Source organism: Lactuca serriola, chromosome 4 (assembly GCF_051521515.1).
Source record: "Lactuca serriola cultivar US96UC23 chromosome 4, Lser_US96UC23_V15, whole genome shotgun sequence".
In the NCBI taxonomy this organism is placed as follows: domain Eukaryota; kingdom Viridiplantae; phylum Streptophyta; class Magnoliopsida; order Asterales; family Asteraceae; genus Lactuca; species Lactuca serriola.
In genome coordinates, this window is record NC_136411.1 from 280,753,234 (window position 1) to 280,825,322 (window position 72,089).

Sequence of the window (72,089 nt, forward strand, 5' to 3'; positions counted from 1 at the left end):
TCCATGCTCTCAGATCAATGACAATTTTAAAGTTCGACCCTCCGTGCATATCTCACTTGTACTCATAAGGAGATACTACCTGATATTCATCTCAATTAATTTAGGTTTATTCTGTAACCTAAATTATCATATATTATCAGATATGCTTTTAACACGTATTTCAGGCAATAACAAATATTTCACACACAAACATATATCTAATACTTTAATCAATATTTGTATTAAAATCATGTTCATCAAAGAGACTATCCACTCACTTGTTAAAGTGATGACAGCAAACTCAAGCAGCGCTTCGCTTCTGACAATTTGATTTTCCTTCGACGAAACCTAGTATCATTACCACTAGATTTTAGTCTAATATTTATTGCGACTAATTATTAGTCTAGATTTACAAGCGATATTGTTTTATAAGTGTTAAACAATACTTATAGGGGCCAGACATGAAACACTGGAGGGCAAGACCATTTTGGCATAAAAGCTGTTCTGAAATCCAACAATCATATGTGGCCCTTTAAACCATATTCCCCGTACTGCAAGTAGTTAAAAGACATTATAATAACACTTTATATTTTATAATACTTAGCGCATATATTATTTATAGGTTCATAATAACGATAATGAACTTAAACATAAGGTATACTTAAAGCACGGTAAGCATAACTCTACTTACAAGCGGTTTAGCGAGAAACCGGACTTTGCGTGGGCAGAACTTTGTCGCTGAATCTTTCTAAAAAGATTCTTGTAGCGCTTTAGCGCTCACCTTACCACACTAAAACTAGAGAAATAGAATTCGGATCACGACAGACCGAAATGCTCGGGGGATAAGAAGAGAAAGACTCTTGAGTCAAGCGAATGGTGCAAGAAATATGAGAGCCTAAAGCCTCTTATTTATATTAATTGAATTTTCAAAAACTACCCTCTGTAGTTACTTAATGACCTTATAGTTATTTAAACGACTAAACACCCCTTTATAGAATATATACATATTAAATAAAGTATATATCATATATACATATGCATATATGTACATATGTATATATCATTAGAAAGGTATCGACGATGCGATCGTTATAAGACTAGGGTTGAGTACTCAACCCTAGTCTTATAACGATCGCACCGTCGATACCTTTATAATGATATATACATATGTACATATATGCATATGTATATATGATATATACTTTATTTAATATGTAAATATGCTATTATAAATTATAGTTTGTTCATACAAACTCCGTTTTTGACGTTCTTCATATCCACGTGTAGCTATCGACGACATCTACAATTTTCATTTAGATTCCGTCGGCTAATTTTGACTTTATTTTCCGTCCATATTTATATAAAATTAAATGATTTTTCTAAAATCATAACTCTCTCGTACAGACTTTATTTTTGGCATTCTTTTTCTCAAAATTCTTATTTTAAAGAGTACTACGGTTTTCATTTTGGTGGCTTTAGCTAAAACTCAATCATTCTCTTTGTAGCTTTTTACGTCACACATTCCTTGTGTGCGGCTGACTTTTATATCTTCTAAAAATCATATTGAATTCGTATGAAGTCGGATTTCGACGAAATTTATATTTTTGGGATCGGGAAGATGTGTACTTTTTAAATATATAATAATATATATGTTTTGGCACACTTATTTTTACGATTTATGGAGGATTCGACTAATTTTTCCTATTTTATTATATTATAATAATCATGAAAACATATAGTATTCACATAATTCTTCTTTATTAAATCAAATAGTTTACAATTTTTGACCATAACTATTAATTTGGTTAAGATTATTTATGTAACGCCCCGATTCTCAGGTAGTGTTTTAAATAAGATTTTTAGGTTTGGCCCTACTCGCCCTACTCGTTGAGTAGCAGCGGGGTGGGATCGCGAGTTAAGTGAACTGTTCGATGAGTCCATATTGGGACTCAGCGAGTAGGAGCTGGCAGATGAAACCCTAATCCCGAGGTTTTGCACCCTATTTAAAGGAACCTTAGTCTCCCTTGGGCCTCTTTACAGTTCTAGAGAGTCCTTGAGAACCCTAATACGTGTGTGTGTGACCCTTTGTGTGTTTGAAGTTTGAAAAGAGGATCTTTAGAGGGAGAAGGATTAGAGGAGAAGGAGATTGGAGCAAGTAGAGTGTGAGAATCAACACTTATCTCAGTTATCATCTTCTAGAGGTACCCAAATCGCCGTTTTCCTTGTAGATCTCTTCTATTGGTTGAGTTTTAGGGTTTTTGTGGAATATTAAGTTGGTAAGATGAGTTATGGGCTAGATCTGAGGTTGTAACTTTAGATCTGGACCCTCCTTGGATTCTAGAAGCATAAAGTTACAGTTTTGGTCATGATTGGGGTCCCTCTTGATCATGAAGCTCCATTAAGAACTTAAAATAGGCATTTAGAGCCTTCATAGCCATGCATGCACATAAAGTTTGCAACTTTACGTGATAAGCATGCCCTAGAAGCTTGGATCTATGATTTGGAGCCGCTGCATGGCTCAAAACAAGTCTGTATGGAAAAAGGATTGAATTGACTCGGCGAATCGCAAGGTTGATTCGGCGAGTCACTTGAAGATGGTTGTGAACAAGGCGAGTCCGATGAAGATTGCCATAAGACTCGACGAGTTGAAGAACAACTCGGCGAGTTTGATGAGTTTTCTCCAGGATATGTAGGCATGGGTATCCGTCAAGTTGCAAGGAGAAAACTCGACGGGTGACCTTAAAGTTTAATCGAGAATCGAAGGAACTCAACGAGTCACCCCGATGAAACGGCGAGTTAGAATGTGCTCTAGGAACTCGGCGAGTAGCCGAGGGTACTCGGCGAGTTAAGGTCAACATGGACTATTAACCATGACTGAGGACTTTGACTTTGACCAGGGGTTGACTGGTGGGTTATGAAGTACCTTATAAGGTTAAGGACTTATGAGTATGTTGTACTATGATAATAGGTTGTGGAGCCTGTGTCAAGGGATCTGAGAGTTGGAGTTTACCTTTCGAGTCGACATCTGCGAGGTGAGTTAACCTCACTGTATCAAAAGGGTCTAAGGCACCAAGGTCGGCCCTTTAGTTGTTACGATTATGATATGACGTATGCGATTATGATATGATAGATTGAAATCAAGATAGACAGTATGTTATGTTTTAGGATCATTAGGGCAATATTGGTATGTTAGTGGCCTGCTGGGCCTCTGCTCTAGTTATGAGAGATCGCTATGATTGATGATCCGTAAGACGAATATGTTTGATGTCTGTACATGCCAGTATATGTTAGTTATGCTCACATGTTTATTTGTTTGTTGGTTGGGTTGAGGTGGTCCTGCTTTGTGCTTGTCACACCCCAAAACTGATAACGGCGGAATACGTTTCGGGGTGGATGACGTAGTGAACAGTATCATCACAATTGCATAATAGTAAAAACAAGAAACATACAACCATTTCATTTACATAGTGAATTTAATTACAAGTGTGTTTTGTAATGTTTAACAATCACCCAAAAGTAAATCAAAAATAAGAGGTGGGTCTTGTGTGCTCCACCTTCTCCAAAAATGCTGCGTCTGTACCTGTCTATCTTTGACCTGAAGATACAAGTTATTTTGAAAACGATTATCAGCATAAAGCTGGTGAGGTCATAAGAATTTAGTGTGAGTTTTGTATACAAAGCATTAGTACGAAAAATGCGTCATTTATATTCTTAAGCAGTAGAAACTTAGAAAAATCCCATGTTTTCCATAAAATACATTGTGAGTGACAATCTGTGAGAAATATGCATTCTTCATTTCTTTGAAACAGTTTATTGTAAACGTATATTGAGAAATCTCCAAATAATAATTGTGATAGAATAGGTTAAGCCTGTAATCAGTGATAGAGGTGCAAGCTTCTTTTAGTGATAGATACTTACTTACTTCGGGATGTGGTTTAGCATTTAGTGTAGTATTTTAGAGTAGTTGTAGAGTATTCCTTGTATATTACTAATAGTGAGGATAATAGAGGATCCCATGACCTTCCCAGTCATGCACATTATAGTGAAGTAGTGGCATCCCTGGGCCTGCACGGCGCGGACTGAGATTAACAGTCGGGATGTAATAGCGTCTGCCCCGTATAGATCTATACATGTAGAGTCGTCTCCCTGCTGGAAAACTCCGGGCGTAGTGGATAGCGAATAGAGTATCTCGTAGCGGGTTAGTGTATTATTGTTTGTTTAGTGTTTTCTCTATTGTTATAGTGTAGTAATCTTTTAGTATTGATCATAGTGTATTCTCTTACTAGTGTATCATCTAGTAATAGTGAGTATTATAGTGTAGATAGTAATGACTTTAGCGAGTAGTAGCTGTAGCAACCGTAACTATACCATTTATAGTTATCTTAGTGGGGATGGTTCTTGGCATGTTAGTGACTTTAGCATTATGTGAAAGCAGTAACATTCGTATCCCATACTGATATACAGATTATATAACTAAGAAGTCAATGACATTCGGACAGATAACCACTACCCTAAGCCCACAATCAAACAAGAACAGGAAATAAGGCGAGATATCGGTCCTAAGTCCTCCAAGTCTTACTTATATAAATATATCAGAGTGGTTACATTTTATAAGTAAATTGATTTAATAAAAATATTTTTCCAAAAGAACATTTAAATTCTGATTCGCTGTTTAAAAATAGTTTGAAAAGGGTGAAACCCGTTTATAAGGCATAGGGACAAATCACATGTGATTTGAATTAAGGGTAGTGAATCACATGTGATTAATCCTCGTAATGCATAATTTGTTCTGTAAAACTTTACATAAATATTTGTAAGCAACTTGTATCTCCCCCCCTAAAACATTTAAAACATTTGAAAGGTTCATTAAGGGGTATGAACTCACCTGAAATCGCGGAAATCGGGTGAATCGGGTAAATCGGGTAAAAGTGTCGATTGAGCGTTTGGTACCAAATAACCACTTGAGCACCTTTTAGGACCCTAATGTCATATGAAATATGTATTTTACAAGAAGTTAATCATCTTATGCTTTTCATTATAGTATTTGGACATTCTAGCATCGTTTTCGGGGTTTTAATGCCTAAAAAGGGTTCCCGGGAGTGGTACAAGGCCATGAATGATTTACGGGAGGGTCCATGAGCTCACTCCCTTGGAGTTTATGGCCCAAAGGCCATCCTTTGGGAGTTTACGGCCGTAAGCCCCCTAGGCTTGGCCGTAAACTCTTGTGACACTCCAAAATGTATCATTAGGGCCTTATTTCACTTCCTTAATTTAATGGTATGTGTCTTGGACTAATAGGGAGGGATTAAACATCATAATTTGTGACATTTTTGGGGAGCTTACGGCCAAGACTTGTTCTTGGGCCGTAAACTCCAATAAATCGTTTAAGATGTATGTTTTAATGGTACAACATGGTCTCATACACCTTAGATAAATCCTAGAAGGCCCTATAATGAGTTTTGGGTCAATTTGGCATGCACTTTTGGGGAGTTTACGGCCCAAGAACATCCTTGGCCGTAAACTCTTCATTTTGTTCCCAAATGTGAAGTTTAATGGTACAACACACTTCCAAAGGCCTTAGTTAAATTCCTTACAAGCACTAGAGTAGTTTAGGGACTTGTTTGACACCAATTTTTGGGTGTTTACGGCCCAAGCTTAAGCTAGGCCGTAAAATCCTCATTTTGTCCTCAAATGGAGTTGTTTGATGCATTTAAGTGTTCCTTGGAGTCAAGTCCAATTTACCAAACATCTTAGAAGAGTTTTTGGGGCTTTAAACATAGATTTATGGGGGTGTTTGAGGTGTTTACGGCCTAAGCACAAGCTTGGGCCGTAAACTCCTTTTTACATGTCAAATCCTTGTGTTTTAGTGTCCAAACTCTTCTAGATATATGCCTTAATTAGTATACTAGCTTAAAAGAAGGAAAAACTTGATCTTTGGCACGATTTTGGGGGTTTACGGCCTAAGGAGCTTCTTAGGCCGTAAACTCCTTTATGGTCCTTGATTTCTATGATTTTGGCCCCTAAATTCAATGAAGCATGACTAGATTAAGATAGAGGATGAGTACTTACGTTTGGAAGTCGGAAATTAGCGGAATCGGGGCCGATTTCGAGTCTAGAGAGAGAAAGTAGATGTGTGGTAAAAGAGTTTTCAAATGTTGTGTACACCCATTTCATATGTCTCGGGTATCGCACCCGATACACGGCTACCCGATGTTTAAAGTTAACTGGGTTAAAACTTTTTACCCGGGTGAAGTGGTTGAACAGGTAATACAACTCTATTAGGTTAAACGGGGTTAACACTTACGAGTTATATTTCTTATGATAATATCAAGCCATGCTTAAATTTTAGACATTCGGATATTGACGATTCCAAACATTACATAAAATAACATATAGTGACACGTTCCGTTAGTGAGAAATGGGATTTGTAACGGGAATAGATTTGGGGTAGTCACATCATCCCCCCGTTAGGGGAATTTCGTCCCGAAATTTAGAATACAACAGACACGTTACTATAATATTACTAAGTAAAGAGATGAGGATATTTGAGTTTCATTTGATCCTCGCGCTCCCAAGTGAATTCCGGTCCTCGCTTGGCGTACCACCGAACCTTCACAATTGGGATGCGGCTTTGTTTCGTCCGTTTTACTTCACGATCCAAAACCTCCGCAGGTTCTTCCACGAAGTTGAGGCTCTCATTGATCTCGATCTCGTCGAGGGGGATCACGAGAGTCTCGTCAGACAGACATTTCTTCAAGTTTGAGACGTGAAAGGTAGGATGTATGTTACTTAGCTCGCGGGGTAAGTTTAGTTTGTAAGCTACAGGGCCGATTCTAGCAAGAATCTCAAAAGGCCCTATGTACCTTGGGTTTAACTTTCCACGCTTCCCGAAGCGTATCGTGCCTTTCTAGGGCGAGACCTTCAGAAGGACCCGGTCTCCGACCTGGAATTCCAAGGGTTTCCTTCGTTTGTCGGCGTAGCTTTTCTGTCGATCCCTAGCGGCTTTTAGTCGTTCACGTATCTGCACAATCTTCTCGGTCGTCTCTCGAATGATCTCTGGACCAGTGAGGGCGCTGTCAGGAACTCGTCCTTTAGCTAACTGAGTGTCTCCCACCTCGGCCTAGCACAAAGGGGATCTGCACTTCCAGCCGTAGAGGGCTTCGAATGGAGCTGCCTTGATGCTCGTATGATAACTATTATTGTAGGAAAACTCCACAAGAGGCAAGTGTGTATCCCACGATTTCCCAAAGTCGATCACACAAGCTCGTAGCATGTCTTCTAAGGTTTGGATCGTCCTCTCACTTTGCCCGTCAGTCTGCGGATGGTACGCTGTACTCATGTCCAGCCTTGTCCCTAGTGCCTTTTGTAATGATTGCCAAAATCTAGAGGTGAATCTACTATCTCTGTCTGATATAATAGATATAGGGACGCCATGCAATCGCACTATTTCTTTTATATAAGTCCTAGTGAGCTTTTCCATCTTATCCGTCTCTTTGATGGGTAGAAAGTGGGCAGACTTGGTCAACCGGTCAACGATGACCCAAATGGTATCTAATCCACCTGCTGTCTTGGGCAGCTTGGTGATAAAGTCCATTGTGATTCGCTCCCACTTCCATTCTGGTATTTCCGGTTGTTGGAGGAGTCCTGATGGCTTTTGACATTCTACTTTGACCTTCGCGCAAGTAAGGCACTTACTTACAAAGGTAGCGATCTCCGCTTTCATGTTCGGCCACCAGTATAGCTTTTTGAGATCAAGATACATCTTATCTGAACCCGGGTGGACGGAGTAACGAGTGTTGTGTGCTTCTCTCATAACCAAATCTCTAAAACCTCCATGGCGTGGAGTCCAGATTCGGTCCATAAAGTAATAGGCTCCGTCACTCTTAACCTCCAGATTTTTATCCATTCCGCGCAGGGATTCTCCCGTCACGTTTCCAGGCTTTAAAGCTTCCAGCTGAGCCTCTTTGATCTGCGTGGATAGATGTGAATGTATAGTCATTGTCAACGACTTGGTCCTTCGTCCGGAATATTCTTTTCTGCTCAGGGCATCCGCTACTACGTTGGCTTTCCCCGGATGATATCGAATTTCGCAGTCGTAATCGTTAAGTAACTCGACCCATCGACGCTGTCTCATGTTGAGTTCTTTTTGGTTTAGTATATGTTGGAGGCTTTTATGATCAGTGTACACCACGCTCTTCGTCCCATACAAGTAGTGTCTCCAGATTTTTAATGCGAAAACGACCGCTCCTAACTCGAGGTCGTGAGTAGTGTAGTTCACTTCATGGTTCTTTAGCTGTCTCGAGGCATAGGCGATAACCTTGCCTCGTTGCATCAAGACACAACCGAGCCCCTGATTGGATGCATCACAGTATACGACGAAATCTTCTGTCCCCTCGGGAAGGGATAATACTGGTGCGGTGCATAGGGCTCGCTTCAGGGTCTGAAATGCCTTCTCCTGTTTCTCTTCCCAGTCGAATGATACACCCTTCTGTGTTAACGTGGTGAGAGGTTTCGCAATCCGAGAGAAATTTTGGATGAACCGACGGTAGTAGCCAGCGAGGCCTAGGAATTGACGAATTTCCGTAGGCGTCTTTGGCGTTGACCAGTTCTCAATAGCTTTGATTTTGGAGGGGTCCACGTGGATTCCGTCTTCACTGACCACGTGCCCTAAGAATTCAACCCTCCGGATCCAAAACTCGCACTTAGAGAACTTCGCATACAACTTCTCGGATCGCAGGGTTTCCAGGACTAATCGTAAATGGTTTCTGTGCTCTTCCTTGCTCTGAGAGTAGACGAGTATGTCGTCGATAAAGATGATGACGAACTGATCTAGATATGGACGACATACCCTATTCATCAAGTCCATGAATACTGCGGGGGCGTTAGTCAGTCCAAAGGGCATCACTACGAACTCAAAATGCCCGTAGCGGGTTCGGAAGGCTGTCTTTGGAACATCTTCCTCAAGCACCCATAACTGATGATACCCCGATCTAAGATCAATCTTGGAGAAGTAACTTGCTCCTTGGAGTTGGTCGAATAGGTCGTCGATACGAGGGAGAGGATAGCGATTTTTGATCGTGAGTTTATTGAGTTCCCTATAATCGATGCACATCCGAAACGACCCATCCTTTTTCTTCACGAACAAGACCGGAGCTCCCCAAGGTGAGAAGCTCGGTCTTATAAAGCCCTTGCTGAGAAGTTCGTTGAGTTGACCTGATAGTTCTTGCATTTCGGCGGGCGCTAGACGGTAGGGCGACTTAGCTACGGGGGTAGCTCCTGGGATTAGGTCGATTCTGAATTCAACCTGTCGTTTGGGAGGTAGGCCTGGAAGATCCTCTGGAAAGACATCAGGAAAATCGCATACTACAGGAATGTCTTTTGGATCTTTCGATTTCTGGTTAGTGTCGACAACGTGAGCAAGAAAGGCGCGATATTCCTTGCGCAAGTATTTCCGAGCCTGAATACTAGAGATGATACGAAGGTTTGTACTTGGCTTATCTCCGTATATCAATAGGGTCTCTCGATTTGGAAAGTTCAAGCGAATGGCTTTTTCGGAGCATAGGATGTCGGCGTAGTGAAGGCTTAGCCAATCCATACCAACAATGACATCAAAATTTTTGATTGAGACTGGTATAAGATCGATTAAAAAGGGGTGATCATCTAACGTGAGGGTACAACCTATATAGATTTCATTAGAGCTTTCTGTCTTCCCATTAGCCATTTCTACGACGAATGTTTCTTTTAGTGGTTGAGGAGTTTGTTTGAGTAAGTGTTTAAAGTTTTGATTTATGAAGCTTCGTTCTGCACCACTATCGAATAAGACACAGGCATAAGAGTTGTTGAGAAGAAACGTACCCGTGACCACCGTGGGATCGGCTACCGCTTCATTGTGACCGATAGCAAGTAGCCTTCCAGTTCCCCCAGCATTTGCAGCCTTCGGACAGTTTTTCTTAAAATGGCCCGCTTCACCGCAGCCATAACAAGTCAGGGTCACTCCCGTACCAGGAACCTGTGTGATAGGTTTGGGAGGGGCCTTGCAAAATCGGACAGTATGGCCCTTTCGTCCGCAGTTGGAACACTGCAATTCCCGGCAAGGACCGTTGTGGTGAAAAGGGCACTTAGGACATTTAGGCAAGTTTCCACTGTAAGCCTTCGGTGGGGCTGGAGCAGCTGGTGTGGCTGGGGTGGTGGCAGCATGGACCGCCACAATTTGCTGACCCTTGGAGGCGGTTTGAGTTTTCTTGCCTTTCTTCTTATCCCATCGTTTCCTTTTTCTATCAGATGATCCGGATGGTGCAGTGGTTGTTGTGGTTGTTGTTGCTGGAGTGGAGGAGATTTCGTGGTTGATCAGACTCTGGGCCAATTCTTTGGCGCTGTCGAAAGTGGTAGGGCGTGAGGCCAGAACATTTCCTCGATACGGGGGCACTAAACCCCAGATGTATCGTTCAATCTTCTTGCTTTCAGAGGGGATCATGCTGGGACACATAGCCGCCAAGTCGCAAAACCTGGCCGTATAAGTTGTTATGTCAGTCCCCTTCATCTTGAGGTTCCAGAGTTCTTCCTCAAGCTTCTGAACTTCGCCCCTAGGGCAGTATTCTCCTCTCATAAGGTCTTTGAGAGTGTCCCAGACCATGGCATTGGCTGTGACCAAGGAGAGTGCGTTGACGTGGCCATTCCACCATGACAAAGCTTTGTTAGTGAGGGTGGCGGTAGCGAACTTGATTTTGCTCTCTTCGGGGCAAGAGCACATCTCGAACACAGCTTCGGTTCTTTCGAACCATTGGGACAATGCCAGAATTCCTCCGGTACCATCAAAGAAAGCAGGTTTACAATTCATGAAGTCCTTATAAGTGCATCCCTGCACCCTCTGATGGACTTCACCGAACCTGGAGTTACCACCACTCGCATCTCCCGAGTTCATTTGGGCCATGACTGCTGTTACAGCCGCAGTCACCGCCGTTTGGAACAACACCGGATCGAACTACGGAGGAGGAGGTGGTGGAGGAGGGGTTTGAGTTGCGGGTCTTCCTCTGCTGGGACGCTTTCGTGGAGGCATCCTTCACTGGAAGATCATAGAAATGATAGCAATAGTAAGAGTCTATTGCGAACATGAATAGAGCGTTTCGTGGATTAAATCATCATAATCCAAGATCGGAGTAAGAGTTATAGCAATAGAGAAATCATCGGCCAATATACTGGTATTAATGATGCAACAGAAGTTCATGGAAATTGACCTAGCAGTAGGTCTTACATCACACCATAGAGAAAATGTTGGCAGTTTAGAGGTTCAACTAGAGTACTTTTAAACTAGGAATGTTTACAGACAAGAGACCTACGGAACATAGAGATAAAAGGCTAGTCCTTTAAACAAAAGAGTGAGGTAACTAGATGTCTTCTACTGGCGACGATTGCTTGTCGGGCAAATCCTCAGATCCTCTAGTTGACGCATAACTTCTTGAAGGTGTCGATCATGAGTCCTTTGGCGTGCTCGGAGTTCCCTAACTTCAGCTCGGGATGCAGCCAGCTGATGCTGCAGAGCCTCGTTGGTCCTCCTTGTCCTGTCCACGGCTTCTTCAAGTTGGCGGATGCGAACAGTGTTGAGGTTTGAGTTGGCATCCACTTCTACAACTCGACCAATGGCAGCTTGACTTTGCTCAACATTCCTGGCAATCCTTCGGATCATGATGGGCAAAACCCGATCCGCTGATCCTCCTTCGTTTATGTTGTAGAAACTTCGGTCTCCATTGTAAGGCAAAGGCTGACCCTGCTCCTCGCTCCATCGGTGCAAGGATATTGCCCACATAGGAGTGGGGCCCTGAAATGCCGGTCGGGGGTTAGGGTTCGGGGCTTCAGGAGGTTGGTTGTTGACTTCTGGTTCGGAGCTCGAGCTGTCCGAGAAGCCTTCAGCATGATGATCATCCAAAGGAATAGGGTAATCGTCGTCTGACTCCTCTTCGAGCCATCCTCCATTGCCCTGGTTCGGAAAGTACGGATCACCGGGTAGATGGAAGCCAGCCATGCTATCTACGCGAGAAAGGGGGAAAAGAAGATTAATAGACGTACTATTCTAGATACTTATAGGAAGAATCATTACTAGTTGACCCAACACTTGCATAGTGCATACCGATTACATGTGACCGAAGCAAGATAGTCCTTCGAATAAACCACCCTAACTCCAGACCCCCAATCAAACAAGAACAAGGAATGAAGCAAAGGCTGCAGATTCTGAGTCTATAGCGCCCTAATCACATGTAATCGTGGTGTATCCACTTAGCAACTATTGTCCTACTAGTAACGACCCTTTTTGTTAACACATACGTATAATCTAGAGATACAGAATACTCCTATAGTATTCTTATGGTAGCGTTATTGTGGTATTGTTGGTAAGTTTTAGACTTGTTGAAACATCACAATCAAACTTAGGCACATGCTAGTCACTCTCAAGAAAACGTAGTTGATCAGGCTACATCACCCTGAATGTGACTATATGTCTCTAAGCCCAATTATGCTGCCCAACAATCTTAATACTTTCGTTTTGTTCTAGGTCAATACTGACTCCTGTGTGTTATAGTGATGTGTGTATATATATATATATACTTAGTTAGATCTTTTAGATACTTAACAATATATATTCTTGGTCAGAGTATTTTAGTCCCGAAGTGTTTATAGTTCGTATATCTTTTATGGGTTGATATACTTGATTCACTATAAACAATGCTCTGATACCAATCTGTCACACCCCAAAACTGATAACGGCGGAATACGTTTCGGGGTGGATGACATAGTGAACAGTATCATCACAATTGCATAATAGTAAAAACAAGAAACATACAACCATTTCATTTACATAGTGAATTTAATTACAAGTGTGTTTTGTAATGTTTAACAATCACCCAAAAGTAAATCAAAAATAAGAGGTGGGTCGTGTGTGCTCCACCTTCTCCAAAAATGCTGCGTCTGTACCTGTCTATCTTTGACCTGAAGATACAAGTTATTTTGAAAACGATTATCAGCATAAAGCTGGTGAGGTCATAAGAATTTAGTGTGAGTTTTGTATACAAAGCATTAGTACGAAAAATGCGTCATTTATATTCTTAAGCAGTAGAAACTTAGAAAAATCCCATGTTTTCCAGAAAATACATTGTGAGTGACAATCTGTGAGAAATATGCATTCTTCATTTCTTTAAAATAGTTTATTGTAAACGTATATTGAGAAATCTCCAAATAATAATTGTGATAGAATAGGTTAAGCCTGTAATCAGTGATAGAGGTGCAAGCTTCTTTTAGTGATAGATACTTACTTACTTCGGGATGTGGTTTAGCATTTAGTGTAGTATTTTAAAGTAGTTGTAGAGTATTCCTTGTATATTACTAATAGTGAGGATAATAGAGGATCCCATGACCTTCCCAGTCATGCACAGTATAGTGAAGTAGTGGCATCCCTGGGCCTGCACGGCGCGGACTGAGATTAACAGTCGGGATGTAATAGCGTCTGCCCCGTATAGATCTATACATGTAGAGTCGTCTCCCTGCTGGAAAACTCCGGGCGTAGTGGATAGCGAATAGAGTATCTCGTAGTGGGTTAGTGTATTATTGTTTGTTTAGTGTTTTCTCTATTGTTATAGTGTAGTAATCTTTTAGTATTGATCATAGTGTATTCTCTTACTAGTGTATCGTCTAGTAATAGTGAGTATTATAGTGTAGATAGTAATGACTTTAGCGAGTAGTAGCTGTAGCAACCGTAACTATACCATTTATAGTTATCTTAGTGGGGATGGTTCTTGGCATGTTAGTGACTTTAGCATTATGTGAAAGCAGTAACATTCGTATCCCATACTGATATACATATTATATAACTAAGAAATCAACGACATTCGGACAGATAACCACTACCCTAAGCCCACAATCAAACAAGAACAGGAAATAAGGCGAGATATCGGTCCTAAGTCCTCCAAGTCTTACTTATATAAATATATCAGAGTGGTTACATTTTATAAGTAAATTGATTTAATAAAAATATTTTTCCAAAAGAACATTTAAATTCTGATTCGCTGTTTAAAAATAGTTTGAAAAGGGTGAAACCCGTTTATAAGGCATAGGGACAAATCACATGTGATTTGACTTAAGGGTAGTGAATCACATGTGATTAATCCTCGTAATGCGGAATTTGTTCTGTAAAACTTTACATAAATATTTGTAAGCAACTTGTATCTCCCCCCCCCCCCCCCCTAAAACATTTAAAACATTTGAAAGGTTCATTAAGGGGTATGAACTCACCTGAAATCGCGGAAATCGGGTGAATCTGGTAAATCGGGTAAAAGTGTCGATTGAGCGTTTGGTACCAAATAACCACTTGAGCACCTTTTAGGACCCTAATGTCATATGAAATATGTATTTTACAAGAAGTTAATCATCTTATGCTTTTCATTATAGTATTTGGACATTCTAGCATCGTTTTTGGGGTTTTAATGCCTAAAAAGGGTTCCCGGGAGTGGTACAAGGCCATGAATGATTTACGGGAGGGTCCATGAGCTCACTCCCTTGGAGTTTATGGCCCAAAGGCCATCCTTTGGGAGTTTACAGCCGTAAGCCCCCTAGGCTTGGCCGTAAACTCTTGTGACACTCCAAAATGTATGATTAGGGCCTTATTTCACTTCCTTAATTTAATGGTATGTGTCTTGGACTAATAGGGAGGGATTAAACATCATAATTTGTGACATTTTTGGGGAGTTTATGGCCAAGACTTGTTCTTGGGCCGTAAACTCCAATAAATCCTTTAAGATGTATGTTTTAATGGTACAACATGGTCTCATACACCTTAGATAAATCCTAGAAGGCCCTATAATGAGTTTTGGGACAATTTGGCATGCACTTTTGGGGAGTTTACGGCCCAAGAACATCCTTGGCCGTAAACTCTTCATTTTGTTCCCAAATGTGAAGTTTAATGGTACAACACACTTCCAAAGGCCTTAGTTAAATTCCTTACAAGCACTAGAGTAGTTTAAGGACTTGTTTGACACCAATTTTTGGGTGTTTACGGCCCAAGCTTAAGCTAGGCCGTAAACTCCTCATTTTGTCCTCAAATGGAGTTGTTTGATGCATTTAAGTGTTCCTTGGAGTCAAGTCCACTTTACCAAACATCTTAGAAGAGTTTTTGGTGCTTTAAACATAGATTTATGGGGGTGTTTGAGGTGTTTACGGCCTAAGCACAAGCTTGGGCCGTAAACTCCTTTTTACATGTCAAATCCTTGTGTTTTAGTGTCCAAACTCTTCTAGATATATGCCTTAATTAGTATACTAGCTTAAAAGAAGGAAAAACTTGATCTTTGGCATGATTTTGGGGGTTTACGGCATAAGGAGCTTCTTAGGCCGTAAACTCCTTTATGGTCCTTGATTTCTATGATTTTGGCCCCTAAATTCAATGAAGCATGACTAGATTAAGATAGAGGATGAGTACTTACGTTTGGAAGTCGGAAATTAGCGGAATCGGGGCCGATTTCGAGTCTAGAGAGAGAAAGTAGATGTGTGGCAAAAGAGTGTTCAAATGTTGTGTACACCCATTTCATATGTCTCGGGTATCGCACCCGATACACGGCTACCCGATGTTTAAAGTTAACTGGGTTAAAACTTTTTACCCGGGTGAAGTGGTTGAACAGGTAATACAACTCTATTAGGTTAAACGGGGTTAACACTTACGAGTTATATTTCTTATGATAATATCAAGCCATGCTTAAGTTTTAGACATTCGGATATTGACGATTCCAAACATTACATAAAATAACGTATAGTGACACGTTCCGTTAGTGAGAAATGGGATTTGTAACGGGAATAGATTTGGGGTTGTCACATGCTGAAGGCCAACATACCCTATGAGCGGACAGGGGAGACTGTAGGCCCACGTGGTGGTCCAGTCATGCCGAAGGCTCATATAGATTCAGTTAGACTGTAGGCCCTGTCGGGCGGTCCAGTCGGGCCAATGGCCCAGTATGCATGTTGATTGATTGATTATTACTGATATAATATTACCAGTGTGGTATTGGTATTTTAAGGGTAGCTCACTTAGCCCTTGGGCTTACTGTTTCTAGTTACAGTTTCAGGTACTTCAGGAGATCGAGGCAAGGCGAAGGCGTGACCGTACCGCTCCTCATCCTTACGATATGTTTTTAGGACAATTTGATGAATATGTATTGAACACAATTTGTAAACAACACTATTTGGATTTTTACTTGTGATTGGAAAAGTTTTAATTTGGCGTAAAATTTATGGATGTTACAATTTATCCTATATAATAATAAAAAAATCATTTTTAACGCTTACTATATCTTAATTGATTAGCCCGAATCTGTGGGTGTTACACTTATCTCCCCCATAGGATGATTATGTCCCGACATCATCAACAAAATAGGGCTTGTATAATGACTCCATACGTTTTCTCTCCATCCTAGGTGGTAATCGTAAGTCTTATGTCCTTTAAAATGAGTATGTAAATCTAGGATTCCTTGACTTTTAGCGGTGCACAATCTTGCACCCACTGTTTTTCCTATGTTGGACTTTCAATCATAACCTTCGAGTTACAAACTCCGTACTTACTAAAGACTCTTGCTTCTTCTTAAACATACTTAACTTAAGATAAGGTCTTTACTTCGATTACGGTAACAGACCGATGTGCCATGTTCTAATGATCTCTCATTGTATGATGCAACACTTAAACTCAAGTCTTTTTAAGTCAGATTCCAGAATGGAAGATACCTTCCTTCATGTTCTAATGTGATATAATCACATTCTAGCATGTAGCACTTCTAGCTACAAACTTCTTACTTTAACGTAAATTACAATACTTCTATTGATCGCTTCGATTATCTTTTACTTCAATTTTCTGGCTTAAGTCAGATGCTATATCAAACTTAGTTCTCTAAACCATGTACAATATACTTATCTTAGCCAAACTCGATTTGGTATAACCACTAGGGTCAGAATAATAATCATCTTCTTAGTCATTACTGAAATAATGGTAACGACAGACAAGAACAAAACGGAATCAAGTACTAGCGCCTTGGTAAACTTGTGACTTTCCCTGATCCAAGTGTGAGTCCTGTGCTTCCGGTAGTATACGACTCTACTACCTTTCACTTTACTAATACTCGTCCCAAGTATTCTCTCGCAGTTCTCCAAGTCATCATACAAGAAAATTCATATAGCAACTTAACACATTAGATAACATAACCAAGGTTCATATTATTTCTTGAATGATTACATGGATATTTAAGTTCACCCTACACTATGACTCTTATATTAGGCTACACCACATGATACTATCTAGCTACTTTAAAGATCCTTACTCCTAATCCCTTGCGTCGTTTCCTGCTTCATCAAGGATCATCGGGAATGCTCGTTCCTTTAGATTCGGTGGTACGTTTATCTTTGTAGCTTCTTCCCTCTTACGACAGTCTTGCTTGAAGTGTCCTTTTTCACCACACTTAAAGAAAACTTCTCTCTTGATTGTGCATTCGTTGGCATAGTGACCAGTCTTCCCACATTTGAAGCAGGTCATCTCTGTACATCATCTCCCAATGTGCTTCCTTCTGCACTTGTCACACCACTTTTTTCACTGCTATCCCCATACCTCTTGTTCTTGGGGTCAGATTTTGGGAACATATTTCTCTTGTTGGATCTTGAAGATCCCTCAAACTTCCTCTTCTCTCCAATTTCAACGATGTTGGCGATTCTCCCTTTAATCATTTGTTCAATAAACTTAGCAACCTAGATGACCGCCTCAAGAGTAGGTATATGGCGTACTGGCACAATGTACTCCCATGGTAGTCCCTTTTTATACCTATCAATTTTTGTTAGATCTTCAGGGACGATTCACAAAGCAAACTCCACCTTGTCTGTGAAGGCATTGGTATTCTAATCAAGGGACATATTGCCCTTTTTCAATGTTAGAAACTAGTTCTCCAGCTCTAGCATGTTTTAGGCTGAGCAAAACTTGCGTTTAAAGTGTACTAAGAATTCTTCCCATGTTAGTTGTAGTGGCTCATTAGGGCTCATGATCTTTCCCAAAGTGTTCCACCAACGAACAACCCCACCCCTAAACTGATGCACAACACAAGTAGTTTGTAGCTTGCCCTTGCAACCACATGTTATGAAAGCTCTCTAGATTCCTGACACCAAAGGAGTGCTTTCATATTGCAAAATTGTGCTTTGAGTTCTGGAAAGATAAGAATCTACGCATATCGAATTCAGTAAAGACTTAAATAAATGCCTTCCTTTAAAAAGAGTTCATCCTGTTGATGGTCTTTACTACAATAAGGCTAGATCTGGACTAATCCTAGCCTATTCTTATGAAGGAAGGTGAGCATGAAGCAAGCCTGGACCCGTTATACGATGTATTAGTAGAACCCTTGGGATACAATGCCCTGCTCGACCTTACTGGCTTTCCTAGTCCGACATCGACTATATCGAAAGAGATAGAAGGCTCCATTTCAGAGATCCGGTCCATAACTCCGATCGGATCTTCTTTCCCTGTAAAAGATGATGGCTTGCAAGTTGTAAAATATTTATACTTGCATCCATTCCTTTCAACTCCTCCGCCCTGGTCATTTCTCCTAAGCACTTATGGTTCCACTTGACTCACGGTATGGCTATAGTTTCCTTCCTTCGATTGTTCTATGTTCAGTTCAGGCTGCTCAACATGCACGGTAGCTTCATCCCTATTTTTTTTGAAGTAGAATCCTTGTCTCTTCCATCTGAAAATCCAAAATTGTATCATTTCTTGTACTCCTTCCATTGCTATTGGCTTGGGTGCAGCTGCTACCTCTAGTGCATGCTCAATCACTCGTGGCTCAGGTTGCGGATTACCGTTTCCCAATCCACTTTGAGTTCTCACCATGCCGATCTATACAACAAGCCAGACGTTCGATGTGCAGTGAAGAGAATTAATGTAGGAAAGCTTTATTTATGATAGACGTGTAAATCTCCTTATCACTCCAAAAAGTTACATGCCAGTTCTAATACCGTAATTAAACGTTTAGAAATCTAAACACATAAAATTTCTAGATACGGTTGGAAATACACCATAGATCCGATCAAATAATAGCATATAAGGCATATTTATTGCTATAACATAAATCATTTAGCATATAAAAGCATTTTAGGCATCTTTCCTAAAATAACCTAGTGCTCATGTCTATTCAAGCATACATCCTAAATATAGCAGACACTCATCTCACAATCATTGCTTAGCATTCTCCGCATTCACTATTCTAATTTTACATGTATGATCACGATGTGTTGTCGTTCTATGGTGGTATTTGGTACATCCAAGAGCATACCTGCACCTAAACGTGATGTTTGTACATGGCATATATCCAAGATCACCAACATCACTCTAGTCTCGGTACACAAAATGCACCTGAACCATGCCTCAAAATGGTCAACTAGAAAACCAGTTGACGTCGACATTGGCTTAAACTCTTTTCCTCCAACTATATCCTTCCATTGTGAAATTCCATAAGGGCACGTACCTAAGTTAGGTTGCTACCCTTTTACCCCACTATGTGTATCCCTCTTTTATTTTAGTTAATTAAATAATTAAATAATCCTCTCATATTGGCAAAAACACACCTCACCAATACCATTATGTAATCATGCTAGTGAATTATTATTATTATTATTATTATTATTATTATTATTATTATTATTATTATTATTATTATTATTATTATAGTTAATCCATGTCATATTACAACTCCAACCACACGTCATAGGCATATCCACATAAGTATACATAGCATCAAGTACTGGCATGTAAAGAGATACACCTTTCATAAAAACAAAATCTAGCATGTATATCCTAGTTTCATTCACAATGTACAAAACAGGAGCATAACATGTATATCATCACAATATAACCACACAAATAACCATCACTTCTAGCATGGTCCCAATCTCTCAATTTGCACCATGTGATTAATTTAAGAATTCTAGCATACAAAGGATTCCTAAATTCATTTGCATCATCAATTACATTGCATGTCTAGGTTATAAATAACTCTTAACATTCAGTTTATAACATCACATAATATCCATTAGATAAGAACACAAGTATAGGTGCATGATATCTTTCCAAACTAGTGCTTAAACCACACAAGAAATGACTCACCTCAAATCCAATTTATGGGCATAAATGAATTGAGGAAGAAAATCTCCAAGAATTCACTAAGCACCCTAAAAGGTTGCACAAAATCCCGATTAGAAACAATAAATCAAAATAGAAAACTAAGTCTAAGTTTCATATTTTGATGTCTCACAACCCAACCTCTGTTTGGTGTTTTGAGTGTAAAATAGAATCTAAAATTCCAAAAAGGATTTTAATTACACTTTCTAGAAACTAGACTTGATTTCCAAAATTCTCATATCTCTGAGGCAGTCTAATTTGGACCAGATCGAACTTTACAGCCCTCGCAAAATAGATCAACAGTTTTGTCCAAATTTCTAACTTTGACCAACATCACCAAATACTTCAAGGATTAAGACAAGGACTCGACAAATAGATATGGATGGTAAGAAATTCGTTTATACCTCTAGAAATATGATGAATTTCTAGGAGAAGAAGGAAGGAAGACGTCTTTATCTCTACAAGGAATTATCTCCACTCGAAAGCACCAAAATCACCATGCCAACTTCTTGGATCTTCACCAAATCTTCAAGTACGGAAACCACACTTAAGAACTCACTTCAAAGACACTTGGGAGCTTCTACTTAGGGTTTGGTAGCTAAAAATGATATGATTCCCGGATTATAGGGTTTAGCCTCCTTAAATATTTGATAACTTTCATTCTAGGCCCCTAAAATGTGAGAAAATTACCCCCTGACCCATATATATGATCAAGTTTCATTTTCTTACACATTTAACCCCAAAAATTGAACTTTAATAAACCTAAGAGGTAACTTAACTGTGAAACATAATGGAAATAACCTCAAAGGAAAAGTAGGAAAATTTAGGTCGTTACACGAAGAAGTTACAACGTAATATGGTCGAATTGGTGCTTGTGCAATGGAAACATACGACGGGGTCGAACCTCACCTAGGAGCAGAAAGCGAAATGAGGAGTCGTTATCCACATCTGTTAGTTGATGTATGATTGTAGGATGGAATAATCCCAAGGGGAGATAATTATAACGCCCATGTTTCTCTCTAGGCATTATTAAAATATGTAATCGATATTGTTCAACATTTGTACTCATTACATGAGTAAATAAAAGGAAATTGTTTGAATCTGTGATTTATGTGCTTGTATTATGTGTATATAATATTAAGTGAAAAATTAATAAATAGGGCTAAAACAAATATTAAACTAAAGTATTAAATAGGATAAATAGCCTTGATGAAATTTGAAGTAGTCGTAATGAGGATTTCGAAGATATAAGGAACACTTAAATGTAACTTCATATGAAGTTATGATTACTTGAAATATTGTGTTCAACCCGATACAGAACCGAGCGTTGTAAATAATGAATCATAGATAGGTTGCTTATTAGCTTAAGTAATCTAAACTAAAGTCATAGTAATCATAAAACCGAGAGCTTACATGTAAAGGACGTATAAATCTGACTTCATATGAGGAAGTTATGATTTTTCGAAGTTTCAGTGCAACAATGTGGACACATATATTGAATTTTAGATCGGCTGATTGTTAGCTGAAACAATCTGAACGAGAGTTGAAGATCTCGTAAATAGGAATTAATCGATATAATGATAGTCGAGAACGGATGTCGTGTAAAAAATATGAATTATAAACGAAGATTAGCAATCTAAGCCTTCTAAAATAATAAATAAAAAGTGAATTCAGAATTAGCCGACGGAGTTGAAATAAAAGTTTTAGATCTCATCGATAGCTACGTGTGGATATAAAGAATGTCAAAAACAGAGTTAATATAAAGAAATTGTGAATTTTAGAAGTTTCACAAGATGCGCCACGTGCAAAAAGGCGTGGAGCCCGCTTCTAGAAGCTACTGCGTGCAAAAAGGGGTGGAGCGCCAAGTCGGCCGAGAAAGTTATCTCACTCTTCCAAACATTGAAAGGTTGTATCATCAAGAATCAGTTCAATTGGACACTAGAGGCCGAAAAGGCCCTACAACATCTGAAAGAAGCTTTACACTAGCTCATAGCCCTAGCGAGCCCCCTGCTGGGAGAAACTTTGCAAATGTATTTGGAAGCATCCGACGAAGCTATATCATCGGTGTTAGCCTTTGAGAGAGACAAGAAGAAATTGCCAATACACTTCGTAAGCAGAGCATTACAAGGTCATGAGCTCAATTACCCAATTTTAGAGAAGCTGGTCCTCGCATTAATCTATGCGGCTAGACGTCTCAGGCATTATTTTCAAGCCCATGACATTGAGGTTTTAACCAGTTACCCAATAAAGCAAATCATGTTGAGGCTAGAGAAATAGGGATGCCTATAAAAATAGGCGATCGAGCTAGGGGAGAACGACATAAATTATCGGCCACATACCAGCATCAAAGCTCATGCCTTGGTAGACTTCCTAGTCGAAATTCTCGACATACTCAAGAATGTACCAATAGTCTTGCCAATAGATCCCTCAGAACCAAAAACAAGGTGGGACATATGGGAATTACACACTGATGGAGCTGCAAGCATGAAGGGGTCGGGGGCAGGTCTCATCCTCAAGATCCCTAATGGTGATGAAATCACGTACGCATTGCGATTCAACTTTCATGTATCCAACAATGAGGCTAAGTACGAAGCTCTTATAATAGGCCTTCAGCTAGCTCGAAAATTCGGAGTGAAATGCCTTACAACCATTAGTGACTCCTTCATCATCACCAACCAGGTCAATAACACGTACGAGGATAAGGACCAAAGAATGCAAAGGTATCTGAACACAATACAAGAATTTGCACAATCATTCAAAAGCTTCTCAATCAAATATATTCACCAGGGAGAAAATTTAAGAGTCGAAAAATGAAAATTGATAATGGAAAGAGTAAAAATGAAAATTGATCTGGATAAGGGAGTTTTAAATGAAGAGCAGGAACATCGAACTTTCACCATGATGAAACTGTCTGTGCAAACGGTTCCAACATGTGAGTGGATGCTCAGTCCATCTTCATCGAACCCATGTCCTGATCAAGGATAGAACAACTCAGCTACGCTATGCCAATGCTGGCGTCTACTAGCCTAGGGGACTTGTTAATGTATCCCTCTAGGAATATGTTAAAGATAACATAATTGCTATCTTTAAGACGACCTATTTAACGATCACAACCCGACCTAGTGCTAGATCCAGGCCCTCGCCCTCGCAATATCGCACTAGGACCTTGATGATTGGAGCTCTTGCACCTAGGTCCAATTCCTTACGACAATCTCCGGTCTATAATAAGCTAAAACACATCCGGTCATTTCCCAGAGCGAAAAGTGTAGTGCTTAGGGTGATGTCCTCTATTTCCTCTACGTCAATAACATATAACCACTAATGGTACACGATCCACCAATAGGACTCCTCCACGTCCTCTCGACTCAGACGAGACAAAGGATACTGTTGGGATCATGGACAGAGAGAAACAAGTATAAAGGGAACCCTTCTTCTCCAGAAGAAACGATCACCTCATTATTCTCTAAAACCCTAATCACCATACTCTCATACACATTCTAACTAGACCGTCAAAAAAAATCAAAAAACATGGAACCTGACAAGTCAACTTGTTGAGTTGACAAGTGAACTCGTCGAGTTCAAGCAACTCGTCAAGTTCATATTGAACTCATCAAGTTTAAGCTCCAGACAACAAATTTCAACTTTATTGTTCTTTGGATAATTCACTATTGCGTCAATTCAATCTAAAAACAACCTGTTTCTGATACCACTGATCGGTTTTGAACATATCTACATTCCTATGTGATCATGCAACCTTAATTGCTTTGGATCTAAGTTTTTCACTAATTGAACATGAAAATTGAACAACAAAGCAATAACCCTAGAACTAGCATATAATATTCGACATTCATATGAAAACAGGGTTAGAAGATTACCTCACTTGCTATATTGTAATAACTAGACAATCCTTGAAGATCCTTGACTCTTGAAAGCTTAGTGCCATAAGTGTTGCATCTCTAGTGGAGTCACAAACACCCAATACAAAGGATGAGTTGGTGAGACAAGGATTTCCAGCCTGGTTAAGTATCATATGCTTAGATCCGAAAATCCTAGGGTTTAGAGGGCTTATATATGGCTAGGTTGCTTAGTCTTTAAGCTGGACTTGAATAAGGAAACCCTAATTCTTACCTTAAGCCCAAAGCAACCTATGGACCTCCTTAATGAGCCCTTGGACGAAATCTTATGGAGTTACCCATAAATTTCGTCCATTCCACTCCAGGAAGCCCTAAGTACAGTTTCACAACTATCAATGATTTGAAAAACATCCCCTCCATTATTAATCAGTCCTTTTTAATCCCAAAATTAATATCAAATTAATTTATGATTAAACACCAATTAGTAATATGATTTCCAAATAATATATTAATCTTGTAAATGTTAATAGAAATCATGTTGAGTACCAATTAATTATTTCAAATCATAAATCCTACTCTCTCTCCATTAGTTATCATGTCAAGTTGCAAGAGTGAAGGCAACCCAAAAGGACCATGCTCCAATCAAATCAAGTACATACCAATTATAGTTATGGGCTTAGACACCTAATCCAATCGTCTGCCACTTGGATAAGTCTAATAAATATTATTGCATGTATGACTTCAAAATCTGGTCAGCAATCATAGCTTTCAAAAGTCATTGTCGAACTCTGATCTAATCAATGACGCATCCTTTAGATAAGTGATCAAATATTCCTCCATTTTACAAGATATCATATGGAGACGAGACATAGATTATAATCATTCTCTCTGTCCAAGGTTTGTTTCTCGATTTTCGATTTATGATGACGGACTAATTGAACAAATCAAATCAGTCCAGGCTTGGCCAAGCGCTTAGGGTGTCATCATTAAATCATCAAGGGGCCCATAAATATTGCTTTTATCCCATTTTCGGTAAAAGGAACAGATATACTTTGACTCATATGCTTGTACTATTTACTAATCAAATCATGCACAACAATACGTTTTATAACATCAAGTTACTGATGCATTTACATATTATAAATACATAACTAACTTGTAAACAACAACGCATATGTCTCAGTTTCAAGAATATAATATATTATCATCTGAAAATTACTCATGATAAAATCCATGAAGTAATACTTGAGCATGGGTTAATCCAATACTCAAAATCCTATTCCAGGAGTACTCATGAACACTATAGCAAACTTTGTCTATGTCTTAGCTCTTAGACAATCTATAGTCAGATTCATGACAGTCTTAATTCACTACTTACTTCCAAAGTATGATCAACTTTGGATGTTTGATTAATCCTATTATTTGGGAAGTAAAACATGTGAAATGAAACACAAAAATAATCTAATTCAATATGGTCTCAATACTTTTGAATATAAATAAAACGCTTATTATTTAATCACCATATTAATTAGAGCTTATTCATTGTATTATGTTTCGAACAATCAACTTAATGCTTGTATTAAAACAATAGTCATCCCATGCTCCAAGCATGCACACTATGTTTATCTACGGTCCTTTCCTTGTGAAATAGGTCAATTGAACACATTTCCAATGATGTTCACTTCACAATTCCAAATCCTTATCACAAGTGTAAGAATACCAAATTCTTGCCACTACCAGAATCCGTTAGAGTCTTAACTTACATGCAATGACCCTTTTGTAATGTCAAGGCACCAAAGTCAAAGAGACTTTGCCAACGATACTAGAAAACATTCCATTGGAGATTTGTTACAAAACAATTCCATGGAAATGAAGTCTCACATTCAGAGAGCATTCCTTGAACATCCTTCTTGCTTTGAAGTTACTAACTCACACGTAGATCTTAATATCCAACTCCCATAATGGAAAATTTTCCATATTTCCATATGACTATCAATTCTGAACAAGGGTTACTTCTATTCAGAACATGTCAATATGGTCCATCCGAATTAATACTATACTTCCAAATGCCCACAAGCAACTAGTCTTTGGTAAACCTTAGATTGTCCTTGACAGTTGTTTAATAACTTTAGTCATATGAAGTTCTATTCCTTTTTCCCTCTTAATGCTCTAGGCATTTGAAAAAAAATCAGACCAAGTGAATATTATAGCATATGCAATCGATCCTATACCCAAAGCGTATAGGATCCGATACACAATGTCTTACATAAAGACCTAACAGCCTCTTGCTATAATATTTCCATATATCGAATCTCTCTTTGTTGAATCACTTCAACATGATATTCATATATGTTCATGACTAAGTTCCATTAAAATTTCAATCTAAGATTTTATATTCGAAATGAAGTATAAATGCTCTCTCCCTTAAGCCTTACTATAGCGAAACAATTTCCAAATTCTACAACTTTACAAGTTTAGAACTTTGTTTCCTATAAATAGCATTGACAACTTGCAACACTTAACATGATAATCACGCTCCCACTAGCATAACAATTATGTTCTGAACAGCATAACAATTATGCTCCCATTAGCTTTGACGTGTACTCATAAATCAACTGGACTTCTAGAAATCAATACCTATTGACTTTCTTACCAAAGTTCAGATTTATGATACGTGGTGCTTTGATAAGTCTTTATCTAGACTTCTCAAGCTCATACACCTTTCATTAGACAACTTATGTGTGTGTCTAAACCCTTTCAGAACTTATAGCAATAACTCTCGAATGTTCAAACTATTTGCCATTTCTCACAATTTGAACTATGAAAAGGGATGTCGTAATCATACTCAAATTCGAGAAAGCAATTATCACAACTGCTAACTCTAATGATATTAATCAATCCTTTAAAATTTACCAGCAAAAGTGTTTCATAACACTCATTTTCATGAAGTAGAGAAACCTCTTGCCACTTAGATTTTATAGTGTATGTTTTCCTATCCATGTTAATTTGTCATTTCCAACAATAAACATAAGACAAGGTTTATGAGAAATTCAAACTCATATGGACTATTCATTTCTTGCCATCCGATAGCACAAGGACCTACCAGTGCTTCCAAGTTATTGAGCAGCTCATCCATACATATCAATGTACTTTCATTGATCAAGGTGATTTGCCTTATGCGATCAAATGAGAACTCATAGAACTCACATACATAGTCAAATTAACTGGAATGGGTACAGAAACGAGAATGTGTCAACACAATAGGTTATAAACCTCAGGTCATGTGCTAGTGATAACTAAAATGTTTATTCTTGATTATCTCCTGAAACTTTCCTAGACAATCAAGACTCCCACTAAACTCTTGACATATAAGATTCTCTGTCGAGGAACATTACTTGACAACCAAATATCCAATAGTTAGTGCAAGTTCTTATCAAGAAAAACACTTCATCTAATTGGTCTTAGTTGATCTTTGTTTTACCCAAAACATCACAACTACCAATTTTAAATGTGCAAGAGTAAAAAACATTTCTACTCCATATTTGATGCGGTGTAATAAACCTACTTGGAGCATGTTACTCAAGGTGCAACTTGGACTAACTAGAGTATAACTCTAAAACTTGATTTTGGAACGAAGTATGACTAATCTTCTTGATTTAAGCATTTCAACATTTCCTGATTACTATTGTTAGTCATATAAATGCACTAAGGTGTCCTTAGAGGATCAATTGTGACATGGTTCCTAAATCATTAAGATGATCATAAAACATGATACTAAAGTACTCTCCTTTCCTATTGGATAAACTTTTACCTTTCTGCCTAATTGACTCTTCTTATTCGCTCTGCTATACTATGAAACTTTTCAAGCTATCAAAATTACACTTAATCTTGTTAGTGTAACTATATGTACTGAACCAATGGTAAATCATGATGAATAGACTTTATCGTCCTTTGTGGTGGATCTGACCTGTCCACATCAATGTGCACTAGATCCTTCAGTCTTTCACTTGACTCACATATACATATGAACAAGGAATTCAGTCTTAATTTTCCAAAGATCAAGCTTCTCATACATCACACAATTCAAATCATATGATTCCAAGTTTTTGTCCAATTGAAACTTAGATGATGAGAATCCTTCCTTAACTGGTAAATTATGACACTACCATAAGCGACATAACTAAGAATCAAATCCATTTTCAACATTGATAATAATAGAAATACAAACACCATAAATGCCATCGTAAGGAAACGTAAAATAAGATAAAATCAAATTTTATTTTATTGACAAAATGCAAAAAACTTGTCCTTACAATGCAAATACATATGAAAACTATGTTTCTAAATATTCCTAAGCAATCTATCATAACTCCTAAATAGCAGCTCCAAATTCCGATCTTTTGAACCATGTGACCAAAATCGATTTCTTCATATTAGAATCAGCCTTTACTTCCTCTTAAGCTTCCTTTATTGTCTTTGAAACTAAAAAAACATCAAAATGTGATTAACACGTCATGTAATAAGAATCTATAAACAAGAACTTAATAAAGTTAGATAGTGGATGTACCTGAAGTAGAGTCAAATAATTTGACTTTACCATCCCTAAGATCTCTCAGGTAGTCAGGGCAGCTTCACTTCCAATGCCCCTTTAATTAGCAGTGGAAACAAATGGATTATTTAGCGTCGGTACATGGAACTATCTTAGAACTGGCATTTCTCTTATGGTCAAACTTTTTGATCTTGATTAATTTCTCTCCTTTAGGAGGAGAAACCATTTCCGGACTATCACCATTGCCATTACCAATGTCTATGGAACTTCGGGAAACTGATCCTCCAAAAAAGTTTGCTTGACCAGTGCGTCAAAGCATTGATGCTTCAGCAGCAATAAGCAAATATGTCAGATCAATAAGGGTCACGTCGTGATCTGACATATAGTAGTCTTTGAGGAACTGACTATATGACTCAAGAAGCGATTGAAGAATCAATTCAACATCTACCTTCCTTAGGAAAACGACACACAACATTCCCAGTCTCTCAATGAGCGACTTCATCTTCAAAACATGTACACACATAGAACTTCCATCTCGGTGTTTGCATGATAATAGGGCTTTAGTAGCTTTGAACTTTCCAAGTCAACAAAAATGTGTGTCAGGGAGAATGACTGAAGGAGGTGGAGGAAGACAAGTATGATTTCTAGTTCCATCAATGCATGAAGAAGGGAACGATCTTTCACCTTGATCAATACGTGGAAAATCATTTTCAGATGGAAAGCCTTTTTCCAAAATCATGAGGAAAACCATAGTTGTCTCATCTAGACATCTACAAAAGGGAGAAATTCAAGTTAGTTTATTTATCCTAATATAACACCCAAATTAAATATTAAGGCTAGGACCCAACACAATAATTCACAATTTGGAAGAGGGATGTCGTAATCCAATTGCAAATTATTTGAAGGTAAGTAAATGACAATTTACCAATTCCACCATGAAAATGAAATTTTAAACGAATTAGGTTTTTGATGAAATTCCTAGATCTTTGAGATTCATTAAACTTTTCAATGGCATGTTTAATCTCGATTATGCCCTTCAATTTTGTGATTGGGATACCGAGGATCACAAACAAGGTGTGAATAACCATGCAAATTAGCTTGGTACTCTCGATGTCATTTATCATCTAATCAAGGTTCGGTTAACCACACACGCTCCATTGATTAATGATAATTTACGAGCTACCCATTTCCATCCTTTATTAGTCCCATATTAGTGTGCCGGTTAACCACACACGCTCCACTAACGACCAATAAGGTGCAATGTGCAATTTCATGGGTTAGCATCAAATTCATATTTTTCCTAAAGTAACTAAGATTGGGAATTTATAAAAGCGTTTAGTTACTTTATAATTCATTATACTTTTAATGAGGATTTAGAGTCCTATCCTACTCGTTCAGCTAACAACCATCCACTAGTTAAGAGTGGGGTAGGTAAGAGTGGATACCCAACGGCGGTCATTTTACAAGTCGCTTCCTTAAACATCTCTTATAGACCAGCTTCGTGAATGAGGCCTACTAACTGTAAGACTGACTTTTCTTATACATATATAATATATTAGACTTTTAATTTTATATAGTATACGGGTGTATTTTAAACTTTTAAAATACTAAGGTTTAATCTTTTAATAAATTAAACTTTTAATTTAATTAAATTTAAACCATATTATGGATTTATTAATTCTCTCTTTTAATTAAACACTTAATTAATTTTATTAATAAAGTTCATGAGAGTGTATTTCTAAACTATTCAAAAATACTAGGGTTTAATCATTTAAATTTTTAAATCAAAACCTTTTAATTTCAAATTTTAACTATAAACCCAAAGGGGTGTATTTTAAAACTTTTCAGAATACTAGAATAAATTTCAAATCAAAATAATCTTATATTATCCAAATTTAACCAAATCTTTTAGTTTTGATAAGGATATCAAGTTACCATTCAAAAAAATCAGTTTTAGGCAATAAAAATGAATTATTGTAAATATCCTATTCAAAAACTGATCAGAAAATCGATGATTTCCGGAAGAATGAGGGTGTTTTTCGTGTTCACAGTCAAGAGTTTAGAGAGAGAAAGAGAGAGTTTTCGTCCAGAAAAGTGTAAATGAGGGGTAGGGGCTCGTATTTATAGGGGTTTTTCATTGTCGGTGATGGGGGCCACCTGGCACTGACCGTAAACGGGTTTACGACCGTAAATGGGTTTACGGCCGTGAACTGTTGTTTTGTTCGAAGGAAACTTCGGAATTTCGCGTGTTTTTGGTCACGACTCATATATATATATATATATATATATATATATATATATATATATATATATATATATATATATAGGTTCAATTATACAACTAAATGATTTTCCAAACCAAAGGAATTTGACGGGACTCAATAAAATTCAATTTTTATTAACAGCGGTTAGCTAATGGTAACGGAAAAAGATTCGGGTTGTCACATTATCCCCCTAAAAGAGGGAATTTCATCCCGAAATTCAAACATAGAATACAAGTCATGGACTCCAAAAAAGATGAGGGTATTTCTGTTTCATGGAATCTTCTTGCTCCCAAGTGAATTCAGGTCCCCGCTTAGCATTCCAGCGGACCTTCACTATAAGTATGCGACTTTGTTTCGTTCACTTGACTTCCCGTTCCATGATTTCGACTGGTTCTTCCATGAAATTGAGGTTCTCGTTGATCTCGATCTCGTCAGAAGGGATCACAAGGGTTTCATCGGATAGACACTTTTTAAGGTTCGAGACATGGAAGATAGGATAAATGTTGCTAACTTCTTGGGGTAACTGAAGTTTGTATGCTACGGGACCGATGCTAGCGAGAACTTCGAACGGTCCTATGTATCTCGGATTCAGCTTTCCACGCTTTCTAAAGCGTATCATTCCTTTCCAGGGTGAGACCTTCAATAGAACACGGTCGCCAACCTGCAACTCCAAGGGTTTTTGTCTCTTATCAACGTAGCTTTTTTGTCTATCTCTTGAAGCTTTTAGTTGTTCCCGGATTTGAATGATCTTTTCTTTGGTTTCACGGATGATTTATGGGCCTTTGAGAGTGTTGTCGGGGACTTGCCGCTTGGCTAGCTGTGTGTCGCCTACCTCAGCCCAGCACAGAGGGGATCTGCACTTACGGCCATAAAGGGCTTCAAACGGCGCAACCTTGATACTGGTATGATAACTGTTGTTGTAGGAGAATTCGACCAAAGGCAAATAGGTGTCCCATGACTTACCAAATTCTATGACACATGATCTCAACATGTCTTCCAAGGTCTGAATGGTTCTCTCACTTTGCCCATCAATTTGCGTATGGTAAGATGTGCTCATATCTAGCTTAGTTCCAAGAGCTTTCTGCAGTGACTGCTAAAATCTCGAGGTGAATCTGCTATCTCGATCGGAGATAATAGACACATGCACACCATGCAGTCGAACTATCTCTTGGATGTAGATTCGTGTAAGTCTCTCCATCTTGAATGTCTCTTTGATTGGCAGGAAGTGGGCGGATTTAGTCAGTCGATCGACAATTACCCAGATGGTATCGTACCCACTCGGAGACTTGGGTAATTTAGTGATAAAATCCATCGTAATCCTTTGCCAATTCCACTAAGGTATTTATGGCTGTTGAAGTAGACCTGAGGGCTTCTGATAGAGCCTTTTGAGATCCAGGTACATTTTATCCGAACCTGGGTGAACGGAGTATCTAGTCTTGTGGGCTTCGTTCATGACAACCTCTCTGTAACCGCCAAACTTTAGGGTCCAGATTCGATTCATGAAGTAATAAACTTAGTCTCTTTTGATCTCTAGGTTCTTATCCATTCCCCTCAAGGCTTCATCCGACATGTTCTCTAGTTTTAAGGCTTCCAGCTGAGCCACTCTGATTTGAGCAGATAGATGGGAATGGATGGTCATCGTCAGTGCCTTCGCTCTACGACCTGAACACTCTTTCTGGCTGAGGGCATCCGCTACCACTTTGGCCTTTCCGGGATGGTAGCGTATTTTGCACTCACAATCACTGAGTAGATCTACCCACTGCCGTTTCCTCATGTTCAATTCTTTGTGATCAAAGATATTTTGTAGGCTCTTATGTTCGATGAAGATAGTACATTGGGTTCCATAGAGATAATGTCTCTATATCTTTAATGCAAAGACCACTGCTCCCAACTCCAGGTCGTGAGTTGTATAATTGAATTTGTGTGCCTTCAATTGTCTTGAGGCATAAGTAATGAGTTTTCCTCGCTTCATGAGCACACAGCCTAGGCCCTGGTTTGATGCATCACAGTAGACCACGAAGTCTTCAGTCCCTTTAGGAAGAGACAAGATAGGTGCGCTGGATAGGGCCTGCTTTAATGTTTGAAAAGTAGTGTCTTGCTCTTCTCCCCAACAAAAGGGTACACCTTTCTGAGTCAGGGTGGTTAGGGGCTTAGCAATCTTGGAGAAATTCTGGATAAATCCATGATCGTAGCCAGCGAGACCCAAGAATTGACGGATTTCTGTGGGCATCTTTGGTGCTGACCAATTCTCAATCGCTTTGATTTTGGAAGGTTCCACGTGTATGCATTCCTCTCTAACCACGTGACCAAGGAAAGTTACCTTTCGAATCCAAAATTCGCACTTAGAGAATTTTGCATACAACTTCTCTATCCATAGAGTTTCTAGCACTAGCCTCAAGTGTTGTCTATGATCTTCCTCGCTTCAGGAATAGACAAGTATATCATCAATGAACATTATTACAAGCTTGTCTAAGAAAGGGCGGCACATCCGATTCATCAGATCCATGAATATCGCCGGTACGTTGGTTAGACCAAGGGCATTACCATAAAATCATAGTGACCATACCGAGTCCGAAATGTTGTCTTAGGAACCTCACCCTCATGGACTCGTAGCTGATGGTACCCTGATCTTAGGTCTATTTTCGAGAAGTAACTGGCTCCTTGAAGTTGATCAAAGAGGTCGTCGATTCTGGGAAGAGGATAACGGTTCTTGATGATAAGCTTGTTCAGTTCACGATAATCTATGCAAATCCGAAAGGATCCATCTTTCTTCTTCACAAACAAAATAGGGGCTCCCCAGGGTGAGGAACTTGGTCTGATGAATCCATTGTTGAGTAGCTCATTCAGTTGGCTGGATAACTCTTGCATTTCTGTCGGCGCTAGGCGATATGGGGATTTAGCTACGGCCGTAGCTCCGGGAATTAAGTCGATGCGGAACTCAACTTGGCGCTCGGGAGGGATTCTGGGAAGATCTTTGGGAAAGACATCTATAAAGTTGCACATTTCGGGGATGCTCTCAAGGTCATTAACTTTTTGCTTGTCATCAATGACATACGCTAGGAATGTATGGCATTCCTTTCACAGATATTTCTGGGCTTGGATGCATGAAATGATACGAAGGTTTGAGATAAGTTTATCACCATAGATTATGAGGGTTTTGCCCAAGGGCAGATTGAGACGGATGGATTTTTCATAGCAAAGGATATCAGCACGATTGGGGCTCAACCAATCCATGCCGATAATGACGTCGAAGCTTCTTATGGAAACTGGCATGTGGTCGATTGGGAAGGAATGATCGTTTAGGGTAAGGGTACAGCCTATGAATATGTCATTAGTGTTCTCTTTCTTTCCGTTAGCCATCTCGACGGTAAATGTTTCGGTTAAAGGTTGGGATTTATGCGTGAGACGGTGCTTAAATGCATGACTAAAAAAAACTTATCTCCGCACCAGAATCGAAAAGAATGCATGCATAAGAGTCGTCAAGGAGGAACATACCCGTAACAACTGTGGGATCAGCAACTTCCTCCTCTTGGCCCATCGCCAGCACTCTCCCTGTGTTGCCAGCTGTTGTTGCCTTGGGCAATTCCTCTTGAAGTGCCCGATCTCCCCACAACCATAACAAGCTTGACCAACACCCGCCCTAGGAGCCTGATTGGTTGGTTGGCTGGTGTCTTGCAAAATTGAGTTGTATGCCCCTTCTTGCCACAGCGGTTGCATTGCAAATCACGGTAGGGTCCGTGATGATGCAAATTGCACTTGTCGCACCTTGGAAGAGTACCAGCATATCTACTGGCAGGTGCTTGAGCTGCAGGGACAACGACATGAGTGGTAGCAGCATGAACTGCCACTACTTGTTGTTTCTTGGAGGGCTCCTGCGAAGACTAGCCCTTTCGATTGTTCCAAAACCTCTTCTTCCCACCACTCGCCTTTGGTGGTTCGGAAGCTACTGCCACTTCATCAAAATCAACTACATGATCTATCAGGGTCTGTTCCAGGCACCTGGCGCTGTCAAAAGTGGTAGGCTTAGCAGCCAAAACATTTCCTTGAGTTAAGGGCATAAATCCCCATATGTATCGCTCTTTCTTCTTGCTTTCCGGGGTGACCATTCCCGGACATAGAAGAGCCAGGTCGCAGAATCTAGCTGTGTAAGTAGCAATGTCAGAACCCTTCATCTTCAGGTCCCAAAGCTCGTGCTCCAGCTTCTGCATCTCGTCCCTTAGGCAGCACTCAGCAAGCATAAGCTCTTTTAAGCTTTCCTAACCCATGGCATTCGCTACCGGCAGAGTTAGGTATTTGACTCGACAATTCCACCAAGTCAGTGCTCTATCGGTGAAGGTGCCGGCGGCGAACTTCACTTTGTTTGCTTCGGAGCACGCACAGATCTCGAAGACCGATTTGATCTTCTCGATCCATCGAGTTAGGGAAATGATTCCTCCATTGTCGTCGAAGGACTTAGGTTTCGCATTCGTGAAATCTTTGTAGGAAAACTCCTTCTAGTGTCCCTAACCACCATCAAGATTAAGAGGATGGGTACCACTTCCCGACCTGCTAGAGTCGCCAGAATTTATCTGCGACATTGCGGCAGCCACAACGGCTGTAACTGCTGCCTAGAACATGGCAGGATCGAACTGAGGAGGTGGCAGCGGCAGTGGGTCATTGTTCTTCCTGTTGGGTCTCTTTCTAAGGGGGGGGCATCTTTTTCTAAAAGATACAAGGGGAAATGACGATATGCCTATTATATGATCATGAATTGAATACTTTCGAGCTAGATACACAGTAATAAAGACTTATAATGATATTCATTTACAATAATAGGAACTTCAGGTCTTTGTAAGAATTTGTACTACTAGTGATGACTTTGTGCAGTTTTATAGAATCATAAAATAATCCTATAGTATTTTAACTTTGCTTCACTTGTATATGTGTTGGTGAGTTTTAGACTTGTCACAACGCCACAGTCACTCCCAAACACATGTTGGTCATATCTCGGACAAATATAGTTGATTACGTTATACTGGCCCCACATATGACTACATAACTATTCAGGTTTAACCGCGGTGTCCAATATCCAAATACTTTTGTTTTTTTTCTACTTATGATATTGTTTCTGGTACGTATGTATACTTGTATACTTCTTATAAAATACTTATATTTTTTAAAAAAATATATACTTTTAGTTCAGATAACTTCGGCCCCTTAGTGTGTATAGTTGTATACCATGTAAGGTTCGGTATACTTAATTCACTATAAACAATAGCTCTGATACCAATCTGTCACACCCCCAAACCGAAACGGCAGAAACGTTCGGGGGTGGATGACATCATATGTAGTGTCACAACAATTGCATCATAGTAATTAAAGTAAACAAAACCATTACATTGAATATATAATAAGTATTTACATCTGTTTGATTCATGTTTTTATACATCAAAAGTATAAGACGTGACTCTATACGCTCCGTCTTCTCAAAATCTATGTGATGTACCTATCTACTGATTTCCAGAGAATACAAGTAGTTTTGAAAAGAGTATCAGCATAAAGTTGGTGAGTTCATAAGAATGTTTTTGTAGTGAAAACTAGTCGTTGAATTCTGTAAAAATGTATGCATGTTTCCCAAGAAAATCCAATATTTTCTAACATGTATATCTGTTACTATTTTCTTGTTCAAAAAACTTGACTACCACTTGTATGTATAATTGTCTTATTATTTAAAATAAAACTGAGTATTGTATCCCTGGAATCCTCCAGTATAATGTATAGTAGTTCTATTAATTAAAACAAAACTAATGAAGAATGAAATCCCGTAAACAAAGGTTAGTTTATACTATTGTGAGTCGTATAACCATGTGATGTGCATGAAAGTACCCACTAATTTGAATATTTATAACCTAACAAACTTAGACTAACTATGCACTTATAGGCAGTGTACCTAGTCAGATTACAGTATAGCTTGGGTAAGTCGGGTGTCGATCACAGGAACGGTGTTATTAATTTATATATTCACTAGTAAATTAATCTCATTATTAATAATCTAAAAAGGGTTTGTATCTAATTTTGCAAGTTTAGATGAACTTAATTCTTTAACAAAAACTCAATCAATAAACAAAGTACTTCTGTTAGTTCGAATCCACTTTCACTCAATGGTTATACATTAGTCAAGACTATTACCATTGGTTAGCAATTTAAGAAGTATTAGCAGTTTAGTTCTAAACCTACTAATTATTAATTAATTCATGTAAATCTATGTATAGTCACACAATAGTTAACACATAATCAATTATTAAATAAGATTGGAGCTATGAAGATTGATTAATCAAAACACAATTACAGTCATAATATGCGTTCTCTAACACATCTTAATTCAATGATTCAATTACTTATATAAGATTGGTTTGATCTTAGCTCTAATAAACTAGTGTTCACTTTGTTATTAGGTATTCATATTCATGCAGATTTGTGTTCACTAACTGCACAGAACAAGAATTTAAAGCAATTAAATCATTAGCTAAACATGCTAGGTAAAATCAATCAACACAAGCATATAACCAACAAATAAAGTCAAATCAAATGCATTCAAACCATGAGTTCCAGCTTCATCTAGCTAACAGAAGCAGCTAGATTTAGCTGGACATATTAACAACTAAACAAATGAATACTATAGTCAAAAACATGTTAAAGTGTACCAAACTATGAATCAATTTATGAACTCTTTCTTCCTTGGTGTTGGAACCAGCTTCCAGATCTTTTTCTCCTCTGAAATTCTTCTCCAGGAACCCCTCTAAGCTAGCCAAAAGTGCCTCTATCGTAATGACCAAGAGTGCATAAATATCCTGAAAATCCCGTGCCACGTCGTGGCTATCTCTGCCACGTCGTGGTTTCCAAGTTATCCGTATCAGGCAAGGACTCCTTCTTCACGTAATCTTATCTTCTAGAATACTCATGCCACGTCGTAGTTGTCTCTGCCATGTCGTGGTTTTAGTAAGTTCCGTGGATTTCTTCATCTTTTGTGCTTCAAGTCTCCAATGTTCCATTTATTGTCACTTTTGGTCCCTCTCTTCGAAAATGCTTTATTTTGGGCTGCAAATAACATTTTATCCTTCTAAGTATCATAATTATATATATAACCAAAATAATAATAAAATGTAAATCAATATTGCCTAAAAATATGTATAAATATGGCAATATCAAAATACCCCACACTTAGGCTTTGCTTTCCCTCAAGCAAATCTACTTATTTAAACTCAAACCTTCATCACTAGTATTTCATATAACAATCCGATTCCAGCTCAGCCATTATGCCAAGACCTCAACGCATGCATTTGTGTCTAAATTTTTCCTATGTAACCCCCCTACTTTAAATACTCACAATCTTCATAAACACTCGCCCACTTCTTCCGAAGAATGCTCATTTTATGCATCCCTCCGAATCCATCCGCAGAAAACCTCCTAACCTCAAGGTGTTTTTGGTTGAGCAACCCAAACATACATAATCTAGACAATTACAATTTATGATACCACTATGGAACTCTTTTGGAATTCTTCACTTCTTTGATATTTGATCTTTGATTTTTGGGTATCTTCAACTTTTGAATTTCTTTAGAATTTATTCATCTTTGATCTTCATACTTTGACTTTGATGCTCCAGAAATTCTCCAAAATTTTTCTTGTAATTCTCTCTTTCTTTTTCTTTTTTTTTCAAACATGTAACTCACTTTTTTTCACTCAAAACCTACATGCTTAAGCAGGGGCGCTTAACTTCAACCTTTATTGGTTAAAGAAAATAATTTTCATGGATACATTTCTGGTACACGATGCTAAACATATCGCATCCCTCAAACTAAGCGGGATTATGTTTTTGTTCCATGATTTCACTAAAATAAGGGAGGCCACAAATGCACTATAACGTGTATTGGCTCAACTAAACATTCGAGCTCTTATCGGATCATCTCATATAACACTAGCAACTACAGTTCAAATTATTATTACTAGATTTAATTATTAAAAATTTAAAATTTCCAATTTTTCTAGTAATTTACTTTTTCTACCCCTACCCCACACTTGCTTCATACAATGCCCTCATTGTATGCAAAAAAATAAATCAAAATTAAAAGAAGGGAGAAAGAGGAACAGATAGTGGTGTGAGTATCTCCAAAAGCGTGGAAAACATGCATCTCGAACATGGACCTCTCCAAAACATGAACTTGGTGTTGAACTGAATGGATATATAAATAAACCACGAGCACGATTCGAAACTTCAACTCTTCAAAGTGGGTGCAAATATGTAGAAAAATGTGGGAAAGCATACGCCACATTATATGCAGGAAGAAACGAGGCAAAATAGTCTTCATAATGATCCCAAGAAGAAACATGACAAGTCTCAAGGTAAAAGACACTTAGGATCTTCAAGACGAATAGAAAATCATAAATCATGTTGTGGTGCATAATACCACGTTGTGAGTTTTGATAAAAACGCGAACAGAATGCATCGCATTTTGCAGGCCACGACGTGGAAACTGGACGGCAGAAAAAAATTCGTCATCACTTTTTTCAACCTAGCGGCTTGACCAATGTCGTAATGGGTTAAGATTCTTCTACGTAAATATACTGTCCTACTTTAACCTCTCTCCCTCCAACGTACCCCACACTTATCCTTAATTGTGGGTTTCGACTCATGACTTTAACCAAACCTTGAATTGACTAGACAAACACGACTCTTTACTCAGCGTTAGTTCCTTCTAAAAATTCCAATGCTAATATGAAAAAGGAACAACCCAAAAGAAATAAAAGAGTAACATAATAGTCTAACAAAGTCTTACATCACAAACAAAATTCAAACATAAAAGAACACTCCTTAAAATAAAACAAAAGAAACTAAATAGAAAAGAAATCAATCATCATCCCCTCGTCCCTGCACTCCACTCGGTCCTTCCCCATCATTCCGCGGATTCTAAAGCTCCTCCCATGTTGGAAAATAAGGATAATGAGGTGGCATAGATGGTGGCCGGGTCACGCCCAAATGTGAATAAATACCCTCAGTAAGTTAGGTATGACAAATGGCATTTCCCACGAGGTTATCCAAATAAGTTCCCACCGACTCTAAAAAGGGTCGGTGGGTATTCCTTGTACATGCTGTGGAGCAACACGCTCTCTCTCCATCTCTCCTCGAGCTCGAACATTTCTACGCCGAGGTCTGGCTGTTGGTTGTTGCTCTGGTTGCGCCTCCTCCTGCTCCTCATCTACTGGTGGTATAACAAAACCGCCCCCGACATTTACCACTACCCGCATAACTCCCAAAACTTGAATGGTTAAATCAGTGTCCGGGAATCGGGTAAGATTCCTCACAAAGTCGTGAGTCAAAATATGATATGACCGAGCAAGGCGAGTAACCAAATGTCCTCCCGTAATCGGACTCCCGAGCCTAGAATTAGTCGCTTTCTTCCCCATGAACCTCGCAACATATATGGTAAATCACAGCAAACCCCGGGGGTAATAAGACTCCACAGATAGAACAAATTCTGAATAGGAACTTTATCACCATGATGCTTGTGATTTATAAAAAAAGTGATCAGGCAATGTAGAAATCGGTAAACGGGGTTCCGAATTTGCGATGTAGTAATGTATATCATAAACTAAATATGTCATAGTTTATATGTTTAGCAATGTATAAGTCTAAATTCGTAAAAACTGTGTATTGAAAACCCCAAACTATACCTATTATAGTTTGCATGTATGTCGTGTACTTGGTTCGTATATTGATCTGAAAACTATGCAATTATGGTTGTACGTTGAAAACGTCCCTTATGCTCGACATGTTACAAAAGGGATAAAATATCTAAATATTTCATAAAACATGGAAATCTTTTGGTTGTATCAATTGTATAAGTTTTAATCCTGTTGAAATTCTTTTGTATAAGTTCACAAATATCATTTGTGTTTGGCTTGTATTCCCCCTAAAAACATTAAAAATAGTACATGAATAGGGGTATGAACTCACTGTTAGTTGCGTGAAAGTGTTGGACAATGAAATTGGGAATAAAGACCCTCGAGTTGATGTATGCGGCACTCAACGGGATCCTAATAATAATTAATACATACGTGTATCTAAATTAGCGATTTCGTTTGATAAAGTGTTAGAAAAACACTTGCTTTCGGTTAAGGAATGTCACCGGGACTTGATTGAATCGAGGAAAATGGATTTTTAGTCTAATTCACCACTTAGTGAGGGTTTACGGCCGTAAAGAGGGTTTATGGCCGTGAACTATTTACGGTCGTGAACAGTCTCTTGAAGGGTTTACGGCCTTTGAAGGTTTGAAGTGTGTATGGCCGTGAACTCAAGAACAAATATACTGGATTCGATGAAAAACGTGTTCTAGATGCTCCAAATCAACTCCTAATGATGATTCTCGATGATTTCCGGAAGAATAAGGGTGTTTTGGTGTTTACGGTCAAGAGTTTAGAGAGAGAAGGAGAGAGTTTTCGGCCAGAAAAGTGTAAATGAGGGGTAAGGGCTCGTATTTATAGGGGTTTTTCATGGTCGATGATGGGGGCCACCTGGCACTGACCGTAAACGGGTTTACGACCATAAATGGGTTTACGGTCGTGAACTCCAGTCAGGCCGTGAACTGTTGTTTTGTTCCAAACCAAAGGAATTTGACAGGACTCAATTAAATTCAATTTTTATTAACGGCAGTTAGCTAACGGTAACAGAAAAAGATTCGGGTTGTCATAAGTTTAAGCTCCAGACAACAAATTTCGACTTTCTTGTTCTTTGGACAATTCACTATTGCATTAATTCAGTTGAAAAACAACTTGTCTCTGATACCACTTATGGGTTTCGACTTTCGAGTTGACAAGTGAACTCGTCGAGTTTAAGCTCTAGACAACAAATTTCGACTTTCTTGTTCTTTGGACAATTCACTATTGCAACAATTCAATTTTAAAACAACTTGTCTCTAATACCACTGATGGGTTTTGAGCATATCTACATTCCTATGTGATCATGCAACCCTAATTGCTTTGGATCTAAGTTTTTCACTAATTGAACATGAAAATTGAATACCAAAGTAATAACCCTAGAACTAGCATATAATATTCAAAATTCATATGAAAACAGGGTTAGAAGATTACCTCACTTGTTATATTGTAATAACAAGACAATCCTTGAAAATCCTTGACTCTTGAAAGCTTAGTGTCCCAAGTGTTGCACCTCTAATGGAGTCATAAACACCCACTGCAAAGGATGAGATGGAGAGACAAGGATTTTCAGCCAGGGTAAGTATCATATGCTTAGATCCGAAAATCCAAGGGTTTAGAGGGTTTATATATGGCTAGGTTGCTTAGTCTTGAAGCTGGACCTCAATAAAGAAACCCTAATTCTTACCTTAAGCTCAAAGCAACCCATGGACCTCCTTAATGAGCCCGTGGATGAAGTCTTATGGAGTTACCCATAAATTTTGTCCACACCAGTGCATGAAGCCCTAAGTCCAGTTTCACAACTATTAATGAGTTGCAAAACAGCCCCTCCATTATTAATCAGTCCTTTTTAATCCTAAAACTAATATCAAATTAATTTATGATTAAACACCAATTAATAATATGATATCCAAATAATATATTAATCTTGTAATATACTAATAAAATCATTCTGAGTACCAATTTGTGACAACCCGAAATTTCTATTCTGTACAACCCTTCAGTTCAATAGAAGTCAGAACAGTTTCTACAAACTTTCAAGCTTTTTGGAATAAGTTTGAGTATGTTAGGTTTAACACTTTAGGAGATATCAGGAGAGAGGATACCCTTGAGTTTATTGTGCAGCAATAAAGTTTCAAAAACTTCAGGAGTTTGGAGTTTACGGCACAAATTGTATTTAGACCGTAAACCCTAGTGGTATATATATGGCACTTAGCCATTTAAGTCACTTTTTCACAAAAATCAAGATCCAAACCCTTTTCTCTCTCAAGTATCATCCACCCTTTCTTCAAGATCTTCAACTAGTAAGTATTTCTAAGCCTTATTAAGTTGATATATCACTTAATCTAGTGTTTTAACACACTTCTATCCATGAATTCATTTCAAAAGGTTAGATCTTCAAGTTTCACCAAGAACACACACTAGTGTTCTTGGCCTTTTGGTACCATTTCAAGCCTTTATCTTGTAAGTACTTCTACCCTATAGTATCTTAAGGTTTGTTACACTTCCACACATCAAGAAATCACCCAAGAAAGCTAAGATCAAAGGTGTTTACGATCCAAGATTTTCTTGGACCGTAAACCCTAAAATGTATGCCAAAATGGCCCTAGTCCCTTCACAAGTTTAGGAAACGAGTCTAGATTCATTCCTTGATGTGTTTCGGACTTGAAAACATCACAAGACCATAAATAATATGTGTTTACGGCCGTAAACACATGGAGAAGTGGTCCATGGGCCGTAAACTACATATAGGGGTGATTTGATGCCACAAACACTTCCATAGGCTTATACTTCAATGTAGAAATGCTTCTTAGGGCTTATAAGACTTCAAAACACAAAGTGGTCAAACAAGTATGAGTTTACGGCCATAAACTCAAGGGTTTACGACCATAAACTCAATGAGTTATGGTCTCCAAACCGTAAACTCAAATAGAGGGTTCCCTTGAACCCTAAACTCGATAGCAATGTCCTACAACACTTAGATGCAATCCTTAGCACTTATAACACTTATATAAAGTGTTTAACATGTCTTAGGATGTCTTAACTTTGTTATTTAGTTGTTTAAAGACTAATTGGATACATATATGTGAAATTATATGTTACCTAGGATCATAGAGTGTGTACAAGTCTTCACTTGACACCTAGCATCCTATACAGTCCGTTCATCCCAACCACTTGCTACAGGTGAGTTCATACCCCTTAATCTATCTTTTAAATGTTTTTAAATGCTTTTATGGGGGGATACAAGTTGAATCATGCTAGTTATAATATCAATCACATGTGATTAATAACTAGCATACAAATAGGTTTACTACACTTTTAGCTGTTTTACCAAACAGAGTACTTCAAATGGCTTTCCAAAATGTTTTTACTTGTTTAAAACTCTTTATCAAACTGTCTTACATCATGAATGTTTCTTTTCAAACCCTATTACAAATGAGTTTCAAACAAAGGTTTTCCTTATACTTAAAATTGTTCTTATCAAATATACTGCTTTCAAACCGTTTTACAAATTGACATCAAGTCATCTTTCTTAGTTGTTAAACTTTCATAAGGTTTTACAAAACTTCTTTTATGCTTTTATATTGTCAATTGCATGCCTATATATATATATATATATATATATATATATATATATATATAGTTATATAATTAATATTTAAAGGACTTAGGAAGGCTAGCTTGCTTTATCTCCTTTTCCTCGTTGGGATGTGACTTTAGGGCATCGGTTATTCGTCCGAAGGTTGTCTAAATATTAGTTATATATTATGTATACATGTATAGACATAAAAGGTTCTATCGGTCAATTCAATGCCCTTGGGTAGCAAGGGTATACATCCATGTTCATACGTACAAGTCATATTACTAGTAAACTACGATAGGCATAGTTTAGGAAGTTACTAATACTATTACTTGAACGCAGTATCATACCATGAGTCAGTTCATTCATGAGTCTATACTTGCTAGATAGAGAGAGCACACAATACAGCTAGTACACACAATACATTACTATACATGCTAGATAGACGGAGAACACACAATACAACTAGTACACACAGTACATTACTATACATGCTAGATAGAGAGAGAACACACAATACAGCTAGTACACACAGTACATTACTATACATGTTAGATAGAGAGAGAACACACAATACAGCTAGTACACACAGTACATTACAATACTATACAGAGAGAACATACACGCTAGAAAAAGGGAGAACATACAATACAACTAGCATACCTTACATATACATTACTACAGTTAGGTGAGCCATTAAACGGGGCATGGCACTACCTGCCATGACCGTTTTTGTATCCAGAATCTCCTTAATTGGGGAGCGTATGAGTTTGTGTATAGATGTATACTGGATTGATTATCCTACACCTTGTTGCTCGCTACAGTGGGACTTGCAAGTCTACGGGTGCCAAATGTCATTTCTTACGACGTCTTACATCGTCATTTTTTACTATTGAGTCGGTAGCAGGATACAGGCCGATCACATGGTACTTAAAATTCCAATAGATTTAAGGTAGTTAGTACGGTTGTAGTTATTTGATACTACACTATAATACTATTTCATTTTCCCATTACTTTCACTTCGTGGACATTCACAGGATGCACGGTAATGTAGAAACTATATTTTTGGTTAATGATAGTTAGATTTGGGAAAATACACACTCTGACAAGAGACACAGTCAGATACTAGATGCCTTGGTAGAAGGCTACTTTCAGTAGGAAGCATAGGGTTTTCTAGGATACTCAAAACTATTACATACTCATACTTACAAATACATTCTTACAAATACATACACTAAAATACTTAGAATCTCACCAGCTTTAAAGTTGATAGTCTCTTTCAAAATAACTTGTATCATCAGGTCATCAGTAGACAGGTACCGATGCAAGGTTTAGAGAAGATGGAGCTCGTTCAAGACTCATCTTTCATTTTGATTTATACTTTAGTGTCTATTATAATTTGACAGAACACACTTGTATTAAAATTATATTATTAATGCAATGGATGATGTTGTTGCTTGTTTACCACTATTCATTGTTGTGATACTGTACATGACGTCCTCTGCCCCAGAACGTTTCCACCATTCATAGTTTTGGGGTGCGACATGATTTATTATTTCAAATAATAAATCCTACTCTCTCTCTCTCTCTCTCTTCTCTCTCTCTCTCTCTCTCTCCACTAGTGTGAAGGCAACGTAAAAGGACCATGCACCAATAAAATGAAGTACATACCAATTATAGTTATGGGCTTAGCCACCTAATCCAACAATACTAAGACTTAGTGATAATTGAACCTAGGTCACGTCAAAGGAAAAGCTAAGTGCTGAAGCGAAGCGTTGTCCAACTTTCTAGTCATCCACTTTAACAAGTCAGTGCATAGTTACTTTTATCATACACATAGATATAAAGTATCTTGAAGATTAAATGTTATGTGTGCGTATTATCTATATTGATTTGTATATCTGATAGATAATATGATTTTACTAGCTTTAATCGTATATATATTATATTGGGTAGTGATGGGTGATGAAAGATAAAATGATGAGATGATGATGAAAGGCATTGACTATTTATGAACCACTCATCTAACAGAGTATAGATGACGACCATAGACTATTCTAGATAGTTCAGTGGAATGTTGGCAGGCTCGCAACCTGTAGGTGTAATGAACTATCCGTTCATTTGATTTACTATATCCCCCCCATGGTTGCCATATTGACATATATTGCTAAGGTAATCCCCCAAGTAGTATTTTCTACCCGTTGCTCATGATGATCCTTAGGATATGTACCTTGAGGTCACTATTTTAGGATTAATATGTGAGAATAACAGGAATGGGTAATCGGGTATATTATTTGATGTGGAACATATAATTAAAGAACTTAATTATTGTAGGTTGAAAACCATATGCTCTCACAAGGCCCCCAAGTCTGAACCACGCAGTTTCTTTTTATCACATGTAGCGGTACCAAGGCCCAAGGATCTTGAGTGATCGAGGAGTTTGTAGGCCATAGTATAATAAATTGTTGTAAGGCCTGATCAAACATCTTTATGCTTATGTATTTGTATTGACAATAACATCCCATGGTTTTAAATATAAATGAAATACATTTCTTTAGAAATGCTTTGATAATGATATTATCATGTTTTGGGGACAAATTCCGCAATAAGATTTATACTCTGAATTAAATAAGCATAAAAAGGTTAATTAGCCATGAAAATAGGGATGTCACATAACATCACACCACATTTACTAATTTGGTTATGAAATTAGTTTGTTAATTTTTGACCAAACAAAGCTGAAAAAGAAGTTCAATAGCTTTAAGATATAAAAGAACAAAAGAGATGGACCCACTTCACAGATGGAGCTTCCAATTCTAAAGGATCAGGTCCTAGAGTCGCACTAAAATCGCCATAACGGGATATTATACCCTATAGAGTAATTTTTGATTTTCAAGCAAACAACAATCAAGCATAATATAAATCATTAATCTTGGAATTACAAAATACCCAAGATCTTGGGATCAAACATCTTCATGTACATGTTAAAAAGACTTGGCACATTCATATATATATATATATATATATATATATATTACCAAAATGATTTGTGTATTTATTTGGTTTTGTTATTTGAGGACCAAACGGGGCCAAATTATCATACAATTGTTCCAGCATATAGTATAAAAAGAAGAATAATGGGATTTTTGGTAGCATCTTAATTAAGAAATTAAGAGGCGGCTTTGTTAGCCTATGAATAAAAGACTCTTAATTTCTTAAAATCCTCTTAAACTTTACAACTTAAATTGTATCTGAATAAAAAAAATATATGCATCCGTGCCCTCTATTGCCCTCATATGAATGCTTCCATAACCGACCTTCACTAGATTTTCTTTTTTGTCTCCTCCCACCTCCGACCAACTCCAACGCCATCCACTTTCTCCCATCACCGAACACCTCATTCTATCGTCGACCATCTCCTCTCATCGTTGACTCGCACAACACCACCGCCCCATCATCGACATCGTACATCCATATGTTTTACACAACTTCTGATATCACTCCTACCTCCATGAAATTGACTCCCACCACAGAACTATGACCTCCGATGCCAAGCTCTGACATCGCCAGTTCCACCCTCGAAAGCGTCGCCCTTGCCAACACTGGTCTTCGATCTCCGATCTCCTTTATTGGTCAGGTACGAAGTTGCTAAAATCACTCCTCATTCGTGAAATCAAATTTTTTTCATGATTTGAAATCAAAAATCAATTTAATATTATAAGTTTTTAAATGTTCATGTTTTGGGTTTTCCGTAATGTTGTGATGTTTTGAATCGGTGGTGAAACATAGCTTCTTTCCAAATTAGTTACTGATTTCTTGTTTCATGGTATAATAATGATTGTTATTATCCTAAACTGATGTATAGTTTCCAAATTGGTTATTGATTTAGAGCATTGTGTGATTTTTGATGGTTAAGATGATGGTGGATGAAGGCTGTTAACTTTTTTTTGTCAAAATTGTTCATTTTTGTCTCTCATTTGAGCAATTGGAACTTTAGGCATTGATTTTTGACCTTGAGCAATTGGAACTTTGGCATCTGTGTTTCTTGTATCCATTTTTGCTTTTGTATGATGAAGATGTTAAATTCTCATCCACTATGCAGAAAATTCGCATTGTGGAATAAGGTGGAAAAACCATTAAGCTTCAAATTGTGAGGATTTTCTTCTTAAAATATATATAAGATTATATTTGTATGAATTGGGTTGTATACATGTAATGTGATCCATATAACCATAGAGTTCAGGTTGTTTTCATAGCTATTGTAAAAATGTTTTTATAAGGGTTAAATACAAAAAATAGCAATGTACTTTTATTGATTTATTTATTATAGCATCATACTTTTACCTCTTTATATTAGAGCATTGTTTGATTTGATTTGATTTTTTTTTTAATTTGAATTTTGTATTGTGTTTATACTTTTTTTTATAAATATTCGCGAAGTTGGTTCGGTTATTTTATAAACAGAAACACTGGTTTCAACAAAAAATAACACTGAAGGGTAAAATGATCATTTTATAATTCAGCACATCAATTCAGATGTTCCAACAAAACAGTGTGTTAAAAATTCAGAACTTAAAGTTTCAGACCCTCTTAAAAATTCAGACCTTTTAAAAATTCAGATGTTGTCAGTCCCTAAAAATATCTCTGAAAATAAAGATTTAGACTCTGGTCATAACAAATTTTCACATTTACATTTTTCCTCTCAAGAAATTTTGATCAAACAGATGTCATAATTCATAATTTTAAAGTTAAAGTATTAGTATTTAATAAGTTGCGATTTTGGTCTCTTACGATATATTAAAATTAATTTTTTGGTATCTTACATAATTTATTTTATAGTTTTCATTTTTTAGTATTACTTTTTATTCAATTATAGTATTCAATGTTTCTAATTTATGTTTTAAAATTATACGGTATTTATTGTTGTATTAGCTCACAAAATTTATGTGTATTCAAGCAAGATACATTTTCAAACCTTATTTTGTTCGCCTCTTTCATATATAATTGTTTGCATTGAAACTTTATTTTTATATTTTTTTATCCACTTGATACGATATAACCGTCACGATTCTATATGTGGACTGTTAAAATTTGGAAATCATATTCTATATTCAAATTGCAAAGGAGTTTCTCGTTGCAAGGCACATTGACTTCAAAAAGTTTTCATATTTAAAAAAATGATTTTGTTGTATTTTGAATTTGGCACACAATTCATGGTAGAATACTAAGAATAGCTTGTCACTTTTGCAATCTTTCGAAACAGTAAATATGATATCACAAAATAAAATAAAATTGCTACATTACAATACACATTGCGTTAGGAAATCTTCAAAAGAAAGGAGATCATCAAATATCACATCATATCGGATTTATTCTATAAATGTAATTAACTCTGACTTATTAAACAAACATTAAGCATGACATTTTGTGGGTGTAGATACACACTAGAAACATACCTTTACACCAAGCACTTCCATGAATTGAGCGATGAACTGAGGGTGTCCTGGCCAGGCTACTCCAGTCACTAGATTTCCATCAGTAAAGCAACGGTGCATTGAATGAGGTTCTAACCAGGTTGCACCGGCCAATACCACATGAAGTTTGGCAGCGGGATATGCCGTACATTTCTTTCCCTAGTAAATGCATTAAAAAGGAGATAAATCCAAGAAATAAAGATGTATCTTTTATTTGTTTATTACAACATTGTACTTTTAAAAATCTACCATGTCTGTAGCAATGTTCTCCGAATACAAAACAATTTTCTTGGAGTCCATGATACTAGGATGGGACTCTAACATGTATAGGCGCTTATAGAACTGTGTCACACTACTATAGGTTACACTAACGATAATCGGGTAGAATTTTCAATAGTGATACACAAATGTGATGTATTTTTATAGATAAATTATTGCAATTGAAGGATTAATGAAGGAAACGAAAAAGGATATAAAATGGTTTTAATGCCACAAGAATTGATAAAGAAACACCATGTTGTTTATAAACCTCTCAAAGGTGTCATTGCCCACCAAGGTGTAAAGACGAACAAACTACAAAAAACAATTTCAGAATTGTAAAGAAAGAAACTTAAAATGTAATTCACTAACGGGATAATTGAGAAGAATGCATTTACATCATAACCTAATACTTATAGGAAAGTAATTCTTAATTAAGAAAAGTAAATAAATTAGTACATTTAGAAAACTAATTAAAAAAAGAAAAAAAAAACTTCATTACCATATCATTTAATTTTTCATACCATCCTATCATTTTTTTCTACAATGCACTAAACTCTACAAAAAAATTTATGGAACATACTTTTATAAACGAAATCATTTTTTTCTTAATCATTTAATATTAAATAATTCGTTTTTCTCATTGAATGCTTTAATGGTAGTTGAACTCGATATTAACTGAATACCAATATAACATCTTTTTGAGTTTAATCCATTTAATGCCAGCTAGACATTCCATTAAACTATGCATTATATATATGGTCTAATGTCTTATCATGGTTTTGTAATAAGGAAAGAAACCACTAAACTTATTTTGATATTACAGCTACACAGCTTGTAGTTATATAATATGGTCGTAACTTCACTTTATCTTTAACATCTAAACTCAAACCAACAAAAACCAAACCATATTCTCTAATGAAAGGTGACTGATAATGTTTTTGATTAAATTCCTAAATTCTCTTAAGAAAAAACCTTACCTTAAGAACATCAGCAGCAGCCAAAATTTGTTGCCCATAGCTGATGGATGCAACAGGTTTTCTAGCATCCATAAAGTATTTCACCAGTTTAATAACATCTTGATCTAGTGCCATATATTCAGGACCTCGACCTCCAGGGATAACAAGACCATCATAACTTGAAGCATCTATGTCCTCAAAGGTAGCTGTTATTTTGAATTCATGTCCATTTTTTTCACTGAAATTCTGGTCCCCTTCAAATTCATGGATAGCCGTATAGCACCTATCACCCTTTTTAATTTTGGAGGAAATGGAATCTACATGGCATCCAAGAGCTTGAAAGGACTGAAAAGGAACATATATCTCATAGTCTTCCATGTAATCCTACAAACGAAGCAAAATAGAGACAATCACTAATTAATGATGTAATTAACCACCATATTATAGCATTGCACTTTAAAACACCCATCCGCTTATAGAAATGTCATCTGAATACAAAGAAATTTTCAATACCATAAGTGGGTAGATTTTTCAAAACTTAATACCTTAATAGAAGTACAATGCTATAATTGGCTAAACTATTCAAAGTACAATCAATGTCCTCATAAAAAACCAAAACATAGTACTATAATAGAAAGAAATGGTAGTAGGATGCTATACTGCAAAAAATAAATGATAGTATGTTGTTATTTCTTATAGTTAGCCCCAAAATATATATCTAAAAACTCGGTTAAGTAATAACATGGAAAAAATGCAAGAAACAACACAAAGTACTTATGAATTTTTTTACTATACCATTGTACTATCGTTTTTTCTTTAATCATTCCTTATTATAATTTTTAGTCTATAGAATCTACCTTATTATAGCAAAGGTAGCTCAATTTCTGATTATATCGAAAAAGGAATTACAAATAAACAACTTACCCCACAGAGGAATAGAATCCGTTTGTTGAAACCAGTGACAGTTCCTCCTAATGCCTTAATGAAATGACCAATATACTCAGCATGCCCTTCGTAAGAAGCTCCAGTGATTAAATTTCCATCAACAAAACATGATGCCATTGTCTCAGGTTGTACCCAATTAGCACCAGCAGTAACAAGCACGGGTCCTAGTGTAGGAAATGCTGTAAGTGTTCGACCTTTCAAAACACCACCAGCTGCCAAGATAAGTGATCCATGACAGATGGAGGCAATGGGTTTTCCAGTTCTTGCAAAATGTTTTGCAATTTCTACCACAGATTCATATGTCGCAAGATATTCAGGAGCACGTGCTCCTGGTATAACTAACCCATCATATGAACATACATCAATCTTATCAAACGTTGCATTTAGAGTGAAGTTGTGACCTCGGTCCTCTGAAAATGTCTGCAAATATATTGTAAAAGTATAACGCGAGTTTGCTCGCTTCTTTCGACTTAATTAGGCTAACGAGTTAACTACTTAATTTGCACATAATGATTTAGTGGGTTAAGTGAAAAGGCATGGCTTAATTGGTTAAAACGCTGAAATTTTGCTAATTGCACTCTTCTTTTTGCATCCCAACTCGTCTCATATTGAGATTGATGATTATAGCTTTTTTATTTAATGTAAGGAGAAATTCATTTCTTTGGACTAGAATTGTTTTTTTAGTGTTATTCTTAGTTGATACTCCATGCGTCCCAATATTATTGTACACAGACAAAAAACACACAAATTAAGAAAAACATTAATTATTACTAACTTTATATAATAAAATGACAGTTTTATCCTTAGTTTGCATTTAATGTTCCATTAAATGCTTAGTTGGTTAAGTAGTAAAGAGGAGGTATTTTGGTAAAAATGTTATTTATATTTAGAAGTGACTATTATTTTGAGACAAACCAAAAAGGAAAGATTGACTATAATTTTGGGACGAAGGGAGTATTATTTATACTATCAACTAAGGTTTTTTTTTTCAAATTTACTTGAGATGCTTACATACATGTCAATATAATATGAGTATAATTTTTGCTTTAGCACGTGTATAAATAACTAGGTGTGAATCTCGTGTATTACACGGGTTTAGAAAAAAAGTTTAATATAAAATTATAAGAATTACATATTTTTTAAAATAATAAGTTTATATAAATACAAAGAATATAATAAATCAAGTAAGTAATTTAATATATAATGTAAGATATTTGAAAAATTGTAAAACATTTATTATGAAATTTATTAGAATGATCTACTTTACATATATAAATCTCACTAAAATATGGATTTTAAATTTAAGAAAATGAAAATACAAGAAAATGACAAGTGGAAAAAAAATAATTCAAAAAAATTTAAAAATGAAATGTGGCAAAATGAATGAGAACATGACATTTGACAAAATTGATTTTCATTTATTAGGTTAGATTGTCGGTTTTAGATTGGTAAATATTTTGATAGTTTGTTGGTATATTTTTGACGTTACTAATGATGCTGATTAGCTAATTTTAGGGCTGTGATGAGTAATGATTTGGTTTGTCTTATTTAATTAATAATAACAATAAGGTGAAACCAAAGAAAAATAAAACGGGGGTAAAAGAGTTAGTTTATTAGGGTTAACGACATGTTTTTAACCCTGTTAGTCAAGGGATTAAACCTTAACAAAATGTAAAGTTAAGGATGATTCTGGAAAAAATTTATAAACTTCAGTGAACTTATGGTTTTGAGTAAAATACAGGGACCATTCTTCTAATTTACTCCTGATAAATTTTAGAGTCTCTAAATTTTGAAAAATCTCTAGTTTTGTAACCATTTCTAAAGTCAGTAATTGTAACCAAATTAGAAAGGAAATGAATTAAAGTCCAGCAATTTATCTTTCCTTCAAAGGCTTAATAATTTGTAAAATGGCCGGCAAATAGTTATCTTCAACACAACAATTTTTCAAGAACAATAAAATGGACATGATAATCAATATGGGGATTCAAATTCTCGACCATTATGCTTATGCAAAGTTAAAGAATTATTATCAGTTTTTAATTAGTGAGCAGAAGACCTGATGAGGAGATACACGATAAAGTACTGTACGACAAATATCACCGCATTTTTTATCAGGACAAACAGCATCAACGGACAATCCATAGGCTTGCAATGCCTGAAATGGAACTATCGCCTGCCCAAACAAATCAATTTAATCAGAATACAGAATACTACACTCCACATCATTATCAATAACTATATGATATTATTTTAATTTAAAATCTTGATAACTACTAAAAGTCAAAGTTAGGACTCAAATAAACAACAAATGAAACCTCAAGGTCTTCCATGTAATCACCACATAACATCAAGATCTTCTTTGGACAACCCAAATTCGCCATTAAAGATAATAAATCCTTTAAATCAATGTGATGTGCGAAAGCCAAACCTTCGGAAACGACGAGTGTGCACTGATGGTACTTGGGAGAAATATGCCGGTTTAAATACTACTCATCCCCTTTCACTTATTCACAGTTTCACACCAATGTGTGGATGTGATGAAATCATTTTTATTATATATATATATATATATATATATATATATATATATATATATATATATATATATATATATATATTTAACATCTCGATTTCTAGGATATTAAGTATATCGACATTTTAATAATTTGTAACAGAGTAAAGCTCGTCAACATTTTGATTATTACAAAATTATTAAAATAATAAGAAAACGCGGGAATTGCGAGTTGCGAGCTTCGAGACATATTTAAGTGGTGTCATTTTCTTTTTGAGTAGGTGGAAGTTGAAACTTGAATAAATAGTTAAAACTTATTAATTTCCTTCATGAAAAACATGGACACTTTATTTGGAGTGTGTCCGTCCACTCGTGACTGAAGCTTTATACTTGTACGTCCGAAAATGTATATTTTATATATTAGGTGTGAATCGTGTGTTAGACAAGTTAATTTAAAAAAAAAAATAAACATTAAACTAAAATGTAAAATAAAATATTTTTTAATATACAACTTTAAAATAAGAAAAGAAAATGTATTTATTGCAATTTAATATCATATATATGATATTTAATACTTTACATATATAAGTATATGACTTTAATTTTAAAAATTAAAAAAAATCAAAAATTGACGTGGATAATATTTATTTCATAATACCACAAAATGTCAAGTGTCAAAACTTAAGAGAGATTGACATGTGATAAAAAAAACTTTCATTTATTAAGGAGGATTTACAATTGTACAAACCTTTAATAAAAAAAACTTTAAAAAAAGACTATATATTATTCAAAGTAAAATTTCAAAAAAAAATTAATTATTTTTTAAAATAAACTAGAAAAGCGGCTCTGCCGCTTTTGGACTAATATGATAGAAGTTATTTTTTTGTTTTAATACAAGTCATTTTTTCTTTTAAATCATATAGCTTTGCGGGGATGGATATGTCAAAGAAACCTCAGACAACATATACTTACAATGTGTTACTCAACCCATATTTTATCGACTCAATTGTGTTGATCTTACCATAAACATTGCCTTGAGCATAAATATATTTATGAAACATAACACTACATTAAAAATAAAAGTTTAAAAGATCAATCTTGAAAGATTTTACAAAATCCCCAACAAAGTAAAAACTTCAAGCTATTGAAAAGCTTTGGACCCTATAAAAAGATCAGCTCCTTACACCATGAATGTAAAAGAGTAAAACGGTAAAATTGGTCTTACATTATTGTTTACTCTTAGACTTCCAGCTTTAGGCCCACCAGAACACCCATGGGTGTCTAGATGTACTTCATATGACTCTTTATTCACAAGACATCCAACTTCCACACATGCTTTTACCCCTGAAAACAAATATATATATATATATATATATATATATATATATATATATATATATATATATATATATATATATATATATATCAATAAAACCACAAGAGAAACAATATCAACCACTAGGGGTGATATCGTAAAAATTGGAAACCTTACATATTTTTCCAAAAATCTTGTCAAAAGAGCACCTTTTACATTTGATTTTGCACACAACAGGGCAAACTCTATCTCATTTTTGTGAACTTGTTGCTTTAGATTGTAACTTATTGTTATAAGCCCTATACATAGAACATAAGATTAGACATTTAATAATGATATTTCCAAAATATGTGATATAATGATATTATTCATGTGATAAAACTGTAAAAAAAATAAATAAATAAAATAACAATTCAACATTCAAACCGGTTCATTAGTGATTTAGTTTGAAATGGACAACAAACATTAGTGTAGTGAGGTCAAAATGGAGAAGAAACATTGGTTTCCCACATAAAAGTATATTGACTAAACTGGTTCTACAAAATGATTCTACAAACCAGTTCCTAATAAGCTGGACTGAACCAATTTTTGGTGAAGAAATGGTTAACTTTCATTCCATCCAACAAAAAGCAAAATGTTTTTTTTTTCATTCCAACGGAATCAATGATTCCATTCCATACCTTGAGCTTGCTTTTGGTTTCCTTCCCAGCACCTACCAAAAAGACCAAATAACCCCTTATTCACCTTTATTCCTTAACTCACGAATTTTCTCATAAATTTTGTCCCTTCTCTCAACAACCGTATGTAACTCTTCCTCTAAAGATGCAATCACACACAATATCCAAGACGACAATGCCACAAAGTGTTAGAGAAAAAGGGGATGAATAGATTGCTTGGAATCTCTGAAAGTCATGATTCACTATCAAATTGAAGTATTTCGATGGTACAGATCGAACACTCAATTGGATAAAATTCAGAGAATGAAATCTAAGAATGTATATGAAAATGTTCTTCAAGATGTACCAGAAAATTGACCAAAAAATGGATATATAATTCCTGTCTGAAAACTGTCAACCGACAGTTACAAACTGTTATAAAACTACCAAACTGTCATTAAACGGATCTTAAGGAAAAAAGGGTCAACTTTCTAAAGGCTCGATCCCAGCCAGGGGCTCTGCCCCTTGGACCCCGCCAGGGGCGCTGCCCCCGGACCCCCGTTCATTTAGGGGCTTCGCCCCTAAATAACAATGTACTTTGAATCTTGAAAAACTTGAACAAGTGTGCACTCCTACACCATCCTAACTTGTTCAATATTCAAGAAGATCACTTTTGGTCAACAAATTTAATCCTATTACACTTAAATAATATTTGATGATATAAAATCATCAACACAAAGATGCTTTGTCCAAACTAGTGGAAGAATCAATATGCAATACATTATTTCCTAAGTTGTCTACAACCATCACAGTTTCATATACATCATTACAAGGTAATGCTCTAAAATAAAAAACACCATTATAAGAAGCATTTATTGCACCAATTTCATTATCAAACGAAAATGTGAAACCTTGTTTGTACAAACTTAACCATGAAAAGAAATAATATTTCTCGCCACTTTAGACGAGTAACAACAATTATTCAAATCTAACTCTAACCCATTACAACGCAATAAAGAATTAACTCCAATTTTGGTGACATGTGAAGCTTTCCTATTCCCCATGATTAAGTTTATCTTCCCGTGATCTACATCCTCACTTCTTTTTAGTCCCTGCAAATCAGCACAAATATGAATACCACAACCTGTATCAAGGACCCAAGAATTAGTATGTGGTGAGTTATTAGACAATATAGTGTAAATACATTTTACTTTCCCATCCTTAACATCCTGCAAGTACTTTGGGCAACTTCGCTTCCAGTGCCCCTTGTCATGACAATAGAAACACTCTGCTTCTTTTGGGTTGGAGGAGGGAGCAGCAGGACCAACTTTAGTCTTGCTAGAAAAGGATCCATCAAGAGACTTTCCCTTGTGACCCTTGGAAGGGGTCTTCCTCTTCCTTCCCTTGCCTTGCCTAATTGCCAAGACTGGAGCAATAGTAGGAGTGGTAACAACATTCTTACCTTTGAGACTACTTTCAGTAGTCCTCAAAAGTCCCTGAAGTTTGCTTAGTGTGACCTCCTCCTTGCTCATATGATAGGTCATGCGGAACTGATCATAATATGGAGGTAAGGAGTGTAGAATAATATCTATAGCAAGCTACTCATCAAAGTTCACATTTAACTTAAGCAAATGGTCCATAAATCTTTACATTTTCTGTAAGTGGGTCATGATGGAATCCCCATCCTTCATTTTTATTGTTATCATGGGGGTGATGATTTCATACCTCTTTTGTCGTGCACTATGATGGTACCTTTCCATTAGGTCTTGGTGCATTTCAAAAGGGTAGAAGTCCTCATAGGACTTTTGGAGTTATATTGTCATTGTGGCCAACATGATGTAGGACACCTTAGTGGCATCCTTCTCATAGGTAGTGTACTCAAAAATCTCCTCGGGAGTAGCAGACGACTCATCGATGACCTTAAGCTCCTTTTCGAGGACATATTCCTTGTCCTCATAACGAGTGACCATCATTATGTTCCTAATCCAATCATTGAAATTAGTTCCATCAAAGATGACTCTCCCACAAAGGTTCATGAGAGAGAAGGAGCCAGTAGCGTTTGAGCCAGAAGCATCATTGTTGGAAGACATCTGAAAAGGAAGAAAGACAGTTTAGATTAGATATTGAGTCCTTAATATAACACCCAAAATGAAATATTAAGGCTAGGACCCAACACAATATTTTACAATTTGGAAGAGGGATGCCGTAATCCAAGTTGCAAAATATTTAAAGGTAGGTAAATGACGATTTACCAATTTCCACCATGAAAAACAAAATTGAACTATTAGGTTTTAGATGAATTGAAATTCCTAGATTCTTTTGAGATTCATTGAACTCTTCAATGGCATGTTTAACAAGGTGTGAATAACCATACAAATATATTTGGTACTCTTTATGTCATTTATCACCTAATCGATGCGCCGGTTAACCACACGCGCTGTATCGATCTATGAAAAATATTAAGCCACCCTTTGCCACCCTTACTAGTCCATGTTAGTGTGCCAGTTAACCACACACACTCCACTAACGATTTGGTAAGGTGCAAAGTGTAATTTTATGGGTTAGCATCAATTTCACATTTTCCTAAAGTAACTAAGATTGGGAATTTATAAAACATTTAGTTACTTTATATCTATCATTAAACTTTTTAATGAGAATTATAGTCTTTGTCCTACCCGTTCGGCTAACGACCCTCCAACAATCAAGAAAGCGGTGGGTTAGAGTGGACACCAATTAAACCACCATTTTATAGGCAGTAACCTTATAACCCCCTTATAGACCGACTTCGTGAATGAGGCCTACTAACGGTAATATATATATATATATATATATATATATATATATATATATATATATTATTAAACTTATAATATTATAATAGTATAAGGGTTGAAATTTAAACTTTTAAAATTATAGGGTTTGGAATTAAAGTATTAATGTGTGACTTTACAAATTCCAAAACTTGAGGGCAAGTTTTGAAACTTTTCAACTTCATAACATATGAGTTTAATGGTTCTTGAAAATGAGACTCTTCATTTTTATAACCTATGACTTTTAATGATCCATTTAAAAGAAAACTTTTGGAATTCCATAACTTGAGGACAAGTTATGGAGTCTATTAAAATGATCAAGAACAACAATTCAACTAACAAGAATGTTCAAGTTCTAGATTAAACTCATATGATCAAGGTAATTCAAATAAAAAAAAATTCCATGTAATTTAGACTAATCATATAAACTAAAACAAAGTATGAAATTTTGACAATCACCTTTCAAATGGATTAACATTATCATTACCATATCTTAAAAAACATATTTTTATGATTCAAAATAGTTTGGGATAATGATCTTATCCATTTTGGGCCAAAAAATCATTTTTCTACACTCTTCCCAGCCAAATCGGCGAGTCCATGAACTGGACTCGTCGAGTAGCTCAATTTTTACATGGACTCGTCGAGTCCATCAGTGGACTCGGCAAGTTCATCAGTCAGAAAGCAAAAAACTTGATTTTTTCAACTTTAAACAACAAGTAGTATCAAGTATAATTGAAAGCAAGCCTAGGCTCTGATACAACTAAAGGGTTTTGAGCATTCTAACATTCCTAAGGTGTTCATGCAACCTTAAATACCTTGGATCTATGTTTTCACTATTATACACGCAAACTTGAGGTTTCCAAGGTATTACCCATAACTAGCATACAAAACTTTGATACATAGTGAATAAAACAAGTTAGGAAACATACCTTTGTTGTGGCTTATTGCTTGGAGCTTTAAGAGCTTAGCACCAATAATGTGAATGCCTCAAGTGGAATTACAAAACACCACTAACACTTTGGAAATTTTAGATGATTTCATCGAATTTGTAAAGCTGAATTGAGCCCCTTAACCTTCCCTATAGTCCCCTGTATTCTACCTTCAGTTATTGTGGATCTTCTTTTTGAGTTTGAAGTTTTACAGGGAGTTTAGGGTCATTACAGGCACCAACTAACTGTATCGGACTTGGACTATGACATATGACCTAATGGTCCGTCCAGCCCCTGTATTTTTTCCCTGTCCATGTATGTAGCAAGTGGAAAGGACAAATTACCTTCATGATATGTTCTTTATTGCGAAAAGGTCAGATAAAAAAAGAAAAGCATAAGAAACTGAACTCTATACCTCGTATCATCATTTATATAAACACGAACAATTTTTTCCAATAGAAATGTGAAATTGTTTTTTAACAACATAAGGTTGAAAAAAGCTAAAAAGTATTTACTTATTGCAAAATGACATCATCATTTCCCAATGTAACAATGAGATTTGATTCTTATCTACATTTTTTAATGGTTTTTTATGTTTTGTAACCAACCATACTCCGAAATTAATTTTCATATTGCTAAAAGGGTAAAATATGGTCAATTTGTTAAATGAGATCGTCCATTTTGATCGTTTTTTGGTGATTAACCACTGCTGATTTTTCATGACTCGACTATCTTACCCTAATAATAAAATTAGATGGACTATTAAAGGATGATTAACGGAAAAATGTAAATCCATACCTACCTTGGAAGTAGACCTCATCCAAGTATAAACCATTGTTGCTCGAACGTAGATCCTTAGAAGCACAAAAACACAAATATGTATTAAATGTAAGAGGAAATTTGTTAACTGGGGTAGCAAAAAAATGGTTATTATGTGAATGATTTCTGATGCTAACTAATGATCAATCTATCCACCCATAAATATAAACTCCTCAATTGTAGGACATATCTTTAATGTGCTTAATTAGTCAATTCTTTCCATAACTATCATGATCATACCAGTGCAAACAGAAAAAGAAAAAGAAGTTGCAAGTTAAAAAAATGTTTATTTAGAAAGGTTATATGCAACAACGAAAATGTTGTAACACCGCCAAACCGGAACGATGGAAACATTCAGGAGCGGAGGACGTAATGTATAGTATCACAACAATTGTATAATAGGAATCAAAGCAAACACAACCATTACGTTGATAAAGTAAAGTATTTACATGTATTCGATACATGATTTGTATGGCTTCAAAATGTATAACAAAGGTATAAAAGACACGACTCCTAAAGCTCCGTCTTCTCAAAACTTGCATGTGTACCTGTCTACCGGTTCCCTGAGAATACAAGCGGTTTTGAAAGTGTATCAGCATTTAAGTTGGTGAGCTCATAAGTATGTTTTAGTGATGGAAAACTTGTCTCTGTACTTTGAAAATACTAGTATGATTCTCCAGAAAATCCAATATTTTCTATGGTGTATGTAATGCAGTCTTAGGCCTTAAGACCAAAATATATATGTTGTTATTGTATTCTGTAGTAGTGTAGGTAGTCTTATTAGTGAATAAAACCATATTATGTATCTTTTTCCTAAACCGTATTTAGTACCAGTGTACTCTATACTAGGAAAATAGGTTATCGTAGTACTAATCGTCATGAAACCTTTGTATCAAACCTGGATGTAATGTATAGTAATGTATTATTTATGTGAAAACCTTTGTATGTATGCCTAGATACCACCAGTTGTAAATGTATAGTATTTTTATTACTTAAAATAAAACCAATCGTTTGTATGCCTGGAATCCTCCAGCTGAAATGTATAGTAGCATTCTGTAGTTTCATTAATTAAAATAAAACCATTGAAAAAATGTTAATCCCGTAAACAAATGTTTTAGTTTATATTGTTGTGAGTTTCATATAACCATACTTGATATGACCTAGTGACCTCTACGACGTTCTTCATGCGTCGGAATGTTATGATATTTGTCACCCCACGCCTGCCGGCCTAACTGTAGCTAGCAGTTCAGGTGTGGGATTGTCAGTCCCGTGTAGATCTATACACAAATCTTATGCTCTCCCTCCAGGAGACTCTGGTTATACTGTATAAGATTTAGTTCCATACCCTGATGGATACAATTGAAGTAGTGCCTCACAACCCTGTATTAACTAGTTTACATGTAGTGTTGTAGTGTTCTCTTATACTTGAAACTGTATGTATAACCTTGTAGTAATGTACCTTGTAATGTAAAAATAATTCTAATTAAATAACTATTTAGTAATGTATCCTTGTATCATGGAAATAATGTAGTGTTCCATAAACTATATCTACCATACTTTATATGTTTGTTTCTGAATAGTATTCTTGAACTTGTAAAATAGTGTAATATATCCCAAACTATACCTATTATAGTTTGAATTGTGTGTTCTTGTTTCAAATATTGAACTCAGTAAAAGTGAAGTAGTGTTCCCAAACTATACCAATTATAGTTTAATTTTATGTTCTATACCGTATTGAAAAGTTTTGCAATTTAGTTGTATGAAGGAAAAACACCCTTATGGTAGACATGTTACAAATGGGTTAAAAATATATGAATATTTTTATGAAATGTAACGAATACTCGGTTTGAATCAATTATAAAGGTTTTTGAAACTGTTTGAAAACGTTTGTATAAAAACACAAAAGTCCTTGTGTTTTAGTTGTATTCCCCCTAAAAACATTGAAAACAATGAAAATGCAGGGGTATGAACTCACCTTTGTTACGTGTTTGAGTCAGATAACGAGACTGAAAAGATGATCCTCGGCTAGTGTATATGATAAGAACGGTATCCTAGAATTATTTAAACATGTAATCATATTTAAATTAGTGGAATAATAAATTAAATTGTTAGACAACACTTGATTTATGTAAGGAATTTCCTGTAAGCATTACCGAAAATGGTATGAAGTGTTAATGAGGTTTTCGATCAAGGCTCCATCGAAATCCTTGATTTCGGTCCTAAATCCCCAACCGAGGACCAGGTTCTCGGTTCTGAGGTGTTCTCGGTCAGGAATGTGTTCTCAGTCGAAGGTGTTTTTGGCCAACTTTAAGATTTGAAGATTGTTCTTTCTGTTCTTGGTGAAATTTATGAAGATTTGAAGGATTTTTCTTGAAGGCATGAATGTTCTTGGATGATACTTGAGAGAAAAATGGGAGTGTTTTCGAGTGAAAGAGTGAGTAAATGACTTATTTTTTGGGTAGAACTATATGTATCGGTTGGGTTTTCGGCCGGAAAGAGGGTTCTCGGCCAAACTCCATTTGCTGTCCGAGATCGGCTTTCGGTGGGGAGGTTTTCGGTCCGAGGGTTCTCGGTTCCGGAAGAAAAACTTACATTTTTATTGTATTTTATTCCAATACTTATATAAAAACTTCATTTATATAATTTAAATCATTTTTAACCCTCATGGACTTAACAAAACAAATAAAATTCAAAATTTTATTTAAGAAGGTTTGACTTTTATTGACTAGAAAAATAACGGGTTGTTACATTATCCCCCTGTTAGAGGGAATTTTGTCTCGAAATTCTTTCTATAGTGAGTACATCATGTACTAGGAAAACGATGCGGTTACTTTTGTTGCATCTGGTCTTCTTACTCCCAAGTGAATTCAGGTCCCCGCTTGGCATTCCAGCAAACCTTCACTATCGGTATGAAACTTTGTTTCGTTCGTTTGAATTCCCTATCCATGATTTATATTGGTTCTTCCACAAAGTTAAGACTCTCGTTTATCTCAATTTCATCGAGTGGTATCACAAGAGCTTCGTCAGATAGAAACTTCTTAAGATTTGACATGTGGAAGACAGGGTGTACGTTGTTAAGTTCTTGTGGTAACCGAAGTTTGTAAGCTACTTGGCCAATTCTAGGGAGAATCTCAAATGACCCAATGTACCTTGGATTTAGTTTTCCATGCTTTCCGAAGCGTAACATGCCCTTTCAGGGTGAGACCTTCAACAAAACGCGATCACCAACCTGGAATTCCAACGGTTTTCGTCTCTTGTCTGCGTAACTCTTTTGTCTATCTCTAGAGGCTTTTAGTCGTTCTCGGATTTGTACAATCTTTTCTATGGTTTCTAGAATGATTTACGGGCCAGAGAGAGTGCTATCAGGGACTTCTCCCCTAGCTAGCTGTTTGTCACCCACTTCAGCCCAGCACATAGGTGATCTGCACTTACGGCTATAGAGGGCTTCGAATGGGGCAGCCTTGATTCTAGAGTGGTAGTTGTTGTTATATGAAAACTTGACAAGTGGAAAATGGGTGTCCCATGCTTTACCGAAGTCGATCACACAGGCTCTCAGCATGTCTTCTAGTGTCTGAATGGTTCTCTCACTCTGCCCATTGGTTTGTGGATGGTAGGTTGTGCTCATGTCCAGCCTAGTTCCAAGAGCTTTCTGAAGCGACTACCAAAATTGCGAGGTGAATCTACTGTCTCTATCCGAGATAATAGATATGGGCACACCATGCAGTCGTACTACCTCTCAGATGTAAGTTCTGGGCAGTTTCTCTATCTTGTTTGTTTCTTTGATTGGTAGGAAGTGTGCGGACTTGGTTAATCTGTCGACGATTACCCAAATGGTGTCATGACCACCCGTTGTCTTGGGTAACTTGGTAATGAAATCCATTGTAATATTATCCCACTTCCACTAAGGTATTTTTGGCTGTTGAAGTAAGCCTGAGGGATTTTGATATTCTACATTGACTTTGGCACAAGTTAGGCACTTTCCCACATAGGTAGCAATTTCAGCTTTCATGTTTGGCCACCAATACAGTTTCTTGTGATCCGAATACATCTTATCTGAACCTAGGTGAATGAAGTATCGAGTTTTATGGGCGTCATTCATGACAACATCTCTATAACCACCAAACTTTGGGGTCCAGATGCGATTCATGAAATAAAGAACTTCGTCTCCCTTGATCTCAAAGTTCTTCTCCATTCCTCTTAAGGCTTCACCCGCCACATTTTCTGGTCTTAAAGCTTCTAGCTGAGCCTCTTTGATTTATGTGGACAGATGGGAATGGATTGTCATGGTTAGTGCCTTCACCCTACGACCTGGGTACTCCTTTCGACTAAGGGCATCTACTACTACATTGGCTTTACCAGGAGGATAGCGAATTTCACATTCGTAATCATTGAGTAGTTCTACCCATCGTCAACGACGGTGTTCAAAACCGGATATCCGAAAGTTCGGATAGTAGATTTTAGGTATCCGAATCCGTATCTGGAATTTCGGATATTGTTATCGGATATCCGAAATTTATTTCTACTTTTCTAGTATTAAGAACAAAATAAACTTCAACTCAATTAGATTAAACACGCAAAAAAAAATTGAAACAAATATGCAATATATAGAACTTATAATTCGGTTACATATAATAAGAAAACTTTCTTTCCTACAATGTCAATAATTTCAATTCTTCCGTCGTGAAATGACACCTAATGCTTCTTTTAACTTTCTAGTAATATACCTGATTAATTAATTTACGTACCAAGAAAATTTTCATTGTGCATCCATGCATGATACATTCAAACATATTCAACAAATGTTCATACCAAACCCAATACATAAGTTGAAAGTTCTATCTACTCGTTTTATCATAGATAATATTAGTGAGCAATTTTAATACGTTTAATGTACCAAAAGAAATAGATATAAGTATGTTAAACAAGATGTTACATACACCTACAAATTTATTCAAAGTCATTGCAAAAAACTATCACGACTAATAATAAATCGTAGTGCACTTCAGTTTGAAACTTGATTCAAAATTATACATTTTACTTCTAATTACCATGTTATATTCACCCATAATTTTGTATTTTTTAATTTCAAGTTAAGAAAAACTATACTAACATAAATAATTTAAAATATATATATTATATATTTCGGATACCGGATATCCGAAATATCCGAAAATTTTGAAATTTACTATCCGAATCCGAATCCGAATCCAAAAAGCCGGATATCCGAAATTTCGGATATCCGAACTTTCAGATAATTTTGGATCGGATTTTCGGATTTTTCGGATCGGATGTTCGGATGCGGATATTTTTGAACACCCCTAATCGTCGTTGTCTCATGTTAAGTTCTTTTTGATCGAAGATATGTTGAAGGCTTTTATGGTCGGTGAATATGGTGAACTTGGTACCGTAAATGTAATGTCTCCAGATTTTTAGTGTAAAGACTATAGCTCCCAACTCAAGATCATCAGTGGTGTAGTTGATCTCGTGCGCCTTTAGCTGTCTCGAGGCAAAGACAATAACCTTTCCTCTCTGCATAAGCACACAACCTAGTCCCTGATTGGATGCATCACAGTATCAACGAAATCCTTTATTCCTTCTGGAAGAGACAATATAGGTGTGCTACATAGGGCTTGCTCCAAGGTTCGGAACGCAGTGTCTTGTTTCTCTCCCCAACTAAAAGTTACACCCTTCCGAGTCAGGGTGGTAAGCGTTTTAGCGATTCTGGAGAAGTTTTGTATGAATCGGCAATAGTAGCCAACAAGACCCAAGAATTAACGGATCTATATGGGCATTCTTGGTGCTGATCAATTCTCGATTTCCTTTATTTTGGAAGGGTCCATGTGTAAGCCTTCTTCGCTGACCACGTGACCAAGTAAAGTTACTTTCCTAATCCAAAACTTGCACTTTAAAAATTTCACATATAGTTTTTCCGTCCTTAATGTTTCTAGCACTTGTCTCAAGTGCTGACTATGTTCTTCCTTGCTTCGTGAATAGACAAGTATATCGTCTATGAATATTATCACGAATTTGTCTAGGAAAGGGCAGCACACCCGATTCATTAGATCCATGAATACCGCGGGCACATTGGTTAGACCAAAGGGCATCACTACAAACTCGTAGCGACCATAACGAGTCTGGAATGTTGTCTTGGGAACATCACTCTCTTGGAATCATAATTGATGGTACCCTAATCTCAGGTGGATATTTGAAAAGTAGCTCGCTCCTTTGAGTTGCTTGAACAGATCGTCTATTCTGGGTAGATGGTAGCGGTTCTTAATGGCGAGCTTGTTTAATTCGCGATAGTCTATGCACATCCAGAAAGATCCATCCTTCTTCTTCACGAACAAGACTGGTGCTCCTTAGGGTGAGAAGCTTGGCCTAATGAATCCCTTACTGAACAGTTTGTTTAGCTGGCTGGATAATTACTGCATTTCTGCTGGTGCTAGACGATATGGGGATTTGGCTACGGGGGTAGCTCCAGGAATCAAGTCGATTCGGAACTCGACTTGGCGTTCAGGAGGAACTCTTGGAAGATCTTCGGGGAAGATATTAGGAAAATTACAGACTTCGAGGATGCTCTCGAGGTCTTTAACTTCTTGTTTTTCGTTAACTACATGAGCTAGGAATGTATGACACTCCTTTCATAGATATTTCTGGGCTTTAGTGCATGAAATGATGCGAAGGTTCGTGCTGAGTTTGTCGTCGTAGATAACGAGGGATTCGCCATTTGGCAGATTGAGGCGGATGGCTTTTTCGTAACAAAGAATATCAGCACGATGAGGACTTAGCCAATCCATGCCGATGATGACATCGAAGTTTTTTACGGAGACCGGCATAAGGTCAATTGGAAAAGAATAGTCGTTTATAGTGAGGGTACAACCTATGAATACGTCGTTAGTGCTCTTTTTCTTCCCATTAGCCATGTCAACAGTGCATGTTTCGTTTAGTGGTTAGGGTTTGTGTTTGAGTAAGTGTTTGAATTTATGACTAACAAAAATCCTCTCCGCACCACTATCAAAGAGAATGCATGCATAAGAGTTGTCGAGGAGGAACGTACCCATAACTACGGTGGGATCTGCTACTACCTCCTCCTGGCTCATTGCTAGCACTCTCCCTATGTTGCCATCACCTCTTGACTTAGGTAAATTCCTCTTGTAGTGCCCAGTTTCACCACACCCATAACAGGTCTGACCTATTCCAACTACGAGAGTTAGAGCATTAGGTTGTGCAGGTGTTTTGCAGAAGCTGGGTGTATGCCCCTTCCTATTGTATTTGGTGCACTACATCTCTCGAAAAGGCCCATGGAGGTGGAAGTTGCATTTGTTGCATCTCAGGAGGTTCCCAGCGTATCGAGCGTATCAACTGGGAGGTGCCTGTGTAGTAGAAGCAACTTCAAGAACAGTAGCAACATGAACTGCCACTACTTGTTGCTTCTTCGAGGGCTCTTGAGACGTTTGTCCTTTCCTTTTGTTCCATAATTTCTTCTTTCCACCGCCTTTTGTAGGTGGTTCGGGAGGGGCTCACATGGAATCTTGGCAATCTACGTGATCTATTAATATATGTGCCAGGCGTTTGGCACTGTCAAATGTGGGTGGATTGGCAGCTAGGACATTTCCTTGCGTCGGGGGAATTAGTTTTCATATGTATCTTTCCACCTTCTTGCTTTCCGGGGTGACCATCCCGGGACACAAAAGAGCCAGGTCACTGAACCTAGCAGTGTAAGCGGCAATATCGTTGCCCATCATCTTTAGACTCCAGAGCTCCTGCCCCATTTTTTGCATCTCGCCCCTCGGGTAGTATTTCGCTAGCATTTGTTCTTTCAAATCTTCCCAACTCATTGCATTGGCTATTGGGAGAGTCAGGGACTTGACTTGGCTGTTCCACCAAGTAAGAGCTCTGTCTATGAATGTATACGCAACAAACTTCACCTTGCTAGACTTGGGGAATCTTGGCAATCTCCGTGATCTATTAATATATGTGCCAGGCGTTTGGCACTGTCAAATGTGGGTGGATTGGCAGCTAGGACATTTCCTTGCGTCGGGGGAATTAGTTTTCATATGTATCTTTCCACCTTCTTGATTTCCGGGGTGACCATCCCGGGACACAAAAGAGCCAGGTCACTGAACCTAGCAGTGTAAGCGGCAATATCGTTGCCCTTCATCTTCAGACTCCAGAGCTCCTGCTCCAATTTTTGCATCTCGCCCCTCGGGTAGTATTTCGCTAGCATTTGTTCTTTCAAATCTTCCCAACTCATTGCATTGGCTATTGGGAGAGTCAGGGACTTGACTTGGCTGTTCCACCAAGTAAGAGCTCTGTCTATGAATGTATACGCAACAAACTTCACCTTGCTAGACTTGGAGCACGCACAGATTTCGAATATTGATTCGGTCTTCTCAAACCAACACGTTAAGGCTATGACACCTCCAGTGCCATCGAAGGATCGAGGTTTAGCGTTCGTGAAGTCCTTATAGGAACACTCTTTAGGGTGTCCACGACTATCTCCGTGTTTAGAAGGATTGGCACCACTACCCACCCTGCTAGTGCCACTTGCATTGATTTGTGACATAGCGGCAGCCACAGCGGCTGTTACTGCTGCTTGGAAGACAGCAGGATCATAGTGAGGGGGTGGTGGCGGTGGTGGATTGTTGTTCTTTCTGTTGGACTTCTTTGGATGCATCTTTCTCTAAAATTATTTAAGAGAAAATGATGATAAGTCCTCTATAGTGGTCATGAGTTAGGTGATACTGAACAAGGTATATCTTATCCTGACAGTTATAGTGTTTTATTAAGCGATTTACAGTGGAAGTCTACTAATACAAGTAAACAATCGCCATGAAATTTATAGCAACAGTTGGAATGAATTTGTATGATATGATTTGTGCCTAATCCCCCTATAACCACATAGTGTACACAAACTATATATAACTAAAACCAAATAGACCTTCGACTAAGTGATCATACTCTAAGTCCACAACCAAACAAGGAACAGGAAGTAAAGTTAAATGACATACTCTAAGTCTATAAAATCTTATTTATATATAACTTATATGTATACACTTAGCAATTATAGATCTATCTGTATGAGTTCTTTCTTTTCACGTGTTTGGCTCTAGTATTGTAGTGCTATAAAATACTCCTATATTATTTAACTGTATGTTCGGTTCTATCATTTCCTTTGTATGGAGTTTTGGTAAGTTTTAGACTTGCTGCAACACCACAATCACTCTCAAACACATGTTGGTCGTATCTCAAATAAATATAGTTGATAAGACTATATTTATCCCAGATATGATTACATAACTATCTAGGTTTAACAGTAGTGTCCAACATCTAAATACTTTTGTTTTGTTCTTCTTGTGATACTGTTTCTGGTATGTATGTATACTTTTATACTTCTTATAAAATACTTAGATTTTAAAAGTATACTTTTAGTTCAGAGTGCTTTGGCCTCACTACAAATAAAATGACATTTAGTGGCACAAAAAAGTGACACTAAATACCAAAAAAGTGTCACTAAAAACTCACTTTGTAATCTACGGCACAAAATAAAATGTCACTAAAAACGCTCCCACTAAAAGTCTTTAGCGTGACACTTTTATGTTGTGCTGCTGCGGGTTTTAGTGGCACTTTCGGTTATGCCACCATAACATTTTTAGTTTTAGTGGCACTTTTTTTATGCCACCAATACATTTGTTAAAATAAAAGTCATTTTCCTACTTTTAGGGGCACATGCTCTAGCAAATATATATATATATATATATATATATATATATATATATATATATATATATATATATATATATATCTTGAAATTAGGTCAATTACTTTTTTAATTTCATTGAAATAATAAAAATATAGTTAAGAACATAGACATGCCAATGTCATTATTTGAAACAAAAGTTAACTAACAAACAATAATATGCAAAATAATTACAATTTTGATAAATTCTTTGTCAAAGAATCGAGTAAAAGGTTTCATTTGTTATAATGCATTAGATGCTTGTATTTTCTACAAAAACCTGCATATTATTTATAACTGTTATTCTTCAAATAACTTGCTTAGGTGTCTTTCTTTCATGATCTTGTCATATAATTGTTGTTGAAGGTTAGAAACATCTTCCTGCAAACAAACTATAACTTTTGCGACTTCAACTTCAAGTTATAACATATTAACAGCTAAATAACAAAATTAATACAATATATTATTACATAGCACATCAAAGTAGATGGGTTCATTTTAATGTTATATACAACAATATTAACCAACGATTAGCATATAACAAAATAAAAGTTATAACTAACAAATACATTTTGACAAAAATGCAAGTTAAGAGGACAAAATAAAATAAGAAATTATAAACGATGAATAATAGATTTAATAGTTTAAAACTTAAATCATATTATCTAATGATAAATGTCTTTATTTTGTGTTTTATACTTTTAATAATTTATATTCTAGAGTAAATTACACGAATGGTCCCTATGGTTTAGGGTAATTTGCGCGTTTGGTCCCTAACTTATTCTTTTAACTCGGAAGTTCCCTACTGTTTGTTTTTGTTACGCGCTTGGTCCTTATCTTACCTAAAAATACTATTATGCCCTTGATTTTTTTTTAATTTATTTAAATAAACACACCCCTAATCTCACCCCCTCACTTTACCTTACCTACCCCATCATTTTTCCCTCTTTAAATAATAGTCTTTTTAGATAAGACAGGGACCAAACGCGTAACAAAAATAAACAGTAGGGACCAAACGCATAACAAAAGCAAACCATAGGGACCTTCCGAGTTAAAAAAATAAGTTAGGGACCAAGCATGCAAATTACCCCAAACCATAAGGACCATTCGTGTAATTTACTCTATATTCTATAATAACATTTATTTCTTTTGTTTATAAGCATACTAACAAATAAAAAAGAATTTTGTCTAGTAAAATAAAAGTTGTATTTGCTTCTTAATCACTAACTAGTGTAGGTGCCCATGTTTTGCATGTGTTGGAATGATGTTTGTTTTTTTTATTAAGTGTGTGTATCCATTCAATTCCAATTCCAATCCACCACAACAGATTCCAATAAAAAGACCAATGGAATTCTCAATTCAATGTTAAGAAAATCTCATCTCCAGTACATATCATATTTTTAATAATCTCTATTAAAAAAAAGCCCTAGAAACTCAACTTAAAAGTAAAATTGAAAAAAAATCTTAAACTCTGACCACTGAAAAAAGCCTTCTCTATAGCTCATTATGCATACATAAATACAAAAAGAAGAATGATAATCGGTGGTGTTTAGACAAAAAGACCATATGCAATAA

The 72,089-nt window shown here is 36.7% G+C and overlaps 1 protein-coding gene across 4 annotated transcripts; it reads right to left on the reverse strand.

Moving 5' to 3' along the window:
- Positions 1-37,758: 37,758 nt before the first annotated feature.
- On the reverse strand, positions 37,759-54,256 carry LOC145097076 (protein DJ-1 homolog D-like). 4 transcript variants are annotated; one of them, XM_079034574.1, is made up of 6 exons: positions 54,047-54,256; positions 53,788-53,904; positions 51,711-52,151; positions 50,808-51,170; positions 49,552-49,728; positions 37,759-37,899 (listed from the first exon to the last, which is right to left on the reverse strand). In XM_079034574.1, exons 1-6 carry the CDS (start codon positions 54,110-54,112, stop codon positions 37,834-37,836), a joined length of 1,230 nt encoding a protein of 409 aa, XP_078890700.1. In that variant the 5' UTR covers positions 54,113-54,256; the 3' UTR covers positions 37,759-37,833. The 4 variants fall into 4 exon arrangements, 3 of the variants coding, with proteins under 3 accessions (XP_078890700.1, XP_078890699.1, XP_078890701.1); XM_079034573.1 differs by lacking the exon at positions 37,759-37,899 and adding an exon at positions 47,288-47,719; XR_013704220.1 differs by lacking the exon at positions 37,759-37,899 and adding an exon at positions 49,819-50,142 and having other exon boundaries at positions 49,593-49,728.
- Between the last annotated feature and the right edge of the window lie 17,833 nt (positions 54,257-72,089).

Coding starts and splice junctions, on each gene's coding strand:
- LOC145097076 (XM_079034573.1), bottom strand. CDS start 54,112: ATGGCGAATTTGGGTTGTCCAAAGAAGATCTTGATGTTATGTGGTGAT. Junction 53,905..54,046: donor ATTACATGGAAGACCTTGAG/GTTTCATTTGTT, acceptor TTGTTTGGGCAG/GCGATAGTTCCATTTCAGGC. Junction 52,152..53,787: donor ATCGTGTATCTCCTCATCAG/GTCTTCTGCTCA, acceptor ATATATTTGCAG/ACATTTTCAGAGGACCGAGG.